Genomic DNA, 71,535 nt, shown 5'->3' with positions numbered 1-71,535 from the left:
AGCAGCAAATAGGACTCACTCCCGTGGAGTTGCATGCAGAAGGTCCCAGGTTTATTCCCTGGGATCTCCACGTAGGGCTGGGAATCTTCCCTACCCCAAATCCCAGAGAACCACTGCTAGTGGTGGCAAACAATCAGTGGCGTAGCGTGGGTTGTCAGCACCCGGGGCAAGGCAAGTAATTTGCGCCACCTAACCCGTGGATTTTAGCAGGGGCAAAGAGCTGCGAGTGCGAGCGCGCCCCCCCCAGATGTTGCGCCCGGTGCGGCCGGCCCCCCTGCACCCCCCACGCTACGCCACTGCAAACAATATTAGCCCTGAGGGATCGCTTGGTTGGCAGAGCATGAGACTCTTAATCTCAGGCTTGTGGGTTCGAGTCCCATGTTGGGTGAAAGAGTCATTTGGATTAAAAGATGACCCCTGTGGTCCCTCCCTTACAAGTCTATGATTCTGCAAGCTATTATTATTATTATTTAAATTTGTATACATCCCTTCATTTTCAGTTCTCAAGGTGATTCACAACATAAAAATGCCAGAGAAGAATCACAATGCACATAAAAAAAGAACAAAAACAAACCAATAACTCCCTCCTACAACACATTTGAAAGGGTAAAAAGGTAAAGGGACCCCTGACCATTATTAGGTCCAGTCATGGCCGACTCTGGGGTTGCAGAGCTCATCTCGCTTTACTGGCGAAGGGAGCCGGCGTACAGCTTCCGTGTCATGTGGCCAGCATGACTAAGCTGCTTCTGGCGAACCAGAGCAGCACATGGGAATGCCGTTTACCTTCCCGCTGGAGCGGTACCTACTTATCTACTTGCACTTTGGCATGCTTTCAAACTGCTAGGTGGGCAGGAGCAGGGACCGAACAACAGGAGCTCACCCCATTGTGGGGATTCGAACCGCCGACCTTCTGATCAGCAAGTCCTAGACTCTGTGGTTTAACCCACAGCGCCACCCGAGTCCCTATTTGAAAGGGTATTGGATGTTAATTGGCCAAAGGCCTGGTTGAAGAGGAATATTTTTGCCTGGAGCCCAAAGGGGTTTAATGAGCTAGGTGGACCAATGGATCACTTCTGTGCAAGGCATCCTCCTACATTTCTTGTTGCTTTAAAAAAAAATAAACATAAAATAAAATACAATGTATATCCTAATCTCCTCGCCACATTCAAGTTGGCTTGCAACAGTGGAAAATACATGTATCAGAATATATTAAAAACACAACAAATATCCCTGGATGTTGCAGTACTCAATATTTTGGTCCCATATTCGGATTCTTACTGTGATAGCGACAGTATGCAATTTCATTTGTATCTTATTATTGCTATTTCATTATTGTTATTTTGTAAACTGCTTAGAGAAGTTATTTCTTGACAAAAATAGGCAGCCTATAAAACAGATTAAAATAAATAAAAGGAAGCTTATCTGAGATAAGCATCATATATCAGGAGTTAGGAATCTGTGGTCCTCCAGTGTAATGGTTCTAGGGGTTGCTCGTGCGTAAATCGTCGCCACTCCTGGCCAGGTTACCTGGTTGAACCCTTTCTGTCTGGACAGCCCTTCACTTCGTGGCTGTCTCAGTCGCTGGCAGAATCCGTCAGTGGGCGTTTCTTGAACTTCTTCCAGCAAAGAAGTTCTTTGACGCCAAGTCTCCTCCTACTCTCCCTGCGCGGAAGTCTTCTGCGCAGGGAGGCTGTGGGCAGCAGAGGACCCGCGCTCTCCCCACTGGTCTCCGGTGAAGAGTCCTGGAGCCTCCTCTCCGATTCCCCCATCTGCCCCCCTTCTCCACTGGTGTTACGCCGATTTCCTTCCCCAGCAGATGGGCTGCCTCTCTCCCTACTGGGACCCTCTCCGGCATCCCTCTGGAGCCTTCCCTCCACCTCTGGCTCTGATGGCAGTTCCCTGACATCCAGATATTGATGGACTACAACTTCCATCATCCCTGACCATTTGCTATGCCGGCTGGAAGCTGATGGGAACTGGAGTCCAGCAACATCTACAGATTTCCCACCCCTGCCATAAAGAATAAAGCTATTATAAAATAATGTTGCCAGGTTTTTGTTTCTGCATGTGTGCATTTAATAGTTGCTTGACATACACAAATCCAGCAGGTGAAGGTTTTCCTGGCATGGAGATCAGTGGTGAGAAAATTTATTCAAGCGTCTTCAAAAAGGCACCAAATCAAGGCCAGTACAGATATGTAAGGTGGAAATGCTCCAAAGCTAGGCAGTTTGACTCAGAAATTGGATGTTTTATTCCGCTCCGAGAGCCATGCAGGGGGCTTGGGAAGCTGGCGGGAAAATAAGCAAAGCACAATAAAATACTGCATGCAATGTATGCCACCTACAATCCTTTCGATTTTTGAAGAGCTGTTATGCTGCCAGCTGACGACCTTCATCTTTTTGAACTGCTATCCAAGACTTATTTGCTAAAACGTTATTCCGTTCAAATCCCTGCAGAGAGTCTGCAAACATTCCCGGCTACCCACGACGCCCAACAAATGAAAACGGCAAAAATTGCTGCAGTGGGCAGACACAGTGAAGCAGAACACAAAGGGAGCACTGTCCCAGGAAAGCCGTTCCAGTCTTGGCAAGATTGCCATCAATAGCCAAGCCTACCAGTCCTCCCTTAGCCGTCAGGTTTACCACTGGAGTTAAGGAAGGGCTTTGTCAGCCCATTGTCAGAGACATGGGGAAGTGAACCCAAACTCGACTTAGGAGAAGGCTGTTTTTTAACACAGTGTTCCTCCTTGTCCATTGCTGGAACAGCAGAAGTTGCGTTTGAGCCTCAAGTAGGGCTCACTTCATTCTGGTGTTTTTTTGTGGGTTTATTCTACAACATGTCACTGACGCAAAAAGAGAACATGGGTGCTAGGTTTCTGACAGGAGCACCTGCACACCATTCCTCTTTATTAGAGGTTCTGTGATGGTAAAGGACCCCTGGACGGTTAAGTCCAGTCAAAGGCGACTATGGGGTTGCGGTGCTCATCTCGCTTTCAGGCTGAGGGAGCCGGCGTTTGTCCACAGACAACTTTCTGGGTCATGTGGCCAGCATGACTAAACCACTTCTGGTGCAACAGGACACCGTGACGGAAACCAGAGTGCACAGAAACGCCGTTTACTTTCCCGCTGCAGTGGTACCTATTTATCTACTTGCACTGGTGTGCTTTCAAACTGCTAGGTTGGCAGGAGCTGGGACAGAGCAATGGGAGCTCACCCCGATGTGGGGATTCGAACCGCGACCTTCTGATGGGCAAGCCCAAGAGGCTCAGTGGTTTAGACCATCAGCGCCATACAGATGACACCCAAGTCACCTCTATCGCTCTACTTTCAAACTCTCTTCCTCATTCAAGTCCTGCATCTCCAACCGTCTCCCCAATATTCCCGCCTGTATGCTTCACTGCCATCTCAAACACCATATGACTTGTACAGTGGTATTCGGGTAACATATGCTTCAGGTTACATACGCTTCATGTTACAGACTCCGCTAACCCAGAAATATTACCTCGGGTTAAGAACTTTGCTTCAGGATGAGAACAGAAATCGTGCTCCAGCAGCATGGCAGCAGCAGGAGGCCCCATTAGCTAAAGTGGTGCTTCAGGTTAAGAACAGTTTCAGGTGACTAAACCACTTCTGGCGCAACAAGACACTGTGACGGAAGCCAGAGCACACGGAAATGCCATTTACCTTCCCGCCACAGTGGTACCTATTTATCTACTTGCAGTGGTGTGCTTTCAAACTGCTGGCAGGAGCTGGGACCGAGCAATGGGAGCTCACCCTGTTGTGGGGATTCGAACTGCTGACTAAACCACTTCTGGCGCAAGAAGACACTGTGACGGAAGCCAGAGTGCACGGAAATGCCATTTACCTTCCCACCACAGTGGTACCTATTTATCTACTTGCACTGTTATGCTTTTGAACTGCCAGGTTGGTAGGAGCTGGGACAGAGCAACAGGAGCTCACTCCATTGTGGCAGCAAGCCCAACCCAAGAGGCTCAGTGGTTTAAACCACAGTGCCACCTGTGTAATTCCCCAGTTATTGCCCTCTGGAGGGGAAGCTGCCCCATGTGCAAAAGTGTGAGGGCCTCAAGACAGCTGTGAGTGTGGCCTCAAGACAGTTGTGTGCTTCCGTCATAGGGCTCCATTGAAAACGGCTTCTCCATGCAAACCAGGAAGTGACCCCTCCAGACCTCAAAATGACTCCTCATCTCTGTGGCTGCAATTTCCTGGGCGAAGTGGATGCCATTAGGCAGTTGAATGAGCATGCATCCTCCGTCCATTTCCCTCCCTCCCAAACACCCCTCCATGTGGCCCCGGGTATTAGCAATCCACGGCACGCCACTGCATTTTTCTGCTGCACCTCAATGAAAGCAGGACATAGAAACTTCACAACAAGGGAACATTTGTGGTATGAAAAGTTACAGGATTTCAGCTGAATGCTACAGGGTACGCACAAACAGTGGCGTAGCGTGGGGGTGCAGGGGGGGGCCAGCCGCACCGGGCGCAACATCTGGGGGTTTGGGTTAGGGGGCGCAAATCCACAGGTTAGGGGGTGCAAATTACTTGCCTTGCCCCGGGTGCTGACAACCCACGCTACGCCACTGCGCACAAAGCTGTATACCTATCCCGAAGCTTTTGCAGCTCCAAACAGTATTGAAATAGGACCATGTATTTAACCACCCTGCTACCCCCGTGAGCATTAATTATCACAAATACACAATTGAAAGGATGTCAAGAGGAGCCCTAGATCAGGCAGAAGGTACTGTTCTATTACAGGGATGCAGGTGGCGCTGTGGTCTAAAACCACCGAGCCTCTTGGGCTTGCAAATTGGAAGGTCGACAGTTCGAATCCCTACAACGGTGTGAGCTCCCATTGCTCTGTCCCAGCTCCTGCCAACCTAGCAGTTTGAAAGCACACCAGTGCAAGTAGATAAGTACCGCTGTGGCGGGAAGGTAAATGGCGTTTCCGTGTGCTCTGGTTTCCATCATGGTGTTCTGTTGAGCCAGAAGTGGTTTAGTCATGCTGGTCACATGGCCCAGAAAGCTGTCTGTGGACAAACGCCGGCTCCCTCGGCCTGAAAGCGAGATGAGCGCTGCAACTCCATAGTCACCTTTGACTGGACTTAACCATCCAAGGGTCCTTTACCTTTTTACCTTTATGGCTTCATTGAGCAGGCAATACAATACTACAAACCAATACTATAATAGCAACATCAGTAAATCATCAGTAGCATCTCAACAAAGGCTGGTAAAAAAAGGGGGGGTTCCAAAGACCTGCCTGAACAGTAAAAGAAAATCTTGTCAATCCAAATGCTTCATATTGGATTCCAATGGCAGAATCCAGTGCTAACAGATGCTAAATCGTACTGTGCCTGAATAGCAGTTTGAGGTAAGACTGCAACCAGACATGAGTGAAACTGATAAGAGTTTCTGCAGCTTGTCAGTTTCGCCATATCAGGGCAGCAGGGAAGGATGTGGTGGTGGAATGAACTGGCAGGCAACTAGAGAAAGGGGAGGTTGATCACGCTGCAGGACTGTCATCAACTTCATCACGATTAGAGGACATCTCAGTCTAGTTGCAGGGTTTTGCATCCTCCGGGGTAGGAAAGTGGCTGCATTTTCTTTGTAATAAAAACGGACTATTGAAAAATGATTCTTTTTTTGTAAGCACAAATAACTTAACATGCAGTTTCGTTCTCAGTCCATCAGGTTGTTAGAAAAATTAGGTGCTACCCCCATTCTGTGCAAGATTCCTGGGGGTTCCAGGCACTCACATGGGGTCTGTGTTCCTTTGGAGACTGTCAAACCTTTAAGAATTATGGTTTATTTGTCCCTACCAGAGAAGAATGGCAAACTAAGCCAAAATGGCTAAACTGACTGGAAAGCTCAGAAACCAAGAAGACAAAAATTTCAAGAAATAATGGGATTTTAAAAAATAATTTATCTAGGAGACTACTGTAACAGATGAAAAAATTAGCAGCATTTTAATTTCACTTGTAATGTAACAAGCACTATGGACAATACAAAATATAGATTTTGAAATAATATGCAGTTGAAAATGTTGACAATAGGACCCATGGAGAGGAAAGTGGGACGTCTGGAGATTCAGATAAATCTCTATATACGGATATGTATTAGGTATTGCTATAAATCCACAATTGTAAAAGCAAATAAAAACAATTTCAAAAATAAGATTAAAAATGGTTGATTCAGCTCTTTACACCTTCGGTGTGCATGAAGGGAGTCTAGATCTTGCAGCATATTGTATGCTACACCTTTCCTTCTGAGTGTTCAAGGTGTTCTCCATTTCATCATCACAACATCCCTGTGAGGTAGGTTAGGCAGAATGGGGCTTTGAATCCTGGCCAATCAGATCCTAGTCTAAACTCTAACTGCTGCACTGCAACAGTTCCCAATTCAAGCTCAACGGTACTGGACACTCCTAGTTTCATGGCATGTATGATGCAAATTATCTACTATTCTACTTGAAACCTGACCCCCCTGCAGATGGAGTGTTTCAAGAAGTGGCAGAAAGATATTTCAAGATTTGTCTGGCAGGGCAAGAAACCCCGAATAAAATTTAAGATTTTAACTGATGCTAAAGAAAGGGGTGGGTTTGCCCTGCCGGACTTTAAATTGTACTATGAATCAGCTGCGTTTTGCTGGCTGAGGGAATGGCTACTTCTTGAAAATACGGATGTTTTGGATCTGGAAGGTTTTAATAATGCATTCGGATGGCATGCATATCTGTGGTGTGATAAGGTCAAAGTACACAGAGCATTCAAGAATCATATTGTTAGGAAATCCCTCTTCAATGTCTAGATAAGATATAAGGACTTATTGGAAAACAAAACCCCAAGGTGGCTGTCTCCAATGGAAGCAAAAGCTTTGAAAAAACTCAATATGAGGCCAATTGACCGAAGTATTGGGAAATTTTAGAACAGGAAGGAGATAAGTTGAAATTACAGAGTTTTGAAAAGTTAAAGAGCAAGGTGCGTGACTGGCTCAATTATTATCAAATAATGGAGGTTTACAATTTGGATAAAAAAACTGGTTTTCAGATGGAAAAATCAAAACTGGAAACACAGCTATTAGACTCCAAAAGTAAAAACTTGTCAAAAATATATAACTTGCTGCTGAAATGGAATACTCAAGATGAGACGGTGAAATCAGCTATGATTAAGTGGGCCCAGGATGTTGGACATAATATTATGGCGGCTGACTGGGAACAGTTATGGACCACTGGTATTAAATTTACGGCATGCAATGCTTTAAGAGAGAACATTATGAAAATGGTTTATAGATGGTACATGACACCAGTCAAGCTAGCAAAAATTTACCACTTGTCTGATAATAAATGTTGGAAATGTAAAGAGGCTGAAGGAACATTCTTTCACCTTTGGTGGACATGCCCAAAGATCAAGGCCTTTTGGGAAATGATCTATAATGAAATTAAAAGGGTATTTAAGTATACCTTTCTGAAAAAACCAGAGGCCTTTCTCTTGGGCATGGTCGGCCAATTGGTGCCAAAGAAGGATAGAACTTTTTTAATGTATGCTACGACAGCAGCAAGAATACTTATTGCAAAACATTGGAAGACACAAGATTTACCCACCCGGGAAGATTGGCAGATGAAGATGATTGACTACATGGAAATGGCAGAAATGACCAGCAGAATTCGAGACCAGGGAGAAGAGAAGGTGGAAGAAGATTGGAAGAAATTCAAAGACTATTTACAGAAATATGGCAAAATTAAAGAAGTTTAGAAAGAGACTGGTATTAAACAATTTGACTTTTGCATAAGCTGTTTTTAAGATTATGTGTAATATATTATTATGAAAAAGCAGGTAATGTTAAATCAGAAGGATTTGCTAAAACAACAAATTAAAATAGAATGCAAAAAGGGAGGCGAGAGGAAGTCAAAGGAACAAGTTAATGAAAGGACATTTTGGAAAGTATAATTTTATGTGCTGTTTTCTTTTTCTTTTTTTTTTCTTACGCGTTTGATTGTGCATCTTTCTTGTTTTGTATTTTTTCTTTTTTGTATTTGTGTAGTGTGTAGTGGCTTTTGTTGTTATTGTTATTGTTATTGTTATTGTTGAGTTTAATGTTAAAATTTCAATAAATATAATTTTTTTTAAAAAAAGGAAACCTGACCCCCTTGCATCCACAACAGTTTTTAACTGCGGGCACAAACAACAATTATAGCATGTCAACCCCACTTCCTAGCTACCCCTGGAAGATCTAGCAGTTGCATCCCAGTGGAATCAAACCCACATGATTCTGCAGCTTAGAGTAGCTGCGTTTGGCTCCTTTGCAGGAGCAGCTGGCCAGAGCATACTTTTATTATAAGCTCTGCAAAAGGAATATGGGAGAATAGCTGTTGCCAGTCTGAAATGCAGGAAAAGAGAAACCAGAACAAATGAGAGGAAATTGCATCAGGAATAATTAGAGTGCATTAAATCTCTATCAGATCTGAGACAAGGCAGGGTACCCATTTCTTTTAATAATTAGAAAGGAAGAGGAAGATGCAGATTCTGGCATCGCCACCTCTTTTCCAGCTTTGCTTTAACAGCAGACTGAAGCTCAGAAATTTAACAGTTGAAGGGTACTGCTATGACAGGAACAACAGGGGTGGGCATGCTCAGAATGGACAAAGTTGCCTGAATACAGTAGTTTGGCATTTAAGTGCAAGTCGATAAATAGGTAAGGGACGTGGGTGGCACTGTGGGTTAAACCACAGAGCCTAGGACTTGCTGATCAGAAGGTTGGCAGTTTGAATCCCTGCGACGGGGTGAGCTCCCGTTGTTCGGTCCCAGCTCCTGCCCACCTAGCAGTTAGAAAGCATGTCAAAGTGCAAGTAGATAAATAGGTACTGCTCCGGCGGGAAGGTAAACAGTATTTCCATGCGCTGATCTGGTTCGCCAAAAGCGGCTTAGTCATGCTGGCCACATGACCCTGAAGCTGTACGCTGGCTCCCTCGGCCAATAAAGCGAGATGAGCGCCGCAACTCCAGAGTCAGTCATTACGGGACCTAATGGTCAGGGGTCCCTTTACCTTTACCTTTATAGATAAATAGGTACCACTCCAGTGGGAAGGTAAATGGCGTTTCCGTGCGCTGCTCTGGTTCGCCAGAAGCGGCTTAGTCATGCTGGCCACATGACCTGGAAGCTGTACGCCGGCTCCCTCGGCCAATAAAGCAAGATGAGCGCTGCAACCCCAGAGTCGGTCACGACTGGACCTAATGGTCAGGGGTCCCTTTACCTTTACCTTTTAAGTTCAGGTGAACTTTTGTACCTAGGGGTGGCCAAATGCAAGAGAGGACAGGTTTTGCGTCAAAGAGGACATTTAACCAAGGCACCTTTGAAATTCTCTCTTCTATGTAATTCTTAAAGCCCTTGTCCTCCCTTGTGTATGGTCACCATCATCATATCAGTTTTTAAGATATGAAGTGGCTGTTACTTATTCAGTAACGCTTAGGGTCCTTGACTTACCACCCGCGTTTTATTTTTATTTATTTAATGAAATAATGGAATACAAAAAAAGAAAAAGTATGGTTAATGTTCTTTGCACACGCTTAGTGATGCACAAACTACAAAACAAATAATAATAAATTAAAGCATTAAAGATCAGAAGCCTTCTACAGGGTCAGAGAATCAATGAGAGTTCACAGATATCTTTGTGCCTAGGTATTCAGAAGTGTTTGTGGAGGAACACCTGCCTTTTAACCAAATTAAACTTAAGTAAATGTGTGCATCATCAAAACCAGAATAAAGATACCTTTTCAGTTGTTCAACCAAGCATGATTTTTTGCAAAATCATCATTCTTGGCATCTGTTTGTTAGACGGAGTAATTGTCAGTATTTCCCTTTTTGATTCCTTTTGATTTCAAAAATAGCTTTGAAAATGTAAATACATGTAAACACATAGTCCACCTATTATAACTGACCCCCCACTGATTATTCCAGTAAATCTCTAGTTGATTAATCAAGCGATCAAAGACTGCACACTTAGTAATGGGGTGGGGATGGTACTGAAAGCGGGCTCGCAGGTTTATCCAAAAGCTGATTTGCCAAAAACACTGTGGCATCTACCGGAACTTTCCTTTCTTCTGAAAATCCTTGCTAATATAGAGGTAAGCCACAAAGAACAATTTAGCACCCTATAACATCAGTGCCAGTAACCTTGGGTCGTTCTAGCTTAAAGCAGCCTACAGCAACTCTGAAAAACTTGCATTACTGTGCTACGAACAACAAACTTGGATCAATACTTTTTTTGGTGTGTGTGTGGGGGGGGGGGAACTATATTTATTTATGGTCCATCTACGAAAGCACTCTATGTGGCAAGAGTATGCAGGATAGAATGGTGGGACCTGAAAAAGCCAGGAGAGTCAACCTCCCTTTAAATCCATATCAGTGAAAAGACAAGAATAAACTCTGAAATTCACTTACAGGTGGTACCTAACACAATGGAAACTAACACTAATATGCCCAGGAACCTCATCAAAATGCTGGAGAGGATGCACCTCCACAGGCACATGTGGTGGGAATGTCCTAAAATCCAACCCATCAATCATACAAGAAATATGGAAAATAACTAAGCAAGTATTAGAAGTCACCTCACAACTGGCCCTACTAAACATCTTCCAAGATAATAATGGCCACTCACATCATAAAGAGCTCATAACCCACCTACTCTCAGCAGCTAGAAACATCATAGCCAGACACTGGAGAGACCTGTCAGGAGTAAGCATGGACCAATGGTATCAAATTGTATGGGAAACAGCCTTATTAGAAAAACTAACAATAATCTGAAACAGACATGGGAACAAATAGAAGACGCCTTCACCCTGATATGTTTACCCTTTATCACATACACAGCCCAACAAGACAACAAGAATCCACCGACAGCATACAAACAATATGGCTAACCTGATCCAACACACACACCCCACGCACACACAAAAACAAATTTCATTCATTAATGTAATACTAATGTCTCACAGCGCTGTTGGGACGTGGGTGGCGCTGTGGGTTAAACCACAGAGCCTAGGGCTTGCTGATCAGAAGGTCGGTGGTTCAAATCCCCGCGACGGGGTGAGCTTCCGTTGCTCGGTCCCTGCTCCTGCCAACCTTGCAGTTCGAAAGCACATCAAAGTGCAAGTAGATAAATAGGTACCACTGTGGTGGGAAGGTAAACGGTGTTTCCGTGTGCTGCTCTGGTTCGCCAGAAGCGGCTTAGTCATGCTGGCCACATGACCCGGAAGCTGTACGCTGGCTCCCTCAGCCAGTAAAGCGAGATGAGCACCCCAACCCCAGAGTCGGCCACGACTGGACCTAATGGTCAGGGGTCCCTTTACCCTTTTTAATGTCTCACAACAATGAAACTGATCTGTCGAAAACGCAACTTGAAAAAAGAGACATGCACATACTTTTATAAACTGAGAAATCTTTAATAAAGTATATATATTAAAAAAGCCAGGAGATTCCAGCAGTAAAAGGGGAAAACTTAGTGGGGATTTACCCTTTAGTTTAGCTCAACGGAACAGAGCATCTTTACCCCAATAAGGATAGTTTACTTGGATTTACCTCTAATATAGGAGCAATGCTCAACCTATGAATGAGTGAACGTGATGTGATGCATTGAAGGTGGACTCGAGAGACCTCAGCTCAAATCGCTGCTCAGACATGAACCCAACACTTAGAGACAATCACTATTTGTCTGCCTATCCTAACTCACAGGGCTGTTGAGAGGATAGCAACACACAAAGCAGCCTTGAGCCAAACCATTGTTCCATCTATACAGTGGTACCTTGGTTCTCAAATGCCTTGGTACTCAAACAACTTGGAACCCAAACACTGCAAACCCGGAAGCAAGTGTTCTGGTTTGCGAACCTTTTTCAGAAGCCGAATGTGCTCCGTTTTGAGTGCCACACTTCCAATCTGAGTGTTACGCTGAGGTCTGTCTGTTTTTGCTGTTCATTTTGCGTTTTTGTTTTTGCGGCTCTTTTTCCTTTTGTTTTTGTGACTGTGTGGAACCCAGTTCAGCTACTGATTGATTGATTGATAGATTGTGTGACTGCAGTACATGGTTTATTGCTTTCATTTTATGGATCAATGGTCTCGTTAGATAGTAAAATTCATGTTAAATTGCTGTTTCAGGGATTGCTTTTAAAAGTCTGGAACGGATTAATCCGTTTTGCATTACTTTCTATGGGAAAGCGCACCTTGGTTTTGGAACGCTTTGGTTTTGGAACGGACTTCCGGAACGGATTAAGTTTGAGAATGAAGGTGCCACTGTACTGACAACACAGATTGGCAGCAACTCTCAGGGTTTCAGATTGGGGATGCTCCAAGTCTTACCTATAGAGCTAATGAGGATCAACCTGGCATTTTCAGCATGCAAACCTGGCATACTCCACAGAGCTAAGAACCTTCCCTGTACCCACTGCCCCAAGCTGCTTGGACAAAGGGCAAGAGACCCACGCAATTAAAAACTGGCCTTCTTTAACACCAGTCAGATGAAATCAAATAAACAAGGAATATTCGGTGTTACATTGGAGGGGATGCCAGGAAACAGGGAATTAGGTTCACATGTGGTGGGGGTGTAAATATGTACAAATTTTTTGGCAAAGGGTGTTTAAGGAGATAACAGAAACCACCAGGTTAAAGCTGACTGAAAGTCCAGAGGTAACATTATTATCAATTGACGAAGGGGTGGGAGGTTCGCAGGCTATGAAGGACTTGCTCACAAATTTATTGACAGCTGCACAAATTATTATAGCCAGGAAGTGGAAAGGGCAAGTAGAATATAAAATGGAAGAATGGTATAAAGAGGTGTGGGATATAGCTATTAACGATAAATTAACATGCGCCATTAAGGTAAGACGGGGAATACGTAGGAGAAATTATTTTGAGGAGATATGGAGGGATATAGAATTTGTACTGTTAAAACGGAAAGGGGTCAAACCATAGCTAGAGGTGTTGAAATTTTGGGAGGTTGGATAGGTACAATGGAATGGTCTTTGTTCACATGTCCTATTAAGAAGTGGCTGTCGAGCTTTCTGCTTTTCAGAGAACCCCTTCCAACTGGTTGGCCTGCCAAGGAATTCTTGCATGTTTGTTATGCAATCCGCACACAGTGCAAAGGGTTCTGGGAAATTGTTCAAGGGTGTACATTCAGTTCCAATTGGATGCTGGCCAAGGCTCTTACCCTCACTCTTCTTGTCCAGAGGAACTGATAACACACGTACCCTCAGGCAGAGATGGAGAATGGGCAGCTCTCCAGAGACCAAGGGATAAGAGGAGTCGTATCCGCCAACCCCTAGAGGGCTCCTGGCTCCCCGTCCCTTCCCTAAAGACTCCCCCAATATCCCCCAGCACCCCCTCCTTATAGCAGCATGTTGCCTTGGATGGAAGTAATGAAATGTCTTCAAAGGAAACACATCCAGCACAACTGATCGTTTAAAGGAGCCATAGTTTTCCGCTGACCATGGTTTTGAAGCCAAATAGGTTGGAGGAAGGGGAATAGTGCAGGCAGATCCACACCATGCATTTAAAGTTCAATCAGTGTGCACTGAAAGTACACGGCTTCCTCTAAACCACTTAAAAGTTTCAATTTATAATCCAGAGATATACAGTGGTACCTCGGGTTAAGTACTTAATTCATTCTGGAGGTCCGTTCTTAAGCTGAAACTGTTCTTAACCTGAAGCACCACTTTAGCTAATGGGGCCTCCTGCTGCCGCCACGCCGCCGGAGCACAATTTCTGTTCATATCCTGAAGCAAAGTTCTTAACCTGAAACACTATTTTTGGGTTAGTGGAGTCTGTACCCTGAAGCGTATGTAACCTGAAGCGTATGTAACCCGAGGTACCACTGTTTGCTAAATAAACAAACCTTCAGTGGCCTGGTTTGCACATGATAAACCAGGGTTTATTAAGCCATTGATTGGCATTATCTGTGAACCCTGGCCCAGCGGCTTAACTAGAGTTTGTTTGCTGTCAACAAACTATGATCTGAAGCCATGGTTTGTTGCTGGCTTGCAAACCTCGATATGTTTAAAGCATAGCTTGGCATTGTGTGTGAACATTGTGTGTGTTTAAAGCATAGCTTGGGATTGTGCATGAACATTGCGTGTGTTTAAAGCATAGTTTGGGATTGTGCGTGAACCTTGCGTGTGTTTAAAGCATAGCTTGGCATTGTGCATGCTGGAAGTTGCCCAGAGTGGCTGGAGAAACCCAGCCAGATGGGCAGGGTATAAACAACAACAACAACCAAAGTACTTTTCCTTAACTATGATTTGTTTGACAACTTGACCCCAGAAGCTTGCCAAAGTGCCAAAGGACAAGGCACGAGAAGTTGGAAAACAAAGCAACTTTAGAGAAACGAGCAATGGTTTCATCATCTGTGGTTTGTTTGATCATCTTGAAAAGCACAGAGCCTGAAGTATTTCGGCAGAAATCGTTTGCATGATGAAATGTGTAGGATTTGATCTGTGAAGGCGTGCAACTTGTCACTTACTGCTGCTGTCACCGAGTGAGGAAAGTCCACGCTGAACTAGATCTAAGAAGACCATGTCAGGACAAAACAACTTCCAAATCTATAATTGAAACAGTACTGCAACTTTAACTCACTATAGCTCCAGTCCTGTGTACACTTTCTTGAATGCAAGTCCCTTAGAGCTCCGTGTGATTTTCCTTAGACTAAATATGTATAGGAGCAGCCCACTGGACTGGCAATAGCCCTTGTGCCTGGGGAAAATCCCAACCTTGCTTCTCTGTTACAGAAATATACAGATATCCCAAAATCTATTTGAAAAAATTCCACTGAGTTGCATTGCGAGAGTCATTAGTCCAATAAGCACAATTATTATACTGTGTGAGTGCCGTGGGCTCATCTCTGTAGGAAAATAAGCATGTACACACCACTTGCCATAATTTCTTTCAGAGATGTGGCACTCTTAGCATGTGTGATAATTTCCTCCATCACCATACCCATGTCAGGAAAAACTTGACCTGACAAGCTTCTAAAATGTCAGATGGTGGGAAGAAAAGTAAAGAACTTCCAATTCTTCATCTGTCTGCTATTTAAACACAATATGCACTTCATCCAATTCAATTTTATTTTTCCATCTTTCTCTTCCCCCCTTTCCCCCCATAACAATTACAGTCATACCTCATGTTACGTTTGCTTCATGTTACAGTTTTTCAGGTTGCGTCCCGCGGAGACCTGGAAGTACTGGAAAGGGTTACTTCCGGGTTTCGCCGCTAGCTCATGCGCAGTAGCGCTAAATCGCGCTTCGCGCATGTGCACAAGCACCACACCTACACAGATACAGTGCTTCAAGTTGCAGGCTTTTCAAGTTGTGAACAGGCCTCCGGAACGGATCCCGTTCGCAACCAGAGGTACCACTGTATCTTTTTAACAAAGTTTTTATTTATACTTTTCAAATTGATACATTTCCTTAGTTTTACAATCAAGTTAACATTTCAGAGTTTGACTTCCTTCCCCATCTTTCTGCAGTCCCTTAAATTTATTTCTTAATATCTTCTGCATATCCAAATTCATTTAATTTGCTCATTTAATTATCTACTTTAAATATATACACTTGTGAAACTGCAGGTTATTACAATAATCCTGCCAATGTTTTTATTTGTTTGCAATTTATCTGTAAATATTCAATAAACCATTTCCATTATTTTACAAAAAGTTTGTTATCCTGATTTCTTATTCTTCCAGTAAGTATTTTTTCTATTTCTCTTTTAACCTCTTTCTTATATATTTCTCCTCCCACCTTCATGGTTTTCTTGTATCTAAATAAAGTCTTGGTTTGGTTTTAAAAAGGGAAAAGATATTAATTTTCATGTTTTTCTCTAGAAACCTTAATAAATTTTATTTTAGATAAATAAAATATCAGGTGGCGGTTGAGAGAAATGGGAGGAGGGCAAATAAAATGAAAAAGAAAAGAAAAGCTGGCAATGTTTTTGTTGGGCTTTAAATTCACATTGCTAGTGGCACTATAGAACTAACGCCAAACTTTCTCCCAGCCCAGATATATGCACATCCAAACAATGGCCCAACAACTGCCAAGCACACGCCTACCTAACGAACAGGCAGGATGTCAAATCCTGCTTCTACTAAACATCCAAACTTTAAAAAACAAAACCAAGCCATGCCTGATCTGTGCTTCTCTGTGGAAAGGGCAATCATTAGCCTGTGAATATTTCATGCTCTTGTTCCCAGCTGACAGCCAGGCATTCGCAACCAAGTTGTACTTTCAAATTTGCACCTGGATTGCTATTTCTGCAAGCTGTTCAGTCCTGAGGTCATGGAACTTTAGATGCAAGAATGGGATGATGCTGTGCACCTTTAACCCCTGTATAGAAGGGGTTTTGCCAGGTATAGCTCCCTCGAGTTCTGCCAGGTGTAGCTCTCCTCATTTCTCCATTACAGCAGTCTGAATCTGCAAAAATTCCCTCATCCACAGGATAGTTAAAAGGAGCTAGCTAGCGTGATCTGCTGGAAAGGGGGGGGGGGACCAGACAGGTCTCTTGTGCCTTTAATTAGCTGTGTAAACTTTTAGGCAAAGCTATTAAAGGTACGGGGATGCGAGTGGCTCTGTGCGTTAAACCACAGAACCTAGGACTTGCTGATCAGAAGGTCAGCGGTTTGAATCCCCGTGACGGGGTGAGCTCCCGTTGCTCGGTCCCTGCTCCTGCCCACCTAGCAGTTTGAAAGCACGTCAAAGTGCAAGTAGATAAATAGATACCGCTCTGGCGGGAAGGCAAATGGCGTTTCCGTGCGCTGCTCTGGTTCGTCAGAAGCGGGTTAGTCATGCTGGCCACATGACCCAGAAGCTGTACACCGGCTCCCTCGGCCAATAAAGCGAGATGAGCGTGCAACCCCAGAGTCAGCCATGACTTGACCTAATGGTCAGGGGTTCCTTTACCTTATGAAAGGTACAGGAGCACTGTTTCCTTTTTCACCAGGCCCACCCTAACAGAAGTCCTGAGTAGCAGGAGTTTTATAAACGAAGGACTTTGCTTACAGAAGGTCTCAACTTCAATCCTGGGCATCTGCAGGAGATTTGGCAGGTGGGATTTGCAAATTAAGGTTGCAAAGTTAAAGGGGACTTTGTGCTTTTCTGCAACAGGCCCCCACCCCAAATCAAACGAGTTGCCCCTTGTGGCAGGCGATAGGGAAATACAATTGAAAGTACCAGTTCACAGTTGCTCGATGCAATTGTCATATTACCTCCTTGCAGACAAATCTGAATGACTGCTGAACAAGCAGCTGTTGCTGTATGGCCTTCCCACAAACTGTGGGCACTTCCAGTCTAATTTTTGGGTGGGATTCAATCACAAAGCAGAAAATCCAGGCCGGGCAGTTATTATTGATTGGCAGTGCTTGCAACATGAATCTGCTCCCCTAAAATATCAGACTTTTTTTGCAGAAAGGAACGTGTGGGATAACACTTGTTTTGACCAAGCATCATCTAACCTGCCAGCAAACAAATAGGAACAAACGGTCATTAAATAGCCACGGTCATCTCATCTCCCTGGAAACAAGCTGGGAGGACTGCTCAATTGACAGTCATCTGGTAGCAACTGAAGATTGTAGAAAACCATCAGCAGTCAGTCATGCTTCGTCTATGAGCACAGTAGCAGCTTGAAATGCAACAAGGTTGCTTCCTCCGCCACCCTGCTACATTTCAAGCCATTTTTTAAAGTTGCTGTACAGACCAGAGAGAGGGCAGGGGGTGTCTTCACCTGATATGCATTACCTGACTTGTTTTCCCTGCAGCGAACTCCAGTTATTCCCTGGCACTGTCATCTGAGCATGTGCAATGGCTGTTGGAAGTGTACACACCTCAGCCTAACTTCGGCTTCCATTTTCAAACTGGACGGAAGCTGGTTTAAGGGAAAATGCACCAGACAGAAGTATTTCTCAAAAAACTACAGAGTACCTATGGATGTTGGCTCATGCCATGTGCGCTGAGCTTCAACCACTGGCAGTGGTGTCACACTGGAGCCAGAGGAGAGGGTAATATGCACATAGCCTGGCCTAGATTATTGCTACTCAGTTCATTATGTGTTTAGCCCGATTTAATACTTGGTGGGAAATATTTTTTGGCTGAGAACAATCTGCTTTGGAGTGATGGCATTTCTGCAGAGACTGTCTATTGGGGCTTGAATATCTCACACTCTTTCACTGTTGCTGGTTGTTGTTTTTTTGGAGGGGGCGGAGTTATTGGGTTGCTGTTTTTGATTATGTATTTTGTGCTTTTATATTTTGATTTTATTCTGTGAATTGCCCTGCGACCTCCGGGTCTAGGGCGGTAGGTAAAGGTAAAAGGACCCCTGAACATTAGGTCCAGTTGTGGCCGATCTGGGGTTGCGGAGCTCATCTCGCTTTATTGGCCAAGGGAACTTCCGGGTCATGTGGCCAGCATGACTAAGCCACTTCTGGCGAACCAGAGCAGTGCACGGAAATGCCGTTTACCTTCCTGCCAGAGTGGTACCTATTTATCTACTTGCACTTGGACGTGCTTTTGAACTGCTAGGTTGGCAGGAGCAGGGACCGAGCAACGGGAGCTCACCCCGTCGCAGGGATTCGAATCGCCAACCTTCTGATTGGCATGTCCTAGGCGCTGTGGTTTAACCCACAGCGCCACTCGCGTCCCCTCTAGGGCGGTACAGTGGTACCTTGGGTTACATACGCTTCAGGTTACAGACTCCGCTAACCCAGAAATAGTGCTTCAGGTTAAGAACTTTGTTTCAGGATAAGAACAGAAATCGTGCTCTGGCGGCGCAGCGGCAGCAGGAGGCCCCATTAGCTAAAGTGGTGCTTCAGGTTAAGAACAGTTTCAGGTTAAGTACGGACCTCCAGAACGAATTAAGTACTTAACCCGAGGTACCACTGTATATGAAGTCAATAAATAATAATAATAATAGATGTCTCAAAATGTCTCCAATATGAAGGCAGCTATTTATCCACAGAGCGCTTTCCTAGCGTGTACCCAGAAGAGACGTCGGGAAGATCATATGGATAAGATCCAATACCCCATACTAGTGAACCCTGAAGGTTTCCCCGCCTCTTTTTTGAGAGGGGTTTGGTATTGTGTTACGACGACAGAAACGAAGCAGGAGGCTAGCGTTTTCAAAGCAGATCGTGAAGGAGACGCGCAAAATTGCAGGTTACATTGACTTCAGCATCATTACGCAGAACGCCAAGGCTAGGAGCAGAGCTAGGTTAGGAACGCGGCAACTGGATCGACTTCCTAGCAGTGGCATCTACTACTTTGCGCTGACGCTACTAGGTTTTGGATGGGGCCACAGTCCAAGCGCAGTATCTCCATTTGGGGCTTGCTTGATGGAAGGCAAAAGTAAAGCACAACAGAAATATTGGGCGGAGGAGGCTGGAGGGAGGAAGCGATTTCAGATCGGCAGGGAGTGGCCGGATCGCAAAAGTTAAAACGCACCATTTCAAACCATCCTCGCAGAGGACGGACAGAGGGACGCGGAGGGTGCGAGAGCCGCCTGCCACTTTCCGCCAGGGGTAGGGATACTGAACGCCCCCTAGAAAGCAGCGGAGCACCCCAAGCAAGGAATGGGGTGGCACGGCAGCGCTTGGCACCCGGAGGTAAGCGCGCCCTGCAGCTTGGAGCCGCGATCGTCACCTCTCCCTGCCCCCTGCCTGCCTTCCTTGGCAATCGCAGGAGGCGAAGGGCAGCCTCGGCCGAGAGAAAGAGCCCCGTCGGACGCCTCTCCATCAGGGCGACTCAATTCCAGAAGCGCAAAATTGCCTTGCGCTCCCGGCGCTCGCTTCCCTGGGATTAAGTCGCTTAGTTCAAGCGCAGGATCCGGACGCTTACCTCTGCCGCCCAACCTGCCCGGGTGATGATGCTCAGAGCGCGCTTTCCCTGCTCCACGTCCCGCCGTCCAGGAGCCGGAGGTCTGGGGAACTTTTTCCGCCGGCGCGCGCAAAGGAGACGGGGAATTACGGTACCCTGAATTACGCCGCTCCGTCCGCGCGAAGCAACTGCAAGCGAGCGAGAAGTGGGAGCCTCCATCCGGCCAGCAGTGGCAGGTGGGGGCTGTGCTCTGGGGCCCCGCCCCGCCCGGGAAGCCCCGCCCCTGCCGGCTGGAGCCTCCGCTTCTTGGAGAGCCTGTGATTCAAGGCATTCAAAACTCTGTGATTCAAACTCCGATCTTTCCGGGAAGCAGTTTTGCTGCGCAAGACCTGGAAATCAGCTTTAATTGTGCAAGCTGAATTTACTAGGGTGTGACTGGATCTCACCTGATAAATAGTGACAGTCCCAAAGTGCTGTCCAAGTCTGCATCCAAACAAATGTTTTAATTGCCTTGGATAGAAATGGTCACCTGTCCCATTTAATTACAACATTGCATTTGTCAAGGGCAAAAATAATGACTAGCCCCTTGATATATGAGCTACTGCATGTAGCTCTATCCTTTTTTAAATAATCTTTTTATGTGATTTTCAAAAAGAGAAAAAGAAAGAGAAAATAAACATACATTAAAAAATAGTACTAAATTGCTCTGAAGCTCCTGACTTTCCCCCATCCCTTCCACGGGTCCAGTGGCGTAGCGTGGGTTGTCAGCACCCGGGGCAAGGCAAGTAATTTGCACCCCCTAACCCGTGGATTTGCACCCCCTAACCCGTGGATTTGCACCCCCTAACCCGTGGATTTCCGCCCCCAACCCGTGGATTTGCGCCCCCTAACCCTAACCCCCAGATGTTGCGCCTGGTGCGGCCGGCCCCCCCTGCACCCCCACGCTACGCCACTGCATGGGTCCATTCCATTTTCAACTGCATATAAATATATCTCCAATTTTTCATCTTCCTTAGTTATCTAAACATTCTGTTACATTACAAGTGTATTTAAAATCCTGCTAATGTTTTAACCTGTTTACAATAATTTTGTATATAAATGATAAACATTTCCCATTCTTTTTTAAATTTATTGTTTTCTTGATTCTTGAGCTACCCAGTTAGTTTTGCCATTTCAGCATAGTCCATCAACTGGATTTGCCATTCTACTCTGGTTGGGGCTGTCTCTTCCTTCCATCTCCATGTAGTTCTATCCTAAGCTTGTTTAGCAGAAACCCAGCCAGATGGGCAGGGTATAAATAAATTACTACTGCTACTACTACTATTACTACTACTTGGATACAAGGTTTGAGGAGAGCAAACCAGCAAGTTAAATATGACTGCATGCAATAAAACCCCAATGGCTGCTTTTTCTAGGGAAAAGCAGCTTCAGGAGGGAGGCAACTGGAAGACGTTTCACGCTGCCCCACAAAATCCACCCTTGCCACAGGGTCAGGTTTTTGCCAAAAATCCAACACCGTCCAATTCACTCAAAAGTGGTGTCAAAGACCGACAAAGGGCCCCCTGAAATGTTTGGTGGTGGAAACAGCATGTTTTACGGAAGGCAAAAAACCCAGTTCTTGGTGCCCTAACCCTCAGGGTCAGGATTTCGTCAAAAATCCAACATTGTCCAAGTCACTAGGAAATGGTGCCAAACACCTGCAAATGGTCCCCTATAACCTTTGGCGGTGCAAATGCTACGTTTCACAGTAGGCCATAAAATGAGCCCCTGGCGCCCTGATTCGTGAGGCAGGGATTTGCCAAAAACCCGACGTCGTCCAATTCTCTTCAAAACAGCACCAAACACCCAGAAAAGGCTCTCTGCAACGATTGGCGGTGACAATAGTACGTTTCACGGTGCCCCACAAAATCTGCCCCTGGCGCCCTAACCCACCAGGGGTCAGGATTTTGCCAAAAATCTGACGTCGTCTGATTCACTCAAAAGCGGTGCCAAATACTTGCAAATTCTCCCCTGCAATGTTTGGCAGTGCAAACAGCATGTTTTACGGTAGGCCAAAAAATCAGCCCCCGGAGCCCTAACCTCCGGGCAGGGTCCGGATTTCGCAAAAAATCTTATGTTGTCCCATTCACTCGAAAATGGTGCCAAACACTTGCAAATTGGCCCCTGTTCTATCACTGAACCACAAGCTCTTCGCCAAAGAGGCGGTTCTCTTGGTGTATTATTCTCAGAGAGTGAGAGGCATGCACTCCTCAACAAGAGCACATGATTGAAGTTTAAAGGCCGTGTTGTGTTGATGTGGGGATTTCCAGTTCATCTCGCTCAGCTTCCCATCCTGATATTAACAATGCCTCTTGTGTCTCTGGCACATATTTTTAATAAGCTACTCCCTGCCCTGTAAGTACTGTTGAGATCACATGATCCCTTCCTCTCTCTGATAATAGCACACCAGATCTCTGTGTGATGCTCGATGCTGTATTCTGTTCTGCAGGAGATGCCTGTTTCATAAGTCAGAGAAGGGAGTTTTTAAACGGTCTTCAACACCAAATTATAAATATGACTCAGGATGACATTGGGGGATCAGGCTGAGCTGGCCCTGGCTTATGGGTTTGACAGCTGATTTGGACTCAGCAGAGACTGCCTTTTTTTGAACTAAAAGTCAGGCTGAAAATCAGCTGGAAATGGCTCTCGAGGGATTACAAGATGGAACAGAACAGTGACATCAACTTCCCATTCCTTCTAGCAACCAGCTATTGCAATTTGATTTATATTAAATTACTCAGCATAAGAGTTTTCGTAGAAAAAGCTTATCTAGGTGACCTTCTCTCTCTCTCTCTCTCTCTCTCTTTTTCTCTCTCTCTCACGGTTGGGAATTGAATTTCTAGCAACAGATATTAACAAATTTTCACAGATTGCTCCCCAAATGGAACAAAATTAATGGAACGAAATAGATTCACAATTTTAATGTGAGCACGGTCTTATACATGTCTGCGCAGGGGTGAGTGCCACTGAGTTCCATGAGACTTACTCTCAGGTAAGTATAGTATAGGATTGCCCTTTCTATCCATTGACAGAGTACTTATCTGGGAGTAAGTCCGATGAGCAAAGCAGATTTGACTTCTGAATAAACATGCATGGGATCTCTCAACGATGGGTGGCATTTGGTGTTTTTGCTCTCAGGGAAGAAAGGATTTCTGAGGATCCCAATTCAGTCTTTAACTCCTAAAACCTGCACCTCTCTCTGAAGCCCTTAGCCTCAGAAAAGATTGTCACATCTCTCTTTGGCATGTGTGTTGTCCATCGATGCTCCTCCACCTGCTGCTCCCATGGGGCTCAGGATTCTGCATCTGCAGTGCTTCCAGCCTCTGCCAAAGGAAGGAGTGAGGATGAATTATAGATAACTGCTAATTGCCAATGTGTGAATGTGTGAACTCCCTAGACACCGCTGCTTTCCTCAAACTTCTCATATAAAGTGCAGAGCAGTGACGAAGCACTTGCATGACTTCACTCTAATCCCTCAGGAACCTTCAAGCAGCGAGAAGATCAGGAGAAACTTCTCTGAACCTGTGCATTGATGATCAATCTTCTTCTTTGGCGATCACTCATAGCCGAGTAAGATTGTCTTCCATGAACACGGTCTTAACATGGAGTCCATAAGTGACTGTGGAGGCCAATTCTGGATCCGCACATCCTTCCACAGTGGGGACATAGGTTTCCGGTGGAGAGCTGATCACAGTGTGGATTTGTCAAGCGTGTCTTCCTCTTAGCACGTTTCTCCCTTTCGTCCTGAGTTTGAGTGTCTTTAAAGCCCATGACACCTTTGGTAAAGGCTGTTCTCCAACTGGAGTGTTCGCAGGCCAGTGTTTCCCAGTCGTCAGTGTTTATACTACATTTTTTTAAAGATTTGCCTTGAGAGAGTTCTTTAAACCTCTTTTGTTGACCACCAGCATTACGCTTTCCATTTTTAAGTTTGGAATAGAGTTGTTGCTTTGGAAGACGATCATCAGGCATCTGCACAACATGACCAGTCCAACAAAGTTGATGTTGAAGAATCATTGCTTCGACACTGGTGATCTTTGCTTCTTCCAGTACACTGGCATTAGTTCGCCTGTCTTCCCAAGTGATGTGTAAAGTTTTTTGGAGAAACCGTTAATGGAATCTTTCGAGGAGTTGGAGATGGCGTTTATAAGAGATCCATGTCTCACAAGCATGCAGTAAGGTTGGCAGTACAATAGCTTTGCAAGCAAGCATTTTGGTTTCTCTGCAGATGTTCCGGTCCTCAAACACTCTGTACTTCAATCGGGAGAAAGCTGCACTTGCAGATGATGATCAATCTAAGGGGTTGGGTCGACTCTCTTTGTATTGTCCTTCTTAAGTCTCACACTGGGAGAGGCAAGGGAGGAGCTTGCATCTCTCCTACCAAGCACTTGCCTCTCCTTTCCTGGGAAGGTTCACAGCAGAGAACAAGAGTGGCAAATGACACTCACCTCTTGCCAGGGGCAGTGCCAATACTGGCACTTTTTGGCAGCTGCTGGGTCCTGTGTGCCCCAGCAGGGCCCACTCACCTGTTTGCACATTTCCGCTGTTGTCGTCGTCTTCTTCTTCTTCTTCTTCTTCTTCTTCTTCTTCTTCTTCTTCTTCTTCTTCTTCTTCTTCTTCTTTCTTCTTCTTCTTTCTTCTTCTTCTTTCTTCTTCCTCTTCCTCTTCCTCTTCCTCTTCCTCTTCATTGAATTTATATACCTGGGAGGGTCTCAGGGCACAGAATAAAATCAAGATAGGTAAAGGGACCCCTGACCATTAGGTCCAGTCGCGGATAACTCTGGGGTTGCGGTGCTCATCTTGCTTTATTGGCCGAGGGAGCCAGCGTACAGCTTCCGGGTCATGTTGCCAGCATGACTAAGCTGCTTCTGGCGAACCAGAGCAGTGCACAGAAACGCCGTTTACCTTCCCGACGGAGCAGTACCTATTTATCTACTTGCACTGGTGTGCTTTCGAACTGCTAGGCTGGCAGGAGCAGGGACTGAGTAACGGGAGCTCACCCTGTCGCGGGGATTTGAACTGCCGACCTTCTGATCGGCAAGTCCTAGGCTCTGTGGTTTAACCCACAGTGCCACCCGCGTCCCCAAAAATCAAGATAGAAAACCACAAAACACATAATAAAAATAGAAACAACAACCCAATTGCTCCTCTCGCCCCCAAAAACATATTATTATTATTTATTGAATTTATATTGAATTTGGGTTTATCTGGCAGCAGTGGCTGAGTCTGGAGAGCAGCGGTCATTAAAATTTTATTTTTTGATATTTATCTAACAAAATTAATATGCCTTTACCAGGTAGGTGACTTTAAATTGGTTCACAAAGGAAAACTGAAAATATCGATACAAGTTAACATAAATGTTTGAATTGTAAATGAAACCTGCAATTGCAAAACGTTTACATAATCACTTCCATCTGAAACTGTGCTGCAGAACTCCTCACTAGATGTAGTTGGTTTCCCCGCAATGCCCTGTAACCCTGGAACACCAGGGCATTTTGTGGGAAATTTAAATGGTTGTGGTATCTGAGACTCGGCTGCTGCTACCAAGTCAGCCAACAGCCTGAGAAACACTGACCAAGCAGTCCCACTGGGAGGCATAGCTTTGGGAGTGCCCTGAAACCTGGAATCAGATGTACTATCTTTCTTTCTTTTTTGGATATAAGTTTTATTAAATTTTACAATTTTAAATACTCATTTTTACATCCTTAAGATATCTATGACTTCCCTTCTTCTCCTTCCATGGTTCATTTTACATATAAATCCCTGCATATTTTACAAAAACCATACCATTCAGTATGCCATTATTGTATCCATCAAAACTTATTTACACTGTTGAATTTATCTTAATGCTGCCGGTGTTTTCAGCTGTACACAATTATTTCCAATATATTCAATAAACATTTTCCAATCTTCTCTAAATGCATGTTCTTCTTGTTCTCTTCTTCTGCAAGCTGTGCATATTCCGTCAACTTAAGCTGCCACTCTTCTTTGTTTGGAACTTCGCTTGTTTTCCATTTTGGGGCTAACCAAACAAGGGTTGCAGTAAAGGTAAAGGTAAAGGGACCCCTGACCGTTAGGTCCATTTGTGACCGACTCTGGGGTTGGGGCGCTCATCTCGCTTTATTGGCTGTGGGAGCCGGCGTACAGCTTCCGGGTCATGTGGCCAGCAGGACTAAGCCGCTTCTGGCGAACCAGAGCAGTGCATGGAAACGCTGTTTACCTTGCCGCCGGAGCGATACCTATTTATCTACTTGCACTTTGATGTGCTTTCGAACTGCTAGGTGGGCAGGAGCAGGGACCGAGCAACGGGAGCTCGCAGTAGTGGCATACATAAATAAACTTTTTTGACACCTGGGAATTTCAGTCTGCATTATCCCCAACAGAAAGGACTCTGTTATTTTTGGGAAAGTACTTTTAAACATTTTTTTCCAATTCATTATGGATCTTTTCCCCAATACTCTTTTTCCCTTTTACAAGTCCTCCACATATGAAAGAGCGTTCACCTCTTTGCATCTCCAGCAATAGTCTGATTCTGTCTTACACATCTTAGCAAGCCTACTTGGAGTTAAATACCATCTGTAAATCATTTCCAAGTAGTTCTCCTTCAAAGAGTAACATGCTGTAAACTTCAAGTCACTTTTCCAGAGTTTCCTCCAGAGGTTAAAATCTATATTGTGTCCTATATCTATTGTCCTAATCAGCTGTACTTTCCGCTCCCATTTGAAAGCTGTGATTTGGGTGCTAGGCTACGACCCAGAAACCTCTACCTGCAACCCTCCACTGGACAATGCTTGGCATCAGTTGCCACCACCCAAATGATCCTGTCTGACTAAAAACAAGAAGTGCGGCTCAAACAACCACCTGTGCTGCAATGTGGGTTTGCCATTATTCTGCCTTGTGCCTTTGGGATTTACATTCCTGTTGGACATACATGGCTACCTGCAATCGTGCCACTATGTGGTTGCACAGGGAGCCAGAATGAAGGAATGACCAAGTACGCCGTCTTGAGAAGAGGACGCGGGCTTAATTCCATGCAATGGCAGATGTTGTCTTAAGCCAGAACCGACGGCTGCTCCGTTTAATCAGGTTACTGGCTGCAAGCAGCCAAAACAAAATCCACATTGCGCCACAATTGAATTACACCCCTGTTGTGATGCCTAGCTGCGATCGCAGTGGGACATGCAACTATCCTGCTGTCGGTGATTTGTGATCAAGGTCACACGCATTAGGGGATTGCCTCTCAACCTGCTCTCGTGCAAAACAGGCCCGTTTGACAGATGGACAACCAGGTACCACAGTTTTCCACCTGTGCCTGGATCCTGCTTCTCATAGGTTTTGAATTCCTGGGTAGCCTGGCCAAGCTAGGGTCATTAAGGGAAGATGGGACGTGGGTGGCACTGTGGTCTAAACCACAGAGCCTCTTGAGCTTGCCGATCAGAAGGCCGGCAGTTCGAATCCCCATGACGGGGTGAGCTCCCGTTGCTCTGTCCCAGCTCCTGCCAACCTAGCAGTTTGAAAGCACACCACTACAAATGGATAAACAGATACCGCTGCGGCAGGAAGGTAAACGGCATTTCCATGCGCGCTGGTTTCTGTCACGGTGTTCTGTTGTGCCAGAAGCGGTTGAGTCATGCTGTCCACATGACCCGGAAAACTGTCTGTGGACAAACGCCGGCTCCTTCAGCCTGAAAGCAAGATGAGCGCCGCAACCCCATTGTTGCCTTTGACTGGACTTAACCGTCCAGGGGTCCTTTACCTATCATCATCATCATCATTATTAGAATAGAGGGCCATTGAGGGCCTGTTGCCAGTGCAAGAGAACTCCTTCCCCTCCTGCCCTGAAGTGTGAACAGAGACAGAGGTTTGAAAGGTTGACAAGGTGACGGGGTGTATATTTGAGGTGACAGGAAAAGGGAGTCTGATCTGGGAGTAAGGGTTGCTGGAAAGAAGAGGCAGGAAGAAGAGGTGAGGTCCATTTAGGGCAGGTTGGCTGAAGGCTGCCTGTGCTGCTGCTGCTGCCTCTTGAAATGCCCTTGAAATGACCTGATTTCCTCCATGCAGACTGAAGGTGCAAATAGGCAAATAAATCATATTTCTTAAAACAATGGCAGTCTCCACATTGTCTTCCATCCCCCAAAGGGACACAGACTCTGTGGGTGCCTGGGACCCCATGGGCTTTTGCCACGGCTCGGCAGAGAGACGGGCAGACACCCGACTTTTGCAACAATACTATTCCTTGCCTTTTTGTCTACCCCATCAATTTGCTCTGGACGTGTTTCATCTCTCTCTAGCTTTTGGGAACAGGAGCAAACTGAAAGATTCACTTAGGCAAGTGCTGCCAGAGACTGGCAAAATGAGTTTCTAACAGAGAATAAGGGAGGGCAGAGGATCTGGTCTGCATGTGGAAAGGCCCAAGTTCACCCTCGGCATGCCTAAGTAGGATGGGGAAAGTCTCTTGTCTGGGAGCTGTTGCCAGTCAGTGCAGAATACTGGGCCATTGGTCTGACTCAGGATAAGGCCACTTCCTATGTTCCTGTGAGTCTTAAGAACATGGGAGGGAGTGGCAGATATTCACAGGAAGGTCCACGGAGGAGAGTTCAGATTGTACCAAGACTTGCTGGAACAACCATAACAATAGCAGCTAATGCTCCATTTTCCAGAAATGAATCTCTACCAGTGTTGATATTAAGGATACCTAGTGTCACAGTCCGGTTCATGGTCAATCGAAGTCCTGGCTGGGGACATTGGGACCGGGGGCAAGATGGCAGGGTGGGAGCAGGAACGGGAGTCCAGAAGCCAGGAGTCAGAAAGCCAAGAGTCCGAGGGTCAGAGAGATGGGAGTCAAAAAGCCAAGGATCCAAGGGTCAGGGAGCAAGGAGTCGCTAAGTCAGGGGCCCAAGGATCAAGAAACAGGGAGTTAAGAAGCCAAGGTTCAAAGATCAGGAAGCAAGAAGCCAAACGCAGCAAGGCAGGAAGCGTGTTGCTGTGGCAAAGAGCCAAAGGGAACGTGCTGACCTTATATCCTTTCCCGGCTCTTGCCACCAGGTGCTGTGAGTTACCAATCGGCCTCACCTGTGTGGCTGCACCTTGCCTCTTCAGAACAAACTTAGGAAGGCCCCAGTCCTGCAGAGTCCTATTGGTCACAGGGCCTGGCTTCTGCACTCACACCTGACACCTAGTTCCTCTTCCTTCCTGTTTTCCACCTACTAAGGAACCTGTGTGTTTTGCCCAGGGATGGAGACAGACCTGGGAAACAGGTGGGTTTTGCATTTCCAGGTGGCAATAATGATAATAACATGCTGGTGGTGATGATAATGAAAGCAAAGCAGACACAATTGGTCCGTTTACACAGCACGCAAAGGATTGCCACCTTTTAAGCTGCATTGTCAATGCAGCCACTCATCATGCCATCGGGGGAAATGAATAGGTTATTTAGGGGCTTAATTTGACTAGTGTATAATCACAGCTTTCTGGTCTCATTATTTAAATCTATTAAAGACAGAGATGGAAAATTGATGACTAATGCCTTCATTTAAGGGTCCTTCAGCCCATGTCATTTCTACAGGGATTGCATAATTTGCTCAATCATACACACACACACACACGTACATTTGGCTGAGTGTGACTGGCCCATTGAGACAGTGGCGTAGCGTGGGGGGTGCAGGGGGGGGCCCGGGTGCACCGGGCGCAACATCTGGGGGTTAGGGTTAGGGGGCGCAAATCCACGGGTTAGGGGGCGCAAATTACTTGCCTTGCCCCGGGTGCTGACAACCCACGCTACGCCACTGCATTGAGCTTCCCTGCTAAGTGGAAATTTGAACTCTATAGTCTCCCAAGGTCCTTGTCCAGCCCTCTTAACTACACCACACTGCCTCAGACTGTTGCATTTTATCAATTTCTGTTTTGTACAGAAACCAGCTGCTCTGAAGGACTTCAAGCTTAAGGTTGCAGAGAGGATGATGATGATTTGGAGTGGATGTTTAGAGCATAGTGATGTGAAATCTGGGTCTGCATGAATACTGACAACTTTCCCTGCCCTCGTTTCTCCACTTCATCCCAGCTTGAATTACACATCTGATTTCCACCAGGGCAGTTCAGGGTGAAGAACCATAGAAAAAGGATAGTATGAGATGCTCTTAATTTTAAATCTAACAGAGAACGACCCCTGCTGGCAGCGTAATAATTATTTCCATGCAGAATAGGAAAACAAAACCATACCTGTGGCTTTTGCCATCATCTGAACATCTGCAGCTGCTGGTAGTTTTAGAAGGCTCAGCTAATAATAATAATAATAATAATAATAATAATAATAATAATAATTTTTATTAGGTACTTCCTCCCCCCATGTAATTTACATAAGCAAGGATAAAACAGCCCAATATACACAAATAATATGTAAAAGAAGATATATTGCTCTACTGTACTCCTCTAAAATCAAGATCCAAAGGCTGGTGTGAATTTGAATGTTTTGCCTGGCCCCTAAGAGCAGCTTGTGACGGTGAAATAAATAAGTTTATTACCCTGGGGAGAGCACTCCATAAATGGGGGGCCACCACTGAAAAGGCCCATTCTTGTGTCACCAACCTCTACTCCTTGGAGGCAGGCACACACAATAGGCCTGAAGTGAAAACGAAGGTATTGGATTCATCTGAGCCTCCTTTCCCCTTCATCTTCTCCTCTGGTGGGAGTGTTGATGTGCCTGACAAGTGCAAGTGCCTGGACAAATTACCCCATTGCCTCCCCTCTGAAAGGCAACAGCACAGAGAAGTGTCCCAAAAATAAAACAATCCCACAACAGAGCAGGATGCATCTGACAAAACCCTCTTTGAGAGTTTATGCTGTAATAAACACATGTCTGTGAGTGCCCCGGCTGCAAGACTCTGAAGTTTCTGCCATGTTTAGAAAGACGTTGCTTTTGTGTGTGTTTGCAGAGTGAACACACTTTCACCCAGTCACAATTTATGGGTTTCTTCATTGGTTTTGCCCCACCCCACCCAGTCAGAAGCTTTCATTTCCTGTCCAGGGAGGGGAAAAGAGGTTTGAGGAACTAGGAAATGGGTGTCCTCCATTAATTAAAAGTCCATGCAGCTAAGAGATGGGAAAAGATTAGTGTGGCATCCATTGGAAACACTCAATGAAGCCTCATTCTTCTTCTTCTTTGCAAACAACTGTTCTTCATTCTTCTTCTTCACCACCATCACTGATATTTGAAAGGTGCTCTGGGAGCCAGAAGAGCAAGGCAAAAGTCTTTTAAAAAACAAAAAAACAAGAGCAAACACACACACATATAATTTTTATTAAATCTTCTGTTTTGCAATTTAAAATACTCATTTTACATCCTTAGGATATTAATGACATCCCTTCTTCTTTCCATGGTTCATTTTACATATCACAAATCGAAGCTTGTCCCTAGCGGCGACCCGTAGACGGCACAAGGCAACCGTGAGGAAGGAGGTTTGTCCCTAGCGGGCACCCGTACAGGAGAGCGGTGCAGCGACGGGGAACGAAGCTTGTCCCTAGCGGCGACCCGTAGACGGCACAAGGCAACCGTGAGGAAGGAGGTTTGTGCCTAGCGGGCACCCGTACAGGGGAGCGGTGCAGCGACGGGGAACGAAGCTTGGCCCTAGCGGCGACCCATAGACGGCACAAGGCAACCGTGAGGAAGGAGGTTTGTGCCTAGCGGGGACCCGTACAGGAAATCGGCTCAGCCGCGGTGGGCGGGAACAGGAAGGCCCTTCCCGGCGCGCGTTCTAGCCAGCGGCCTTTCGCTCCAGCCGAGCCGGGAGGGGAGACGCTCGCCTGAGGGACGCGGAGGTGCGGGAGGCCATGTTCCGCATCGAGGGCCTGGGGCCCAAGCTGGACCCGGAGGAGCTGAAGCGGAAGATGCGCGAGGACGTCCTCTCCTCCGTGCGCACCTTCCTCATCTACGTGGTCGCGCTGCGCATCAGTGAGTGGCGGGCGGGCGGGCGGGCGAGGGGAGAGAGGCCTTGGGGTCCGGCCGGCTCGGGCGTCGCGAGGCGCCGCCGTGGGGACAAGCGAGGGCAGGCGGAGGCAGGGCCGGCCCAAGGAGGGTTGGCGCCTGCAGCAGCCGGCCCTAGTTTGTCTAGGGAGGGAGTTCCAAAGAGCAGCCCAGCCAAGGCCTTTTTATCTTTTTTTTATATAATTTTTTATTAAAGTTTTTTTCATACAAGAGCATATTAAACAAACAATATCAATTTTTATAACATCTTTTCATTCTACTATGGACTCCCTCACGCCTTCTGCTTCCACTTACTTCATTAAAAAGAAAACTTTTCCAAGCAAATTATCATTTTGTTTGTAATCTTCTATCCAATAGATTTGATTAATCTCAAATATAAAATATAATTTGATGGTAGACAGTTATTTCTACTCTGACATCTTTGTTAACATTCAGCCAAGTTACAATACTTTTGTAGATAAATTTTAAATTTCTTCCAGTCTTCTTCAACCCTCTCCTCTCCCAGGTCTCGGATTCTGCCAGTCATCTCTGCTAGTTGCATATAGTCCCTAACCTCCAAACAAGCTCAAGGTCCAGCCAAGGCCTTTTTATCATCTCATTTTCCACACACGCACAAGGAGTCACAACTGGGTGCAGCTACCCACAGAGCCTAGGACTTGCCCATCAGAAGGTCAGCAGTTTGAATCCCCGCAACGGGGTGAGCTCCTGTTGCTCAGTCCCTGCTCCTGCCAACCTAGCAGTTCCAAAGCACGTCAAAGTGCAAGTAGATAAATAGGTACCGCTACGGCGGGAAGGTAAACAGTGTTCCCGTGCGCTGCTCTGATTCGTCATGCTGGCCACATGACCTGGAAGCTGTACGCCAGCTCCCTCGGCCAATAAAGCGAGATGAGCGCCGCAACCCCAGAGTCGGCCACGACTGGACCTAACGGTCCAGGGGTCCCTTTACCTTTACCAATGGTGTGCTTCTGTTGAGATCTGTGAATTTGAAAAATATGTACTTGAAACATTGCATGTTTTTTTGGGAGGGAGAGAGGCCAGATGTACCTAAATGGAAAGGACATTTGATTATGTGTTATTATTATTTGAATTTCTATATCACCCTATACCCAGGGGTCTCAGGCGGTTCACAGAATAAAATCAATATATAAAACCACAAAATACATAATAAAAATAATCCAGTAACCCCCGCCCCAAAAAACCCCCCACACATTTTAAAAGGGCATCGGATGTAAATCAAATCAACCAAAAGCCTGGTTAAAGAGGAATGTTTTTGCCTGGTGCCTAAAGGTGTGTAATAAATTACGTGTTCCCCATAAATTGTTCCCCATAAAGTGCTGGCATACAGATGACTAGCTCCACAGCAGTGCAAGTGGAACGTCTGTGCAACCTTCTGGACGCAAGAGGGAATGTTGCATGGTATGAAAACCAAACCACTGCTGTTTTAAGAGAGCTCTCTTTATGACACACCACTTTTTGGAGACGCGATTTTCACTCCACCTTGTAGATCCAAGATGCGACTGAATTTAATTCATGTGGCAGATGCGTCTCCAAACTTCAAAACTCCCAAAGCTCAATTCTACAAAGAATTTTTGGAAATAGTAGGAATGAAAATCCCATTAGAGCCACACACACTTAGCTTGACTCCTTTTTCTTTCTGCGTCTCTGAAGCCAGACAGTGGGCAAGACATGATGAGAGCAGCCTTGTAGGCCAGAGATTCCCCACTAGAGTTGTAATTGCAGTGTTAAGATATGAAAATTCAAAACACGAAGTTGTTTTTCATCAACTCATGGTAGGTAGGTACAAATAGCTCACTTGTTTTTGCTGGGACGCGAAATGGAGATTCCATCAAGACAGCAGTGAGACGAGAGAGTTGGGCAGCTGTATGTTGCTTGAAATTAATATATAGATTGAGTTGGAGAAGGGAAGAGCAAACATATTGAGAATATTAGAATAATAGATACATTTTCTAGGAATGAAAATGTAATTGGCTAGATTGAGTATTCGAGGAGAGATGCTCTAATAGGTATATAGGAATGCTTTATGGAATAACTGTATCAGAAGCAACCAGTGAATATTGGGAGATGCTCAAGTGTAGAACTAATGTATAGTTCAGAAGCTTCATTTGTTCTAGCATGTGGTTGACCATATTCTGTGCCAATGCACAGTTAACTTATGGAATTCACTGCTATGTGGTTATGACTACAAACCTAGGTGGCTTTAAAAATGGGTGTATGCTTCTTTCTTCAGCTCCATTCATTTTAAAGAAGCTGGAAAGCATATGAAAACAAAAGAACATCAAGGACGGGCTGAATGGAAGACCCAGGCGGACAGTGGTTGCTCTCCCATTGAATGAGCTGCAAAGAAGAGGCGCTGTATCCTGACAAATGCATCCAGACATTTCCTACTGAAATATTTGGAAGATTGTAGAAGAGCCGAAGAGAGAAAGCCAATAACCGTTATTTACATGTGTCAGTATGCGGTTTCTTTATGTTTGGTACAAATTTATTGTCTTTCAGAGATTATATCAACCGATTTGGGAAAATTGCTACCTGTAAACAGAGTTCTTTGGAGCAGAGCTTATCTCTGAGGTGTTAATGATATGGTTATCACCAGAGTATCTCATTGTATCCTGTGCAATCTCGGTGGTTAAATCTTGAATGGCTGAAATAAAATGTGGCATATGTTCTAACATGGCATTCTACAATTACAGTCATTATAGAGAATTTTATTCAAGTTGTTTCTGGGCAGACAAAAAGAAGCCATTTATATCAATATGAGGCTCATGAATGAGAGCTAGGGTTAGGCGTGACAGGGCTGGCAGCATTACTCCCCATACCACCATTGGGAACAGCCATATCACAGTGGCTTCTATGCTAATGCTTGCAGCATATGGATGGGGCCTGAGATGGCTTTTTAAAAGGATTAGACAAATTCTTGGCAGATGGGTCAATTAGCAGCCAGAATACCTAAATGGAACATCCACAGTCAGAAGAGGCATACTTTAAAGGGGCACCTGGCTCTTGGGAGACAGAGTGCTCATCTTGGTTTGATTCCACAAGGCAATCCTTGAAACTATTAACAGGCTGGCAGTCTTATTAGTGAGTCTTCCTTTCCCCATATCAAATAGTCAGTGATGCCAGATTTACTATAAGTGAGTTAAAAATCAATGATGTACCATGTCAATTGCTCTCCTTAACGGAGAAAAGAAATTGCAGTGTATGAAAGTAGCCACCAGGTGTCAGCAGCCAGTAGCTTTTTCTTCGCAAAAAGCTAGCGTGGCTGTTTTAAAATAGCTATTTCAGCTGTCGGTCATGCAGATTAGTGTAGATTTCTTTGATCAGGAATGAAACCACTCTTTCAAGGCGTTGGAAGGAGAGAAATCACAGATCTGCTAGAAAATTGTGCCTTGTAAGCAACCACTATTTTGGGAAGGAAAGCTATGCCTACATTTCTCATGCAGACTAATGCTGAGAATGAAAAATGTCTTCTGTTTAAGCATCTGAAGATGCTGTTTTGGCCCACAAGTGCTACCAGAATGACTGAATTTGCCTGAAAGTTTGTAGCAGTGTCACAGCACAATCCTATCCTTACGTGGAAGTACGCTCCATGGAATTCAATGGGACTTATTCCTAGTTTAGTGTATGTAGGATTACATTTTTTTTTGCCTGCCCTACTCTTCTGCCTTGCTTAAATTATGCGTGATAGGTTAAAGGCATGGGAGTATGGACAATGAGGGGAAAGGTTGCAATCCTTTTCTTATTTAAAGATTAAACAAAGACAACTGACAATGCACTGCCAGAAGCCAAGACAACAACAAATAGTCTTTCTTTGGGTTTACTTTCAAAGATACAAGTATTATAGTTCTACTGTTGAGATTTGTCTTTTATAGTAAATTGCAGTGAGAAGCCAGTGAGACGAGGAGAGGGTGCTCGGGTGCTGTTCTAGAACTACATCTGAGCGGCAGTACAAAGAGAAAAATTAAGAGTGTAAAAAACCAACCATGCTTTTATTGAGCATTTATTACACCATTCACTACATGCCCAGTATTAATCAGACGCTCTAAGAAAAAGGTGTGCAAATTGCACCATTAATCAATAAGAATATCAAAATGGTATCTTCTAGTCTTCAGCAAGCTAAGAAAGCAAATCACTATTCCATGGGTTTCTAGTCTGCTTGGCTCTGATTCCCTCAGAGGTAGTCCGATCACTTCATCCTAGAAGGGAGGGATGGAGGGGAAAAAAACAGTTATTGGGTGAGATCATCTGGAGATGCATAGAATCATAGAGTTGGAAGAGACCACAAGGGCCATTGAGTCCAACCCCCTGCCAAGCAGGAAACACCATCAGAGCACTCCTGACATATGGTTGTCAAGCCTCTGCTTCAAGACCTCCAAAGAAGGAGACTCCACCACACTCCTTGGCAGCAAATTCCACTGTCGAACAGCTCTTACTGTCAGGAAGTTCTTCCTAATGTTTAGGTGGAATCTTCTTTCTTGTAGTTTGGATCCATTGCTCCGCGTCCGCTTCTCTGGAGCAGCAGAAAACAACCTTTCTCCCTCCTCTATGTGACATCCTGTTATATATTTGAACATGGCTATCATATCACCCCTTAACCTCCTCTTCTCCAGGCTAAACATGCCCAGCTTCCTTAGCCGTTCCTCATAAGGCATCGTTTCCAGGCCTTTGACCATTTTGGTTGCCCTCCTCTGGACACGTTCCAGTTTGTCAGTGTCCTTCTTGAACTGTGGTGACCAGAACTGGACACAGTACTCCAGGTGAGGTCTGACCAGAGCAGAATACAGTGTCACTATTACTTCCCTTGATCTAGATGCTATACTCCATTAAGACTACTAACCTCCACCCAAAAGTTGTGCAGCAAAATCCACTTTGAAATTTACTTTGGCCAAATTAGAGGGCCACATTGATACGGAAATTGTAGAAAACCAAGTACTACTATTCACTTCTCTTTTAAACCCATTTTCTGATTGCTTTCTCTCTCAGATTGTCTCCAGGCTGTCAGTATTTTGTGGTAGGGATTAACTCTATGAGATTTTCTTTCAAGTGGATATGTTATGCTAGGGCCACATGACACTTTAATTGTGCAAACCGAAAGCATCTGCATGAATCTCCTGCAAAATACTGACATGCCTGGAGGCGCACCTAGAAGATGGAAGTACTCAGTGCATAACAAGAATCTTTGCTCTTGGAGAATACTACTTCCAGCAACATGATCCACTCTATTGTGGGAACAGTGCAAATAAGAAAACCGCTTTCCCTATCTATCCTCCTGGATTTTGGAGCATTTACATTCAAAGAATAATCTCAATGCTCGCTTGCTGACTTGTTTTGAGCCTTATTAACCCCCTCCCATTTGATAGCCTCAAAAGGCTTTCAAAGCAGCTTGCAGCGCTGTGAAAACGCAGTAGTTGCAATAAAATCACATTTAAATGACAAAGTCTGTCGCCTGAAAGAACATGTCACAAAAAAACCCAACCTGTCAGCAATAAATTGGGAAAAACCTGTCTATATGTCCACATTTCACCATGTAAAAAGTAGTTCAATAATGAACACTCCTCTCTAGGAAGGAAGTTCCACAGATGGGAGGAGAATGGAGTGCAATTGTTTTATCCACCCATTTACCTGACGGCCAATAGGCAGAGACACTTTAAGATGGGCTTCCTTAGTTGATCTTAAAGTACATAGGGGGGGAGCAGACTGAGAGGTCCCCTGAACCAGGTGTGATATGTCCTCAGGTGTGATGGTGCCAAACTTGTTGACACCATCTCACAACACACTTTATCCTGCAAGGGGCTTTGAAAATGGGATGATGAGCAAAATGGAATCCCTCTACAATTCCTCTTTTTTTAAAAAATAAATATTTATTTGGTTTTTCAGATTAAAGTTTTTCAATCACATATCCAACAAACAACATAAAAACAAGCTTCCAAAGAATTTCCTGGACTTCCCTCCTCCCTTTTGTGGGTCCTATTATAAATCATTTCCTCCTGCATCTTTTATAATAATCCAAATCTTTTACATCTCCATTATGTCCAAAATTCCCATTGAACTACAAGTGTTATTCCAGGGACGTCCAATTCCCAAGAGACTGCAATCTACTCCCAGAAAAAACAAATGGAAGTGATCTACCAGTGGTTTTTTTTAGGGGGGGGGAGTTCAGAGTTGTCAAGCTTTTTTTAGGGGGCAGCGCAAAGTTGTTAAGCTTTTTTGGGGCATAATCCATCAACTTCATCTGCCATTCTTCTCTGGTTGGGACTTTATCTTCTTTCCATCTCTGGGCCAAGAATCCCTCTACAATTCCTTTTACCTGTCGTCCGTAACTACACTAAGCTGCTTAAAAACGAAGCCTTTGTCTTAACCCCACAATCCTGGGGAAAAAAACCTTAAATACATTGGAATGAAGCATGATAGTAGACCAGGAATTTCATGGAGGTGAGCGTATAATTCCAAGCAGGTGAGAGAGGGAGGAGGGATGGATCTCCGAGGAAAGGAATCTCATCCATCTGCTGTACGTTATTCCACTAGCTTGTTTGGGATAAGGCTTTTCCCAAACTGGCTTGCTAACTAGTATTTACATGCTAGTTGCTGAGGAGGGATTTCCCACGTTTGGACAGAAACACTGGCTGCCAGCCTCTTAGTGCACTATTATGAAGGCTTATTTTTAAGGCTGTTCTAGAAGTTCCTTGGTATTCATCCCTCTGCCTTTCTCTCCTTGAGTTGAAATTAACACTGTAAGCTCCTCCGGGCAGGAACCTTTTCATTAAGAACACCATGTAAACCATGTACAAAACAGTGCTGACTATGACCCAAGCTGGACATACACAATGTCTCAAAATGGCACTCCTAGACTCAAAGAGCACTAGCAGCATCAACATTACCTCGCTACTTCATGTTATCCGATGCCGGGAAATTACCCCTCTTATTTTTGCTTTGCTCTAGGACTTTAATATTCCCCTCTGCCTGTGTTTCTCCCACCATGTTTGTAGCATGGCACTGGTAAATGCCCTCGTCTTCTTTTGTCAGTGGGTTAATCTGGAAGGGAGACAGACACACAAAGAAGAAAAGGTGAACCGTAGCAACCAAAAGGGTTAGTTCCTGCCTGTACAATTCATAGATTCAGAATTCACGGCAGCTGCCACAAGGGAAGACTGGTGGGTTTTTCCCAGGGATATTCTGCAACACTGATGCAATAACAATGGATTTATACCGGATAGTCCACACATCATCCTGCTCTATTTGTTGTTCAACAATGCTGTTCCACTACAACAACAACAACAACAATAATAATTATTTAATATTTATACCCCGCCCATCTGGCTGAGTTTCTCCAGCCACTCTGGGCGGCTTCCAATCAAGTGTTTAAACCAATAAAGCATTAAATATTAAAAACTTCCCTAAACAGGGCTGCCTTCAGATGTCTTTTAAAGAGAAGATAGCTGCTTATTTCTTTCACATCTGAAGGGAGGGCGTTCTGCAGGGCGGGTGCCACTACCGAGAAGGCCCTCTGTCTGGTTCCCTGTAACCTCACTTCTCGCAGTGAGGGAATCTACTGCTGTACAGAAGGGCACTCTTGAACTATATAGTGCAATGGGAACTTACCAAAACCCAGCCTGTGCTCTCATGTTTTGAAGGACCACCTCGGACCTGCACTGCCATGTTGACTCTGTCTCCAGGAAGTTCTTCTAAGAGCTTCACTCCCTTTGGGGACTCCGTGACCTGCAGAGTTTTAGCAAGGTGAAAACACAGTAGACACAGGCTTTAGGCCCAGATCCGATTGTAAACCCCACCCTCCATGAAACTCAGCTTTCCCAGACATTTCCTGGGCCATAAAATTGGGTGCTGTTTTTGCATTTGATGTTAGAATTCCTGCTCCATGATTGCAGTCATGGGATTGTTGTCTATCACATGACAGTGTATGTTTTGACTCCACAGTGTGGGAAGTGACGGAGACAGGATGTTTGTGTCAATGTGTTCCGTGAAGTGGGACTATTGTCCTTTGTTCTTTTTCTCTTTGCTGTCTGATGCTAGAGAGAGAGGGAGCCATGTTGCAGTGCTCCGTGTGTGTTGATATGTAAAGAAAGTAGATTAGCCAAAATGCTGAGTTGCTGAGGTCTGTCACGCAAGCTGCGAAGACTCTGCGGATCCCTAAGTGTGCCGTCGTCTGTTGGCATCAGTCACTGTGATGTTCGGGCTAAAGAAAGCTTTTGAAGCTCCCGAACGATTGACCAGGAGGGAGAGAACATGCCAGTCGGGCATGTATCCCTGCCAGGGTCCTACATGAGTATAGGGCTGAACTCCTGATATTTGAATCCCCTGGTTCCTATTGCTAGTATTGTAAGCAACCTTGAGTGGTGCTGCTATACCACTTCAAGCTTGTTCGGTAGAGCAGGAGACTTAATCTCAGGGTTATGGGTTTGAGCCCCACGTTGGCTAAAAGATTCCTGCACTGCAGGGGGTTGGACCAGATGATCCTTGTGGTTCCAACTCTACAATTCTATGATTCTAAATTTGATGTAAACATCTAGGCCATCTGAACTTCTTGGTTATGAGAACAGCCTTCCTTAAGCTAGTGCCCTCCAGATGTTTTGGTAGAGGCTGATGGGAGATGTAGTTCAAATACCTGGAGGGCACCAGGTTGGGTGAAGTCAGTTGTAGGAAAACCAAGATCTGGAGAGGACAACAGCCCATATATCAATTTCCAGATCACTGGCTCTGCCTGAAAGTGAAGCTTCATCTTCTATAATAAATTGATTTTACAAATATAAAATTGTAACAATATAACCATCCACATTTAAAGATTCCTCCGAATATCTAGACTTCCCATCTCCCCTTTCATGAGTCCTAACCTTTTCTGCTGAATCATTTTCAATAGTCCATATTTTATACAACTCCATTATCTCCGCAGTAATTGCTACATTGCAAGTGTTAATACAATCCTGCTAATGTTTTCATCTGCTTACAGTGGTCTCCAATATAAATTACAAATTTCCCCCATTCTTTGTTAAAGTTTTGGTCTTCTTGGTTCCTGCATTCCTTGGTTTCCGGTCAGTTTTGCCATTTTGGCATAGTCCCAACAGTTTAATTTGCCATTTTTCTCTGGTTGGGACTTTATCTTCATTCCATCTCTGGGCTGATAACATCTGTGTGGCTGCTGTTGCATACATGAAAAGTCTTTTCCTTTCCCTTGGAATATCAGCACCTACAATTCCTAATAAAAAAGCCTCTGTTTTTTTTTTAAATAAAAGTTAATTTGAACATTTTTCCCCAACTCATTATGTATCATTTCTCAAAATGACAGAAGCTTCAGCATCTAACATCAGAAACAAGGCTGGCTCAGCTCTAGATCTCTACCCCATAAAACACTTGGCATCTTTCACATACCTTCTTCCAGGTGATGATGGGTGTTGGGACAGCTTTCACTTCACAAGACAGGTAGACTTGGGCTCCAGTTACATTGTGAATCCTCTTTGGGGGTACAACAATAGCGGGAGCTAGAAGAGCGGGGGGGGGGGGAATACATGCATTTCAGAATGGCAGTTTCGTGGGCTTGTCATATATGTAGTTCTTTGGCATAATGAGTTTTGTTCCCCCCCGCCCAATAATATTTATTATTTTTCATACAAAAACATAACAAAAGAGAAAATAAACAATAATAAAAGAAAAAAAGCAAAATGAAAAGAAAAAGAAGAAGAAAGAATATAAAACATAAAATACATCCAATCACCTCGTAAACTAAAACTTAATTCATTAATTAAAATCCATCTTCATAAACATATTACTTGACTTCCTCTAATCTCTTCCATCTGAATTTCTTAGTAATTATATATAGCAGTTTCCAATATCATTATTTCATAAAACCATATCCCAGTCATAATCATATTTCCTAACTTTTCTTATCGTACTTTTTCTTATTTATTTACTTAGTCCTAATTTAGTCCTAGGCCTAATTAGGCATAATGAGTTTTTCTAGAGAACGGGAAGCTAGCTAAAAAATTGATTGGCTACACTTTTTGTTGTGCTTAAAGTATGCTAATTCTTTGTGTTAAGGCAGGGCAAATAAAATTCATCCATTGGCTTTAGGACTGTGTTTAGTTTGCTGCTGCCCTGGAAAAAAAAATATGTCCAGCAATTTATAGCATGCCCCATTTACAAAATCTGAACGCCATAAACTGCTACTTTTATTTCATTTTGTTCATCATCCAAGCCCTCGCGGTTATGGAGCTGCCTTTGACAACAGAAAGGGAAAAGAAAAGAAAAAGAAAATGCTCTGATTGATTATCCAGCACGTGGAGCTGTGTCCCTTTCTCACAGATTCAAACTGTGTTTCCTCATACTGGACCCAGACTGCTTCTGCATAGCTTTCTTCCTGCCACTACTGAACTGTTTGCAAGTTGATTTCAGACCCTGGAAAAAAACTATTTAAAAAAATTGAGCATGAAGAGAGGGTGCATCAATTAATATTCGGGACAACCAGAACAATGATGGGAAAAGTAAAACCTTAGCTGGATTTTTATTCACGGCTGCAATAATATTAATTTCTAGGTATTGAAAATATTTGGAAGGCCTCTCTATAAAGGCACGGTATGAAAAGTTGTCATTTCTAGCAGCTTCTGAGCAGCTAACCACTAAAGTGCGACAATTTAGGGGACAAATTTAAGAAGGCAAATTTTACGCCATTAGTGTAATGAGGTTGGCTTGAGATTCAGGAAAACACCTTCGCCCAACTCCTCTTCTTGTAAGGCCTCGAGGAGACCATAAGCACTTGTTCCCTCAGACTAACCACAGTTTGGCTTTATGTCACGAGTGGACCAATTTGGGTTAGATTCAAGTATAGCTTATTAAAGCAAGCCAAGATCAAGCTACGGTTTCTAATCCTGGCCTGTTTCAGCAGACCGCAGTTGAAACAACCTGTTGTTCCCATTCCCATAAAGCCACTTCCGCCTTAAGGAGGAGGTGGGGTTGCAGGCTCTCATGACCCCTCCACTTGAGTAGGGCGTGTGGTCAGCCCTGTGCGATTGGGGGGATTCCTGGCCGCGTCACTGCCCAGGTGACCAATCCGATTGGTCTGGGGTGTGTGGCCTGCTTGATTTAAGCAGGACGCATCGGGGAGCTCTCCCCTTTTCGCGCTTCCAGCTGCTCCGGTTTTCCCACCCTCCCGCCCTTTAAGTTTTTCATCTCTTGACCTTGCTATGGACTTCAGTTGGTCACTGTTGAGGGGCCTGGTAGGACTTTTCCCACTTGGCAAATTGGCACGGGCCATTGGGTTTTCACCTACCTCGTAGCAAATTGTCACAACTTTGTAAGGTTTGGCGGTTAGGCATTGGAATATTGCTGGAGGAGAGAGGTGGGGAGGTAGCGCCATCACCTTCCCGGCACATTGAAGGGTACTCCGTTAAAGGATTCTGGGGTGTGTGGCCCTGTCCGAAGCCTGGGGAGGCTAGGGCCTAAGGCACAACCCCTAGTGGTGACCCTGGGGGAGCTCCTAGTTGATGTGCATCAGCAGGACTCCCCCTACTGGTGCTTAACCCTTCCCAGACTCCCTGCATGATGGGCAGGAGTCAGATATAGTCAGTTAGGTCCAATGCCTAAGCCAATACAGTGGTACCTCTGATGCATATGGGATCCGTTCTGGAGTCCTGTTTGCACCCTGAAGTGAATGCAACCTGCGTCTGTGCATGCGCGGGTCGCGATTCGCCACTTCCGCGCATGCGCATGATGTCACTCTGTGCATCTGCGCATGCGCGAGCGGTGAAACCCGAAAGTAACACGCTCCGTTCCTTCCGGGTCGACGCCGAGCGCAACCCGAAAATGCTTATCCCAAAGCTACTTCAACCCGAGGTATGACTGTACCGCTCACAATCTGTAGCCAATAAAATTGTGGACTTTTTTACCCCATTAACCGAAAATACTGGTGTCAAGTGTCTTTATTCAACTTCGGGGGGGGGGGCGGTTGGGACCTTGCCACGCAATGCAAAAAATGCATTTGAATTGGGTTGCAAGTATTCTGCAGTTGCATCCAGTTGCGATGTTCTTGGGTCTCTACGGTCAGCTCACTGAGCAGAAGAGCTTTCATCATGGGAAGAAAAAATGCTGCGACGTCTGTGGACCAACAAAGAGCTTTTCATTGAGTTGAAACTGGTTTGAGAGTGGGGGATCACTGTCTGTGAAGCACACACAAATGTATTTTGTGTCGTGGTTGCTTTTGATCAAGAAGGTTTTGTGATACAACGGCAAAACCTTATTAACCAGAAGTAAGAAGGGGCTGAGCGTGCATTGCATACCATCAGAAGCAAGTCCTCTTTCAACCCAGCTTCACTTCTATGAATATCTCTTGGAGGGCTGGGAGGGGCAGAGTTGCGTTTGTCTGCCAAGCCTGTGGCACAACAAAGGGAACGCAACGGTTCAGGTGTCTTCATTTCCCTACATTTCCCCTCGTTTTATTTCACGCAGAGTGCTTTGTTGGCGGTATCTATGGCAACATTTCAGAACAACGGCAAGCTTCTTTTGCGGGGACACCCTGGCGAAATTAAGCCAATTTTCTTCCGGCTTTTACGACGCCGAGGAAGACGTGGGCTCCCTGGATTCCCTCGGCATTAGCCCTTTCAGACGGCAATTATCTCAGGGGGAGACCTCCGAATCAGTCTCTGGAAGCACAATGCCAACCCTGCTAGAGTTCCCATCACTACGGAGCTTAGCTCTCCGGAATCAACATGGCGGCACGTCTTCCATGGGGCTGCTGCCATCGCACCTGCCACACGCCACAGATGCTGGGGGAATAGAGGACAGGGCAGAGGATGCCTTCAGCTCAGGAAATAGAAAGGACACGGGGCTTCCTTCTCCATTGGCACCTGTCCCTGGCTACACAGCTCTTGGGTGGGTGGGGGGGGGGGGAGAAAGGAAGGCCATCTGTTAGGAGCTCTCCCATCTGTACAATTACCATTGACAAATGAATATTTGTATTAATGCTACTTAACTGAGTCTGTCAGGAGATGAAGCGTCCCATACAGAATGCAGAGTAATTCCCTTTGGATCCCAGGATTAATACCTGCTGAGTCCCTTCTGTTCCAAGATTTTTGTGTGTGTGGGTTTTGTTTTTTTTGCAGTGTGTATGTGTCTAATGGCATAATTGTTCACACCTGCTTTGAGGTGCGGTTGTCCCTCAGATGTAAATGTAACCTTTTGTGTACGTGTGTGAAAAACCTGCACCTGACGTACAGAGGGCACAATGGGATCTTGTTTTATGGTTCTTCCAGGGTTTAATTGTCGGCGGTTCATCGTGCAACCCCTATCACTGCTCTTGGTTTGCTGAAAAGATCTGAAATATGCACCAAGGAACACAATCCAAACCACCTGCACAAATGCAAATGTTTGGGCTCTGTCTAATAATACAGTGGAACCTCGGTTTTCAAACGTACCGTATTTTTTGCTCTATAAGACTCACTTTTCCCCTCCTAAAAAGTAATGGGAAATGTGTGTGTGTCTTATGGAGCGAATGCAGGCTGCGCAGCTATCCCAGAAGCCAGAACAGCAAGAGGGATTGCTGCTTTCACTGCGCAGCGATCCTTCTTGCTGTTCTGGCTTCTGAGATTCAGAATATTTTTTTTCTTGTTTTCCTCCTCCAAAAACTAGGTGTGTCTTGTGGTCTGGTGCGTCTTATAGAGCGAAAAATACGGTAATCTGTTTCAGAAGACCGTTTGACTTACAAAACGTTCGAAATCTGAGCTGCAAAGGGTGGTCTGCCAATTCAATAGGGAGACTGTCCTGGGGTCTTTTGATCAAGGGCAGTATATAAATCGAATTAACAACAACAACCCTGATAATGTCCCTTGATTTCTTCGATGGAGGGAAGTTTGTATGTGTGCATGGGGGGGGGCAGGACCTGTCTGTTGGGAAAAACTCGTCCTCTGCTTGGCTCTGTCTAGCAGATTCGGAATGAAAGGTCTCAACAACAGGTTTTTGTTGTTGCTTTTTTACAAATTTATTTATTTACAGTGGTACCTCGGGTTAAGTACTTAATTCATTCCGGAGGTCTGTACTTAACCTGAAACTGTTCTTAACCTGAAGCACCACTTTAGCTAATGGGGCCTCCTGCTGCCGCCGCGCTGCTGGAGCACGATTTCTGTTCTCATCCTGAAGCAAAGTTCTTAACCTGAAGCACTATTTCTGGGTTAGCGGAGTCTGTAACCTGAAGCGTATGTAACTTGAAGCATATGTAACCTGAGGTACCACTGTATTTGGTTTTTCAAATTAAAAATTTACAGAGCTATATCAAACATAAATAATAAAAACAAGATTCCAAGGGATCTCCTGGACTTCTATCCTCCCCTTTGTGGGTTCTATTATTAATTATTTCTTCCCGCGTCTTTTATGATACTCCAAATCCTTTACCTCTTCCAGAATCAACCTTAAACTACAAGTGCTGTTCCAATCCTACTAATGATTTTAAAGGTTTGCAATGGTCTTTAAGATAAGTTATAAATTTTTCCCATTCCTTGTTAAAATTTTGCTCTTCCTGGTTTCTGACTCTTCCAGTCATTTTAGCCCTTTCAGCATAGTCCATTAACTCCATCTGCCATTCTTCTCTGGTAGGGACTTTATCTTCTTTACATCTCTGGGCCAGTAACATCTGTGCAGCTGTGGTCGCATGAATAAAGAGTGTTTTCTATTCCTTTGGGATTTCGGCACCAACAACAGTGGTTTAAAATTACTTTCTTTTGACCCCAAGTGCTCTGAAAAATCTGTCGAAATCTTCACCAGAATGCACCACAACATCATCCAAGTGACCTCAGTGAGCGTTTCAATTTTAAATGCTTTCATTAATTATACTTTTAGTTAAGTATTTTTATTTATTGACTTGATGTGGGGGGGCAGCTGCCTCCCCCCAGCTATGCCCATATATATGTGCCCAGAAATGTCAGAATCCTGCATGGCTGGAATGAGTCTCTGGTCATATTCACAAGTACAGTGGTACCTCGAGTTAAGAACTTAATTCGTTCTGGAGGTCTGTACTTAACCTGAAACTGTTCTTAACCTGAAGTGCCACTGTAGCTAATGGGGCCTTCTGTTGCTGCCGTGCCGCTGGAGCACAATTTCTGTTCTCATCCTGAAGCAAAGTTCTTAACTTGAAGCAATATTTCTGGGTTAACGGAGTCTGTAACCTGAAGCGTATGTAACCCGAGGTACCACTGTATGTGGCCCTCAGAAAGTTGTTGAAAAGGTTCCTTACTCCTAGTGGAGAAGTATACCTAGCAGGACTAGGTCTCCAGTATATATTTGGGTTTTTTATTTAAACAAAAGGTTGGGGATGAGGTACAAGTGTTGGATATTGGGAAGCCTTTCCATATAAAAGCGATGCGCTCTCTTTCTTCAAGCCTTCTGATCCAGCCCTTTGTCTAAGCAACTTAGCTTGGCTTTTCTTTCTCAAACTGTATTGGCAACAATAGAATTGGCAACAGGATTCCAACGTAGTGTTTCTAACAAACTGTTAACAAGCAAGGGAGAGAGAGGGGGCTGGTGTGGCATTCTGGAGTGTTACTCGCGACTGCAGAGACCCAGATTGCCATGAAACTGGTCCAGGGACCTTAGGCCAGCCAGTGTCTCTGAAGCTCAGCCTGCCTCACATGGTTGTGGTGCAGAGAAGCAAAATGGGACAACTTACCGTATTTTTCGCTCCATAAGACACACCTTTTTCCTCTTAAAAACTAAGGTGAAATGTCTGTGTGTCTTATGGAGCGTATGTGTGGTCCCTAGGGCTGGGGGGGGGGAACCCGGGCTTCCCCCGCCAGCCCTGGGAGCAGCGGGCAGGCTGCGCACAGATGCCCTGCACTTCTGAGCAGCTCTGGGATAGCCCTCGAAGCCTCTGCAAGGCAGTGAGATGAAGGCTCCCCGCTGCCCTGCGGAGGCTTCGCAAGCTACCCCAGAAGCCAGAACAGCTCGAGAGAGCGCTGTGCAGCGCTCCCTCTAGCTGTTTTAGCTTCTGCCTTAGCGGTGCAAAGCCTCCGCAGGGCAGCGGGGAGCCTTCATCCCGCTGCCCTGCGGAGGCTTTGTGTGGCTATCCTTGGCTTTTGCGGGAGGTGAGGGAAGGGACAGAGCGTGGCTCTGTCCCTTCCCCCACCTCCCGCAAAAGTCCCCAAGAGCCGCGCTCCCTTTAAAGAGCCACACGGAGTGTGTGTGTGGCTCTTGGGGGCTTCTCCCTCCTCAGGGAAAAGCCTGCAAGCGCCGCAAACACGCTCCATGCGGCTCATGAAAGGGAGCGCTGAGCAGAGCCTGGGATGCATACAGGCTCTGCTCAGCGCTCCCTTTAAATAATATTTTTTTCCTTGAATTCCCCCTCTAAAAACTAGGTGCGCCTTATGGTCAGGTGCGCCTTATAGAGCGAAAAATACGGTATGTCCTACACTCAAAGATCTTTAATGAAAAGGCAGGATCTAAATATCATCAATAACGAGGCTGATTTCAGTCCTCAATATTTTTTTAATAAGATGCTTGTGTGTGCATTTCTGCTGTATTTCAAAACCAGCTGGGGACAGAACTTTTGATCCATTCTCAAACTTGACCATTACGAAGCCTTTCCCTTGTGGCTGTTTTGTCCCTTTGCTCTGGCTCTGATGACTACCCCCCCCTCTCTCTCTCCCCCTCCCTCCCTCCCTCCCTCCCCACACTACAGAGTGCACGTCTATAAGGCCGTTTCTTATCAGCACAATTTCTCACCACCACATGCCAACACAATTCTTTCCAGGCGCAATCCACCCCGGCCCCACTACAAAGACCGACTGTACAAGCTTTGTGCAGGGAGCTAAGCCAAGCTGGGAGGCAGATGAAGACACCCAGGCTGTTGCTCGTCTCTTGCAGCTTATCCAAGACCCTAAGCAAGGAGGGAGGCGGTGCAAATTAGCGCACAGCGCATCCTTTCCTGGAACTCCTTGATAATTACCATTTGCTGAATATGAGGAGCTGTCATTTCTATTGAAACTAGTTAAGGCTCCTGCAGACCATCTGTTTATTCAGCATTCATCCATCTTTGCTTGCACAAAGTGCATGTGGTGGTCAGACTATGCCTGGTCTTTATCAAGCATTTGTTCTGAGTGGGTATAGCATAATGAGCATTCATCCCAATTTGCTTGTGGGGTGTTTCCATGTCTTCCTAGCGCACCACGTACAAGGCTCCATCCAACTGTTTTGGGACACTACTTTGTTTTATTGAACTAAACAGTTTTAATTGGATTCTGAATTCTTTGTTAGTACAGTGGTACCTTGGTTTTTGAACGACTCGGAAGTCAAACATTTTGGCTTTCAAACGCCGAAAACTCGGAAGTAGCTGCTCCGGTTTTTGAATGCTTTTCGGAAGCCGAACGTGCCACGCGGCTTCTATATTGAGTTTTCTGGACATAAATGCTTCGGGAAATGCATGCTTCAGTTTTCGAACATTTCGTAAGTCGAACAGTCTTCTGGAATGGATTACGTTCGAAAACCGAGGTACAACTGTATTTTGAGTTTGATTGTTATTATCTTCATTAGTGGGTCATGCAAATGTCTATTCTGAGTAATGCTATATAGAGAGAAAGAGTGCTGGGCCTGAGTTTATGGAACCAAGGGAGCGGTGCCCTGAAAAACCTTAGGAATCACTGTCCCAAATGTGGGCACTCTAAGTTCTATGAAAATGACCTACATGTTTTTTGGGGAGGTGAATACAGCTGCAATACATCCCCCCCACACAACCAAAATAAATAAAGGGTAACTCTCTTATTCATTACCACCAGAAACTCTTTTTCATTTGGGAGTGGGGAGAGAAAGAAGAGAGACAGGACATTTCTGAACGTCGTATTTCTACTTGCACTGTTGCAAAGCCGTAGCTGGCATCAGTTAAAGCTCAAGGTTAAGCCAGGCACCTGTCAATAAAGCTCCTTGTGCAACTATCACATAGAAGAAATCTCTTCTGCTCCCCCCCCCCCACTTGCACCTTTTCCCTTCAACTGGAGAAGAGAGGGAAGTAAGATGCAGATGGGAACTTCTTCAAATCCTCCGACTGGCTGATCGGGTATGATGTGTGTAGGAGAGATAAGCTGGCCCAGATGGCAAAATGCACCTGGTTTGGTTTTTTTTAAAAGCTCCTCTATGTTATGGTACCAGCAGGTTTCACTCTGTCTTTAATCTTTAGTACATCCAAGGTCACAAGGTTTTAAAAAAAGAGTCAAGTGAGAGTTGGTGGTTAATACTTGATGGCATCTGCAGATGGTGACAGCAGCCACGAAATTAAAAGACACCTGCTTCTTGGGAGAAAAGCAATGACAAACCTAGACAGCATCTTAAAAAGCTGAGATATCACCTTAAAGGTCCGTATAGTAAAAGCTATGGTTTTCCCAGTGGTGATGTATGGAAGTGAGAGCTGGACCATAAAGAAGGCTGATCGCCGAAGAATTGATGCTTTTGAATGATGGTGCTGGAGGAGACTCTTGAGAGTCCCATGGACTGCAAGAAGATCAAACCGATCCATTCTGAAGGAAATCAGCCCTGAGTGCTCACTGGAAGGACAGATCCTGAAGCTGAGGCTCCAATACTTTGGCCACCTCATGAGAAGAGAAGACTCCCTGGAAAAGACCCTGATGTTGGGATAGATGGAGGGCACAAGGAGAAGGGGACGACAGAGGACGAGATGGTTGGACAGTGTTCTCGAAGCTACCAGCATAAGTTTGACCAAACTGCGGGAGGCAGTGGAAGACAGGAGTGCCTGGCGTGCTCTGGTCCAGGGGGTCACGAAGAGTCGGACACGACTAAACGACTATACAACAACAACATAAAACACACCTGAGCTATATGTACTGTACGTAAACACACACCCACACCCACACACAATTGACCCCTTTCCTGAAGGTTTTCTCTCTCAATAAAACTACCTGTCTGAAACTACTTTTCCCCACCTGCCCTGTTCACATGCAGAACTGCAGCCTAATGAATTTCATCGTCGCTTACGCTTGTGTGTATTTGGTGCTGAAATATTCTTTATTCATAACAAAGGAAAGAACATTTGGTGGTTAGCAGATGGTATGCAACAGAGCTTCAGATTTCTAAAAGACCCCCAAATAGGTTTCATGATAATTGCACGGGTTTCCCCCTTAAACTAATAATACACTCTCCCTAATAATGCAAACTCCTCAAGCAGCATCTGCAGTTTGACGCTTTTAGGCTGCAAATCTAAGCAAAGGATCAGCTCTCGTTTTTCCTCTGAAGCTACTCAGGTGGCGATGCCGCATTTGTGTCACCCTAGTTCCTGTCATCTCAAGCCATTTCTGAGATCATTAAAGTGTCAATCTCCATGCATCTAGAATATTCCGGTCCCCCAAGCCTCTTGAACCTTAACTCTTCACTTCCCTGGAATCTGATGGTTTAGCGCCACCATGGATGCAAATTCAACGATACTCAGCTGGTGTTCCACCCGCTAATTAGCTGTCCTATACATCACATGCAGATTGGGCTCTTTGCGTCTAAGTGACAAAAAGCTTGATGTTAAAACTATGACATATCTAAGATTATAACCATAAAGAAGTACAACTGTAAAACCAGGGCTCTGAGCAGGTGATGTTGCACGGGGAATTAGAATAAGCAACGCTGATCTGAGATGAGAAGCAGCAGCCCCCGATATCACGAGAAAATTATTGCTGTATTGTTATAGATTTAAGGGGGAGAACCCCCTCTAAACCCTGGAAAATAATAAATGCTAGGATTTTGATTATTTGGGACATGAAGGGAGAATGCAAGCTGCAGAGGAATTCCTGTGGCTAAGCTAAGGAACAATAAAGGTAAAGGACCCCTGGACGGTTAAGTCCAGTCAAAGGCAACTCTGGGGTTGCGGCGCTCATCTCACTTTCAGGCCAAGGGAGCCGGTGTTTGTCCACAGACAGCTTTCTGGGTCGTGGCCAACATGACTAAACCGCTTCTGGTGCAGCAGAGCACCGTGACGGAAACCAGAGCGCATGGAAATGCTGTTTGCTTTCCTGCCACAGTGGTACCTATTTATCTACTTGCATTGGCGTGCTTTAGAACTGCTAGGTTGGCAGGAGCTGGGACAGAGCAATGGGAGCTCACACGGTTGCAGGGATTCGAATCACCGACCTTCTGATTGGCAAGCTCAAGAGGCTCAGTGGTTTAGAACACAGTGCCACCCGTGTCCCTGTTAAGGAACAATAGAGAGCAATTGAGGGACATTAACAGTACAATAGAACTCCTTTCCCCTTGCCCTGAGTTGTGAAACAGAGACTGGGGATTTGGAAGGTTGCCAGGGTAAATGCTTTGGGAGCAAGGGTGCCTGGGATGAAGGAGGAGGAAGAAGAGCTGAGATCCATCTTGGAGAGGCTGGCTGCAGGCCTGGCTGCAGAGAAGGACTGCACTTCTGTGGGGTACAAGCCCCTCTTGAAAGGTCTGTGCTGTCAGATCTGGACTCCTTCCATGCAGACTGAAGGTGCAAATAGGTGAATAAACCATACAGTGGTATCTTGGGTTAAGTACTTAATTCGTTCCAGAAGTCTGTTCTTAACCTGAAACTGTTCTTAACCTGAATCACCACTTTTTCTAATGGGGCCTCCTGCTGCTGCCGTAGCACGATTTCTGTTGTCATCCTGAAGCAAAGTTCTTGACCTGAAGCACTATTTCTGGGTTAGCCGAGTCTGTAACCTGAAGCGTATATAACCTGAAGCGTATATAACCTGAAGCGTATGTAACCCGAGGTACCACTGTATTTCTTAAAGCCACGGCAGTCTCCACCGTGTCTTCCATTCTCTAAAGACCCTGTGTGTGCATTTGGGATGCCATGGGCTCTTGCCACCGTTCGGCAGAGAGGGAGGCAGGCAGCCGACTTTTGTAACCATATGTTTTCTGGAAAGGGGAAAAGAGCCTACTGGATCCAGCCCATCCAGCGGCCCGTGTCAATGGGAATCCAGGAAGTAGGACCTGGTTGCAACAGCGCTTTCCTCATTTGTGATTCCCAGCAGCTGGTTTTCAAGCAGCCAATGACAGTCTTGCCCTCTTTTCCACCACACAGTGCAGCCTCTCTCTCGTGATCAGTCGGATTTGCCCCGAGTTGAACTGCATCTGTCTGCTGTGCAGGTGGGATCATCTTAATAGATGGTCCTGGTTGTGGGCAACCCGGTCCCGTCCCGTCTCCAGTGTGGGGGGAGCCATCACCCTCATGCCAGGGTGGCACCATGATCACCCAGGGCTATTACCCAATCAATTTCAATGGGTGATCATGGGGGAATGTATTAAAGCGGTAGTGCGACGTGTGCCAAGCACCTGTTTCACGCTACCGAACACCCTCCCTTTAATTTAAGTGTCCTTTGGCCTTACTTTGGACTTCGGTTGGTTGCCCGTCTTGAGTCGGGGACCGGGTAGGAATTTTTCCATTTGGCGAATTGGCATGGGCCACTTGGTTTTTGCCTACCTCTTAGTACAGTGGTGACCCGCAAGACGAACGCCTCGCAAGACGGAAAACCCGCTAGACAAAAGGGTTTTCCGTTTTGGAGGTGCTTCGCAAAACGAATTTCCCTATGGGCTTGCTTCACAAGAGGAAAATGTCTTGCGAGTTCCTGCGGGTTCCCCCCCTCCCCCCTTTTTCTAAGCAGCTAAGCCGCTTATCAGCTGATCCGCTAAGCTGATAAGCCGCTAAAAGCTGCTAAAAGCCGCTAAACCGCTAATAGCGCTAATCCGCTAAGCTGTCAATGGGCTTGCTTTGCAAGACGAAAAAACCGCAATACGAAGAGACTCACAGAACAGATTAATTTCGTCTTGCGAGGCACCACTGTAATCGTCACAAATTTGTAAGGTTTGGCGGTTAGGCATTGGCTTATTGTTGAGTGGGGGAGGGGAGGTCGGCCATCGCCTGCCCCTCCATTTCAAGGGTATTCCGTTAAAGGAATCCAGGGCCTGAATCTTGTCTGAAGTCCGCTTGAGGGGCTAGGGCCATGCCAGGCCTCGGGGGACACCAGGGGAGATGCAGGTGGGTTCTCCCAAAGCAGTTTCCCTTTGGGTGGTTTACCCTTACAGACTTCCTGCAAAGGGGCAGGAGTCAGATATAGTTTCCCCAGTAGTGATGTATGGAAGTGAGAGCTGGACCATAAAGAAGGCTGACTGCCAAATAATTGATGCTTTTGAATTCTGATGCTGGAGGAGACTCTTGAGAGTCCCATGGACTGCAAGAAGATCAAACCTATCCATTCTGAAGGAAATCAGCCCTGAGTGCTCACTGGAAGGACAGATCGTGAAGCTGAGGCTCCAATACTTTGGCCACCTCATGAGAAGAGAAGACTCCCTGGAAAAGGCCCTGATGTTGGGAAAGATGGAGGGCAGAAGGAGAAGGGGGTGACAGAGGAAGAGATGGTTGGACAGTGTTCTCGAAGCTACAAACATGAGTCTAACCAAACTGCGGGAGGCAGTGGAAGACAGGAGTGCCTGGCGTGCTCTGGTCCAGAGGGTCACGAAGAGTCGGACACGACCAAATGACTAAACAACACAACAAAAAGCCAATACCACTCTCATTTCCTGTAATCAATAAAGTTGTGGCCCCAAAATTTGCCCAATAACCTTAAACAAAAATTCTCTGTGTGAATTTCTTTATGCTAATGGGGGGTTGGGCTTGAGGGTCTTGCTACGCAGAATGGCGAGATGCTCATTTCTTTAGCCTTGGTGCTAAGATTCAGGCAACGGGTGTAACATCCCCCGCAAGCTTTTCCCAGTCTCGGTGCTGAAATTCTGGGGCTCTGGCCTCGGCCTTGTGTCACTGCGGTAATTGTCCTTCTGTGAATGTGGAAAGTGAGAGGTGATCATTAGCAAGGCTGGGATCAAAGCTGCCACTCAAAGAATAAGAAGGGGCCAGGGATCCCCCGCAATCTCAATTGACGTTTCCCCACCCCCTGATTTTCTGAGCAGCCTTCCCTCCTGGCTCCCTTCCTCTCTTCCTACACCTTTAATGATGATAAATACTATTTGTGTCACTATTCCTTGGCGTGTGCTGTGCAAATGATAAGATAAAGGAGATAGTAGTACCCTTGCCTCAGGCTTACAGTGGGAAAATATTTGCATTTTTCTACATTTCATAGAATCACAGAGTTTTAGAGTTGGAAGGGACTCTGCGGGTTGAGTCCAACCATTCCTTAGGGCTGGGCAATATATCAATATATCGGCCAAAACCGGTTTGAAGTCCATATTGTGGTATCGTTTTCATAATTTTTGACCTGGCAATACATTGCGAACCATGGTTTTTGCGTGTGTTCTATGCAAAAACCACAATGCGGTGGGAAACGTAAAGCCATATTGGGAAATGATGCATAATGAATTTAAAAAATGTTAACAAGTACTTCCCCACAACATCAGAGTCCTTTCTTTTGGGGATAATTCAGGCTGAAATTCCCAGGTATCAAAAAACGGTTATTTATGTATGCCATGGACACGGGTGGCGCTGTGGGTTAAATCACAGAGCCTAGGACTTGCTGATCAGAAGGTCGGCAGTTCGAATCCCCTCGACGGGGTGAGCTCCCGTTGCTCAGTCCCTACTCCTGCCCACCTAGCAGTTCAAAAGCATGTCAAAGTGCAAGTAGATAAATAGGTACCGCTCCAGCGGGAAGGTAAACGGTGTTTCCATGTGCTGCTCTGGTTCGCCAGAAGCGTCTTAGTCATGCTGGCCACATGACCCAGAAGCTGTACGCCGGCTCCCTCGGCCAGTAAAGCGAGATGAGCGCCGCAACCCCAGAGTTGGTCACGACTGGACCTAATGGTCAGGGGTCCCTTTACCTTTATGTATGGCACTACTGCGGCCTGTGGTTTGTTAGTCCCAAAATGGAAAATGAGTGAGGTCCCAACCAAAGAAGAATGGCAACTTAAGTTGACAGAATATGTGCAGCTAGCAGACTTAACATAGAGAATAAGAGAACAAGAAGAACATATGTTTAGAGAAGATTGGAAAACGTTTATTGAATATATGAGAAATAATTGTGTGCAGCTGAAAACGACAGCAGCATTAAGATAAATTCAACAGTGTAAATAAGTTTTGATGGATACAATAATGGAATACTGAATGGTATAGTTTTCGTAAAATATGCAGGGATTTATGATATGCAAAATGAACCATGGAAAGAGAAGAAGGGAAGTCATAGGTATCCTAAGAATGTAAAAATGAGTACTTCAAATTGTAAAACAGAAAATTTATTAAAAATTATAAAAAAGAAAGAAAAAACGTGAAGCCAGCCAATTTCACTACATAGCTCCATCCTTATTTCAGACATCGTGATATATTGTGATATTTTGATATATCACGATGTCAAAAACCAGATATTGCCCAGCCTTACCGCACCTTGAATGTTGATGGAACCAAAGAAGGAGTTCACTTCAGGATCTTAGCGCCTGGGCAATTTCGTAAAGGGAGATAATGATCTTTCAGGTAGTCAGTTGCTGTGATTGGCCTTGCTAAGGGAATAAGAACTGCTTGCAAAACCCATCTAATCACTTTGAAAAAATACAGCCCCTTCAGATATTTTCTTCCCTTTGTTTTCTGGGAATCGACTCGAGCCCCTGCGCTAAGTGTCTACGCCCTGTCTTATAAACCTTATACCTGATTTCAGCAAGCTGAATGGGCAAGAGAATGCTAATGGGCTATGCTAATTGGTGTCGAGGTCGTACCTCGTGGCAAGACTCTGAAACTGAAATGTTTCAGCGGTTCTCAGGCATGAAGCCTTCTCCCTCCTTTTGTCTCTTGCAGAATGGTTGTCTCAGCCACTTCATAGTTGCTTGGTAACATGCCACCAAACAAGATTCACTTGTTTAATCACTACCCATCTTTTAATTCATGCTACACTTTTGCTGTGACAAACATGAGCTGGAAAGTCTTCATTATTTACAGAGGTTACTGTTGCAGCATCAAGCTTTTAATGGGTTGCATTCAAAAAGGTTTGGTTTATTTCACTTAGTCTGCTGAACCTCTGAGGTTGCCAAACTGAAGAGCATGAAATGTAAATTCAATCTGATACAATACATTGCAATTATCTTCTTCTGTATCTGATTTTGGAATTGTGACAATAGCCTTCTGAACAATTTTTTTAAAAAAGGATACAAGGGTTTTTTTGTGGGGGGAAGAGGCCAATATATATTGTCCTTTACTATTTTATTCAACTTACTGAAAGTTTTCAAAGAAAATCCACGTTTTAAAACATTCCGGGCCATCTTTTGCTGTTTGATGCTACTTATTCATCATCCACAGTTGCGGATTAAGAATAGCAACGTTAATGGCTTGTGATGAAATAACCTAAAACTTCATTGATTTGAATGTAAAAAAAGGTAAAAAGGTAAAGGACCCCTGGACAGTTAAGTCCAGTCAAAGGCGACTATGGGGGTGTGGCGCTCATCTCACTTTCAAGCTGAGGGAGCTGGCGTTTGTCCACAGACAGCTTTCCGGGTCATGTGGCCAGCATGATTAAAATGTTTATGGTGCAACAGAACACAGTGATGGAAACCAGAGCGCACGGAACACCATTTACCTTCCCACTGCAATGATACCTATTTATCTACTTGCACTGGTGTGCTTTCGAACTGATAGGTTGGCAGGAGCTGGGAAAGAGCAATAGGAGCTCACTCCATCATGGGGATTGGAACCACCAACCATGTGATCGGCAAGCCCAAGAGGCTCAGTGGTTTAGACCACAGTGCTACCCGCTTTAGCTTAGAGACCAATACATTTGGTGGTTAGTTTCACAAGAATTTCATTTGCATTATTGGTGATGTCCTTTGCTCTCCACCGCACTTTTAGAAACAAGAATCAATACAGTACCTGGATGGAAGATTTGCACATTTATAGATCTGTTGTAAGATGTCTTGAAAGTCAGTTGGGGTAAGAAATTGGATAAAATATAGATTAAGCTAACTAAATGTCACTGTCCCAAGTGGCAGTATCATAACGAAGCAACTATTAAGGAGAATTTCCAGCGTGGAAATCTTGAGGGATGGCGAGGGGAAGAGACCAAAAGATGCTTGCAGAAAGCCTGTTTATTGAGCATCTGTTTTTAGGGAGATTAAACAAGCATTGTCTATTTCAGGCATAGGCAAACTCTGGCCCTCCAGATGTTTGGGACTACAATTCCCATCATCCCTAGCTAACAAGACCAGTGGTCAGGGATGATGGGAATTGTAGTCTCAAACATCTGGAGGGCCAGAGTTTGCCTATGCCTGGTCTATCTTAATGATCATTCTTTCTGTTTTCTTCATGGGGAGGTTAAATGAGCATCTGTTTTGCATGCAGAACGCCCCAGGTTTTAGCATCTCCAGTTATGGCTAGGAGAGACTGAGAACCTTTCTGAAACCCCGAAGAGCCATTGCTAGGAGACTGAGCTAGATTCATTCTCAGTTCATTCATTCATTAAGCTTATTGTGCTAGCCAGAGGCCATGACAATTATGATGTACTTAAATACAAACACGGTAATGAGTGTTAGGGGAGGGATAGTACTTCTGACGGGGGACAAGTCATGTTCCTTCTGGAGTAGCTTGTCCACATTTGGTCTCTACATTGTACTCAAATTCCTGGAAGATGTCAGCAGTCACACCCTGGGAATGGATTTGGCTGGCTGGCTAAACCAGGTGAAGGATGCCAATGGGTGTCAAACCCTTGGGGAGTTAGGGACTTGGGAGAGCCAGTGTGGTGTAGTGGTTAAGAGTGGCAGACTCGTAATCTGGTGAACCGGGTTCGCTTCCCCGCTCTTCCACATGCAGCTGCTGGGTGACCTTGCGCTAGTCACACTTCTTTGAAGTCTCTCAGCCCCACTCACCTCACAGAGTGTTTGTTGTGGGGGAGGAAGGGAAAGGAGAACGCCAGGCACTCCTGTCTTCCACTGCCTCCCGCAGTTTGGTCAAGCTCATGCTGGTAGCTTCGAGAACACTGTCCAACCATCTCGTCCTCTGTCGTCCCCTTCTCCTTGTGCCCTCCATCTTTCCCAACGTCAGGGTCTTTTCCAGGGAGTCTTCTCTTCTCGTGAGGTGGCCAAAGTATTGGAGCCTCATCTTCAGGATCTGTCCTTCCAGTGAGCACTCAGGGCTGATTTCCTTCAGAATGGAGAGGTTTGATCTTCTTGCAGTCCATGGGACTCTCAAGAGTCTCCTCCAGCACCATAATTCAAAAGCATCAATTCTTCGGCAATCAGCCTTCTTTATGGTCCAGCTCTCACTTCCATACATCACTACTGGGAAAACCATAGCTTTAGCTATACGGACCTTTGTTGGCAAGGTGATGTCTCTGCTTTTTAAGCAGAGTGTTTTCAGTAGTAAACCATAACTCCTGCTTGGTGGATCCACTTGGTGGATATTGTCAGTCATATATTCGTATGACAAGGACAAGTTATCTTTAGCACACTTCCTCCTGGGGTGACCTGATACTGCTTCAAACAACATATTTGGTTGAACTCAAACTGTCTTTGGCTCTCAGTCAAGACAGGCACAGTTATTTGAATGGGCAACACCAAAGTGAGTGGCTACTTCATCTTTCGGATTTAGCTGTGCTCAGACACTTGGCATTTCCCTTCCATTTTACTATTTCAGTATATTTGCCACCGTCTCTTGCATTACTGCCAACGGATATAAACATAACAGGAGCTCCAATATGAGAGATAAATATAGAACCATGTTGCTCCTCTTTGCAAGATTGCATTTCAGATTTCTAACGGAGAGAGAGGGGTAGAAGAAGAATGCTTTGATGTCAGTGTCGTATCTGGAAAAGCAGCACATTTCATAGGAATGCTAGAAGCTCAAAACGAGCCGGGCATGATTCTGCTGCTTCCTTGCAGTATCCTGTCAGGACCTGTGGCAGCTGAGATCACACATTCATTTCAGTTCATGTCAGGGTGGATAAAAATCAGTGATAAAAAAACAACACAGATGTTTTTTATTTAAACCAGATTTTTAAATATTTAAACCGGATTTTCTAATATTTAAACTGGATTTTTAAAAATTTTAAATTGGATTTTTAAAAATAAAATGCTTTTGGAGGAAAAACTTTCTAAAGATAGTTTTCTATTTAAGTTATATTATAGTCCAAAGGCTATTCATCAGGAAATAAGGATTTGTTTTTGAATATGTAGCATGAGGCTTTATATGCAATGTTTAATTTTTTTGGTAAATGAACTCCATTAGTCCATTCACAATGTCATGCTCTTCCAGAGGTTTCTGTAAGATTATTTGTGGCAGTTTTTCTAATGAGAAGATATTATCACAGATGTTTGTTTTTGCAGTTCTCAAAAGTGTGAATTTGTGTCTGCAGAGATAATGTGCCTTTCCTTCACAAGAAAAATGTTATAAAATAAACATAAAGAGTTGAGGAAAAAACCTTAATCCCATTGTTCCTTTGCAAATTTATATCCACAGAATCAACCTCTTAAAGGCTAAGTTCCAAGAGGTTCAAGGAATAGATTGTTTGGGGTGTAATAGATCTGCAGAAGTGGCCAAAGTATTGGAGCCTCAGCTTCAGGATCTGTCCTTCCAGTGAGCACTCAGGGCTGATTTCCTTAAGAGTGGATAGGTTTGATCTTCTTGCAGTCCATGGGACTCTCAAGAGTCTCCTCCAGCACCAGAATTCAAAAGCATCAATTCTTTGGCGATCAGCCTCCTTTATGGTCCAGCAATCACTTCCATACATCACTACTGGGAAAACTACTTGGGGAAAAATAAATAGTTAACTCCCCCTAAAAAACCCAAACACACACACTGGCAGTCTCCTGTGGATGTGTCTTGTAGGATGGCAGGAAGAGAGAGTGGAAGCCATTTCCCACTATTCTTCCACATTAACCCTTACTCTCCTATTTGAATTACATGCTATAAAAGTGCTAGACTTTGGACTGGATCGGGCCCATATGTTTTTGGAGGGCTGGGTTTTTTTTTCTTCCTAAGAAGTTCCAAGCAAACCTCAAAGCCTTTTGGTGCAACGGGATACGAGTTTGCTTGAAAGTGAGGTCCCCGAAGTCTCGCCCTTTCATTTTCCTGAAGATTAGAAGTGGATTTTCTGCTCGTAGCTGGCAATGTTATGGTTGTCAGACAGCATCACCATTCATAAAAGCCCTTTGGGGTGGGGGTGGAGAGTGGGCTGCCATTTCTCGGCTGATTTGCATGCTGTTTCCCTCTTTTAAGTGAGATCATTTCTGAAGATTTTTCCTTCTGAGAGTTTTTTGTATTCCGAGAGTGCTGTGCCCGTGAGGCCTGTGAAAATCCGCACCCTATTAATGCATGTAGCAGGAACAACAGAGAAGCTTCTCCCATTTGTCGTGAGAGATAAATATATAAAATTCTGCGAAACAGAAATAGAGGGGAGGGTTGCTAATTTCACGATGGGGGGGGTACAGTATGCAAAATGCAGAATATGTGGATGCAATCACATCTTGAGAACAAACGAATTCAGAAAAGGGTAGCTGCTAATTTCTTCCTTGCAAGAACCCATCAAGAATGTTTCATAGCCAATGGTTGTACTGAAGTAACTTTTACTCAAAGTTTAAATGAAAGGCTCTGACTAACTCAGGTTTCAGTTAATTTCCATGAGTGTGTTATAAGAAAAACTGCTCCCTTTCCCTTATGGGGTATTCTGGAGCCTGTGTAGAGTTCTTAAGTGGGTTCTCCTATCGGCAGGAGAAAAATAATAGAGGCCAACCAGAGTATTCTGAGAAGCAAAGCGGCTAGTAAGCCTGATCTTTATTAAAGGAACTGTTGCAACAGGGTCCCCACTCACCACATACAGGAGGAAGAAGAATCCTGAACAATGGTGCAAAAGCCCTTATATAGATTTTTTATATTGCCTACCCTGTAGCCCAAGACCTCCCCCCCCAAAAAAAAATCATACGACACAGAAATCCTGCCATCTGGCTGGGTTTCCCCAGCCACTCTGGACGGCTTCCAACAGAATACTAAAATACAAAACCTATTAAACATTAAAAGCTTCCCTAAACAGGGCTGCCTTCAGATATCTTCTAAAAGTCTGGTAGTTGTTGTTCTCTTTGACATCTGGTGGGAAGGCGTTCCGCAGGGCGGGTGCCACTACCGAGAAGGCCCTCTGCCTGGTTCCCTGTAACTTGGCTTCTCGCAGGGAGGGAACCGCCAGAAGGACCTCGGAGCTGGACCTCAGTGTCCGGGCTGAATGATGGGGGTGGAGACGCTCCTTCAGATATACTGGACCGAGGCAATTTAAGGCTTTAAATGTCAACACCAACACTTTGAATTGTGCTCGGAAACATACTGGGAGCCAGTGTAGGTCTTTCAAGACCGGTGTTCCAGTCTAGCCGCTCCCAGTCACCAGTCTAGCTGCCGCATTCTGGATTGGTTGTAGCATAGGACTCCTAATCTCAGGGTCGTGGGTTCCAGCCCTCGTTGGGCAAAAGATTCCCGCATTGCACGGGGGTGGACTAGAGGACCTTCACGGTCCCTTCCAACACTACAATTCCATGATTCCATGACACGTGGACACTTGCCAGTCTACATTTTCCTCCACAATGGTATACAACACACTTCCTTGTCCAAACAGCACATGTGGGAGGGGCAGGGGAAATCAGTCTTGAGCTGGCTGGAATGTCAGTCTTCTTAAAAGGGAATTATTCGGATAAGAGGGGAGGAACCAGGGTCATGCCACGAAGGAGGTGTCCTGCCACCTTTGTTAACAGACCTGGAAGAGATCATGGGTGGGGTTGTCACCACCCCTGTAACAAAAGATACCGGCAAGGAAAGGAGATTGCAGAGCTCAGAGCCAAGCTGCATGATTTCGCTACACCCATGCAAATATATTGTAGGGGAGGGAGGAAAAAAAATCTAATTTATGAAAATGTAACCGCACAGGCAGGGAAACGAGCTAAGCTCTGAACTAATCTACTGCTGGCGGAGTCAGCAAGAGGATTAAAGAGTGCGAAAAGCACTGGCGGGGAGAAAAGGAGATCTGTCATTTGTGACTTGATCTGTTCAGAGTATTGCAAAGCGAGCGTTGGGTTGGGGCGGCTCAAAGGAACCACACGTCCTTTGAAAGATTCCCATCTCTGGTGAGATCCCAAGTTCTGCCTGAGGCACAGGAAAGGAAATAGGGGTTGTTTCGAGAAAGTGCGACAAAGCCATGAATGAAAAGATCTGGAGACACACAGACACACAGGCACAAAAACACACACACACCTCTCTTCAATCTGAACAGCATTCCATTAAATAAATCAGGGCATACTGTGAAACAGGCAAAGGCGCAGACTTTGAAATGTACTTTTGAAGTTGGGTTGTGCTGGTATCAAAACGAGAACAATTAAAAATTATGGAATCCCCCAGATTCCCACAATGCTCATTAGGAAAAAACAAAAAAAACACACACAGAGCATATAACATACTAGAAGGAATGGGCTTGATTACAAATGGGCAGAGAAGCAGCTGTTACACACAACCCTGCGTCCCAAAGGGGACTGTTAAATATTACCCCACTGATTATACATGAATAAATTAGTGCCCTTGGGTTAAGATATAATGAGGTACTTTACTGACACATAAAAGCCCCCTCTTTGGCGGAGCTTTCATTATCATCAGAATGGACAGCTACAGAGGCAGTCGGTAATATAATAGCAAGCACAACCAAAAGCTCCGTTCAGACAGCTCTTTGTTTGTTACATTTTTATCCTGCTCCAAATAACTCCGAGGCATCTCTCACCTGCTCCCCCTGGTTTTATCCTGACAACAACCCTGTGGGGTGGGTTAAGCTGAGAACGAACCCAGGACCTCCATACACACGGCCCAGGCACGTCAGCGCTGCTAACGCAGTGGTTTGACTTCACTCCTGGAGGTGCACTCCATTGTCTCTCGAGACAGACAGGTGCCACAAAAGAAAGATATCAGGTTACATTTATATATTGGGGGGAAAACTTGGTGGCTTTTCAAGCTTGCAAACAGGGCGCCATCAATGAGAGGTTAAAGATGCAGAATTTGCCAGCCATTATCTCAGACCCTCCCAGCGTCCCTTTTTCCAGGGACATTCCCGGATTTACAGAAGCCATCCTGGTTTCTGATTTGATCCCAGAATGTCCCACTTTTCCTTAGGACGCCCCTATTTTCATTGGAGAAATGTTGGGTAAGTCACCTGAAGTCAGCCATGTTTAGGGAAGTTTTTAATGTCTGCTATTTTATTGTGTTTTTAATATTCTGTTGGGAGCTGCTCAGAGTGGCCGGGGTATAAAGAAATAATAATAATAATAATAATAATAATAATAATAATTGAAATGTTGGAGGTTATGCAGTTATGTGACCCACAACCCAAGGAGATAAGTAACTATACAATCTTTAGAAGGCATCTGAAAGCAGCCCTGTAAAGAGAAGTTTTTAATGTTCAATGTTCTGTTGCCTTTTTATACCTTCTCTCTTCTTTCTTCCTCTTTGGTGATCCCTCGTAGCTGAGTAAGATTGTCTTCCATAAACTTGGTTTTAACAATGAGTCTGTAAGTGACTGTGGAGGCCAATTTTGGATCCACACATCCTCCCACAGTGGGGACATTGGTTTCCGGGTGGGAATTGATCCTGGTGTGGATTTGCCAAGCGTGCCTTCCTCTTAGCACGTTTCTCCTTTCTGTCCTGAGTTTGAGCGTCTTCAAAGCCCGCAATACCTTTGGTAAAGGCTGTTCTCCAATTGGAGCGCTCGCAAGCCAGTGTTCCCCAGTTGTCGGTGTTTATACTACATTTTTTAAAGATTTACCTTGAGAGTCTTTAAACCTCTTTTGTTGACCACCAGCATTATGCTTTCCATTCTTAAGTTACATTTTTAAGTTTGGGCAACACTTACTTTGACAGTCTTTAAACTTCTTTTGTAGTCGGAAGCTAACCATAGTGGGCAGATAGGCAGGGTATAAATACTAAAATTATTATTAATATTATTATTATTATTATTATTGAATAGGACATCCCTATTTTCTGCAGAGAAATGTTGAAGGGCATGTTCTCCTAATGCTTAAAAAGCCCTGCAAGTCCAATTTGACCAGAGACAGTTTCAATGCCAGCAAAACGAGAATTCAGCCCGGGCGGGGAGATCTGGTGGGGATTGGACCCATGAGGCCAGTTCCACAAGCCATGCACATGTGACCCACACCTGAAATCATATACAAACACCAGGTGTGGAGCAAGTGGAGGCTGGATAGGCTGAATGGCTGAGTTTGCCATAGGGAACTCGATTATGTAGACGATCCCTGCGGAAAGCTGCTTTCTCAGCCAGCTGGTTGTTGGGTGTTTGGGAAGCACTGCACAAAGGACTCCGACAAGCTGGCGGGTCAAGCCACAGCCTGAGGCCTGAGCAGGTAAAAAAGGTAAAGGACCCCTGGATGCTTAAGTCCAGTCAAAGGTGACTATAGGGTTGCGACACTCATCTTGCTTTCAGGCCAAGGGAGACGGCGTTTGTCCACAGAAAGATTTCTGGGTCATTTGGCCAGAATGACTAAACCGCTTCTGGTGCAACGGGACACCGTGAAACCAGAAGCACACGAAAATGCCGTTTACCTTCCCGCCGCAGCGCTACCTACTTATCTACTTGCACTGGTGTGCCTTTGAACTGATAGGTTGGCAGGAGCTGGGGCACAGCAATGGGAGCTCACTCCATCATGGGGATTTGAACCACTGACCTTGTCCAAGTGACCCACACCTGAAATCATATACAACACCAGGTATGCAGCAGGTAGAGGCTGGATAGGCTGAATGGCCGATTATGCTGATTATGCAGATTATCCTTTCCCAGCCAGCTGGTTGTTGGGTGTTGGGGAAGCACTGCACAAAGGAATTTGACAAGCTGGCAGGACAACCAACCGAGGCCTGAACATATTGCAGGCAAAGCCCCCTTGTGCTGTGGTTCCCACCAGCCTAAAACTAGCTGGCTGTTAGGTACTTGGGAAACCTTGACGTCAGGTGATTGGCAGGTGGGTTGTCACACACACACACATGCCAATGTTGGCCTGCAGGAATGGAGACACACAATTATCTGGCCTGCTGGGCTAAGAAATCCCAGCTGGGTGCTGCATCGCACAATGCGGTGACTCCATCAGAAGGCAGAATCTTCTCCCCAGGACATTCCTGTGCTTACCACAGAAACCTGGACATGCTGGACCTTTCGCTAGTGCCTGTCAGCTGTCTAAGATCAGCAGGGGACCCATATGGGCTGCAGCACAACATGTGCCTTGGATTTGCAGGGGGGAGAGAAATTCTGAAACATTGCCAGGTCTCAAAATTAGAACCACAGGGAAAAGGGGGGTGGGGGATTCCTGAGGTTTAGATTCCCAGCTGTAGACAGCAGGGGTGCCAACTTGAATAAAATATGGGGGGGGGGGAATAAGCCCCACCCATACAATTGATATCGTGATGAGGTGCGTGCACACCTCCATATTTTGCAATCAATATGGGGTCTTCAACTTTTCTATGGGCTTCTTCTTCACAGCTCTCAATTCTTAAGAAAAAAATGTACCCACTATTCTGTACCTTTCTGCAAGGTAAAGGTAAAAGTAAAGGGACCCCTGACCATTTGGTCCAGTCGTGGCTGACTCTGGGGTTGTGGCGCTCATCTCGCTTTACTGGCCGAGGGAGCCGGCATACAGCTTCCGGGTCATGTGGCCAGCATGACTAAGCCGCTTCTGGCGAACCAGAGCAGCGCACAGAAATGCCGTTTGCCTTTCCACCGGAGTGGTACCTATTTATTTACTAGTACTTTGATGTGCTTTCGAACTGCTAGGTGGGCAGAAGCTGGGACCAAACAATGGGAGCCCACCCCGTCATGGGGATTCGAACCGGCGACCTTCTAATCGGCAAGTCCTAAGCAAACCCTAGGCTCTGTGGTTTAGTGCCACCCACATCCTTTACACCTTTTTGTAAGCTATGCTAAATCCATCAAAAGTGCCATGCATTGAAGTACCCACAACCCCTTGCATGTAGAATCATAGAATTGTAGGTATTTAATTAATTTCATCTCCAAAAAAGAGACAGGGGGCTGCAGCTTAATGGCAGAAAAGAGTAACGGTAAAGGACCACTGGATGGTTAAGTCCAGTCAAAGGCGACTATGGGGTTGCGGTGCTCATCTCACTTTCAGGCCGAGGGAGCTGGCATTTGTCCACAGACAGCTTTCTGGGTCATGTGACCAGCATGACTAAACCCCTTCTGGCACAACGGGACACCATGATGGAAACCAGAGCACAAAGAAATGCAATTTACCTTCCCGTTGCAATGGTACCTATTTATCTACTCACACTAGTATGCTTTTGAACTGCTAGGTTGGCAGGAGCTGGGACAGAACAATGGGAGCTCACCCCATTGTCGGGATTCGAATCACCGACCTTCTGATCGGCAAGGCCAAGAGGCTCTGTGGTTTAGACCACAGCGCCACCCACTCCCTTGAGCTTATTCACACTAGTCTGAAGCAAGTTTGACTGAATGCAGTGGGATGGACTTCTCAGTAAACATGGATTGGATTGCACGAATCAACCTGACAACAAGACCGGACCAGAATACTATTTTCACTTGAACACTTGTCACTCCATTACTTCCCCTCCTTTCCAGCTGGGTCTGTAAGTCTTCAGCAGCCAATGGAGATAAAGAGACTATCCTCACCTGGATTCCAGGTGTTTTCAGACAGCCAATGAGCTGCCTCTGTGCTCTTCCTCTGAAAGTTCAGGCGGTTATTTATGTATGCCACTACTGCGGCCTGTGTTTTGTTAGCCCCCAAATGGAAAACGATCGAGATCCCAACTAAAGAAGAATGGCAACTTAAACTGGTGGAATATGCTTGCGGATCTAACTTATAGAATAAGAGAGCAAGAAGAACATACGTTTAAAGAAGATTGGAAAACGTTTATTGAACATATGGGGGGGAAATCGTGTACACTTGAAAACATGGGCAGCATTAAGATAAATTCAACAGTGTAAATAAGTTTTGATAGAAGTAATAATGGAATACTGAATGGTTTCGTTTATATAAAATATGCAGGGATTTATGCTATGCAAAATGAACCGTGGATAGAAAAGCAGGGAAGTCATTGATATTTTAAGGTTGTTCAAATGAATATTCTAAATTGTAAAACAGAAAATTATAGATAGATAGATAGATAGATAGATAGATAGATAGATGATAGATAGATAGATAGATAGATAGATAGATAGATAGATAGATAGATAGTGCAGGTGGAGGTGTTCTCTCTTTGGTACTGATGCTGTTGGAATGGGGACACCCCAGAGAGCGGGCTGCTTTGCCTGCGCTTCTGCCCAAAGCAATGCATCACTTTGCAATTGAATATCCCAGCATCAACACCCACCTTGCAGTGTCTCTGGTGATGGGAAAGTAGACAGCTCCCATTAAGGCTGCAAACGCACTTCCGTGGAAGGAACCTCTATTTAATTTGGTGGTACTTATTTCTGAATAAAGATGCTTAAAATTCTAAGACAGTGGTTTCCAACCTTTTTTGGTGCCATGCCTCTCCTAAGCATCTCTAAAATCCTGCCCCCCCCCCATATATTCAAAAAGTGAACTATTCACAGGAGGAAGCCTAAAAGCCCATTAACTTGGTCGAAACAAGCTTCCAAATTACCCCCCTTAAAAATCAAATTGCCCCCTGTGGTTCTAAGAGGTGTGGGTGTTTTAACTGTTCAAACAGACAAGAAGGGACCAAGGAACAACCATGCAAACATTCAGAAATGCAAACATTTCCCGATTGGCTGACTAACACTAAGGCGTAGAAATTTGGCGAGGGTCAGTCTATCGATTGCGACCTTCGGAGGGTGAGCGACACCCCAACCACCGCCCCCAGTGCCCCCACACCCCACAGAGGCTTACCGAGCTTGCACTCGCCGTCGTGCGCCTTCCGGACGCGCTCCCGGCCGCTGTGGAGGGCGCGCCAGCTGTGCAGGTGCAGGGCGCACACGCTGCTGTAAGAGCGGCCGTCGGAGCCGCAGACGGCGCCGTCCTCCTTGCAGACGCAGCGCCCGGTGCCTTCTTCCTGCTCCTGCCCCTCTTCCTCGGCGGCAGGTGGCTCGGCTGGGCGCTGGCTGACACACACCAGCCCCGGGCCGCAGCGAGCGCCCCGCGCCCCTCCGCACCGCTCGCCCTCGGCGCTCAGGCACCGCTCGCAGCAGCCGCACTCGTCCCGCGCCGTCAGCTCGGGCGCCGCGCACCGCACGGTCTCGCACAGCTCGGGCCGGCAGGGAGCGCACGCCGCTGTCTCCGCCGCGCTCCTCGACGCCAGGCACAGCCAGAGCGCCAAGAGTGGCAGCAGCAGCCGCGGCGGTGGCGTCGAGCTCCAGACGGCGGGCATCACGGCGAGCTGGGCAGGCAAGACCAGGCGGGCGACGGCAGCTCAGGAAGGAGCCGTCTAAAGGGGCGCAGCGTCGACGGCAGAGTCAGGGGAGGTGGGTGGGGATGGCGAGAGAGACGCCCCCTAGACGACCACGCCTCCGCACTAAGGAGCCTCAGCGCGCGAGCTGACTGCGACCTTCCTGCGTGCGATTCCTTGGCTCCAGTGTTGAACTCAGCGGAGCCCGACTGCCAGCACCTCGAGGCTCAGGATCAGGCTCAAGCGCTGGTTCTGGAGAGAGAAAAAAAGCTAAGCAGTACGAGAATGGATGGGGAGTGTCGAGAGCAGAAGCGGATAATGCGCCCTTGTGCGTAATTACCTTTTCTCCGCCTGCCTTTTCTCCTGGCCAAATCACCTCCGCGCCAGTAGCTAGACCCCCGCTCGCCAGCTGCGCTAAGGGGTTTGCGCGTGTTTTGTTCTAGCCACGAAACAGTGCGCTGCTTCAGCTCCTACCTGCTTCGCTTTGCGGGTTTTGCACGGGGTTTTAAAAACATTACCAGGGATTGACCACGTGGAAAGACCTACGGGGGGCTTCCTTGTGCCATTAGCGAAGAGGTATAGCGCCCCCCTTGCACCCTGGGCAAGAAGCAACTGGCGTAGCGTGCGGCGTGCCGGAGAGTCGTTGCCCCGGGCGCACAGAGATGCCTGTCAAGCGGCTGGGTTTGTGCGGAAGCTGAAGAACAGCACCCTCTGCGCCCTGCCAGGGAGACGCGGCCTGGGCGAGCGGAGGGTGAAGAGTGCCCTCTGCGCCTCTCCTACCCGGTGCGTGAGCGCCCGCCCGTCGGCAGGAGGGCTGGGCAAGGCGCAGCGGGTGCTCCGCCGCTCCGACATTTCGCCATAATAGCAATAATATTTCCCCACCCGTCTGACTGGGCTGTCCCAACCACTCTGGGCATAAATATAATGTGCAATAAAACATCACACTTTTTTTTTAAAAAAAACACTTCCCTATGCAGGGCTGCTGTCAGATGTCATCTAAAGGTTGTATAGTTACTTATCTCCTTGGCTTGGGGGTGCATCACTCCATACCCTCTAACATTTCTCTGAAGAAGAAGAAGAAGAAGAAGAGAAGAGTTTGGATTTGATATCCCGCCTTTCACTCCCCTTCAGGAGTCTCAAAGCGGCTAACATTCTCCTTTCCCTTCCTCCCCCACAACGAACACTCTGTGAGGTGAGTGGGGCTGAGAGACTTCAGAGAAGTGTGACTAGCCCAAGGTCACCCAGCAGCTGCATGTGGAGGAGCGGAGACGTGAACCCAGTTCCCCAGAATACAAGACTACCGCTCTTAACCACTAAACCACACTGGCTCTCATGAAAATCCCTATTTATGAAAATAGGGATGTCCTAAAGGAAAGCAGGAGGGACAAGGGTGGCGCTGTGGGTTAAACCACAGAGCCTAGGACTTGCCGATCAGAAGGTCGGTGGTTCAAATCCCTGTGAGCTCCCGTTGCTCGGTCCCTGCTCCTGCCAACCTAGCAGTTCGAAAGCACATCAAAGTGCAAGTAGATAAATAGGTACCGCTCCGGCAGGAAGGTAAACAGCGTTTCCATGCGCTGCTCTGCTTCGCCAAAAGCGGCTTAGTCATGCTGGTCACATGACCCGGAAGCTGTACGCCGGCTCCCTCGGCAAGTAAAGCGAGATGAGCGCCGTAACCCCAGAGTTGGCCGCAACTGGACCTAACGGTCAGGGGACTGGAGTCCTGTTCTAGCTAGGTTTACAATATGTGCTATTTTTTTGCTCATGTGCGAAACCTGGCCATCGTTTTGCAAGGTGAGGCTGCCCAATCCAGCTACGCTCCTCAGTGCATTCATTTGCAGAGTGTCTTTGCTTAATCCTTGCTCAGTAGCAAGGGATTGTTTATCCAGGCGGCTTTCAGAACTGCATTGTACAAAGCATAATAGCAAGCTGATTCCCACAGCATTACTGCTCGACTGGGATTAGCATTTTTCAGCCTGGCGCTTTTAATGGGATGGGGATATTGTGCTCTGTCTCAACACTTGGCTAAACAGGCTGGCCTCCGCTCCAGTCAAAGCAACACACCAGCTTTGATGAGTGTGAAAACGGCTCCGTAAGTAGTCTGTCTAGAAACTGAACAGTGGAAAGTGGAGTTGCCAGACTCCTGACTGGAACAACATTGGCTCTGGGGGCATCTTAAGCAGAAACAGGCTTTTGTGGGGTGGCAGTGTCCCCCAAGATCTTTGGAAGAGGCATGAGTCAGGAGCCAGCACCTGCAGCAGTGCTTGAATTATTTCTTTCTTTATTAGATTTATATACCATCCTTCTTGATAAGGTATCAAGGTAGTTCACAAAATAAAATACA

The 71,535-nt window shown here is 45.7% G+C and overlaps 2 protein-coding genes across 2 annotated transcripts; one reads left to right on the top strand and one right to left on the bottom strand.

The window, feature by feature from the left end:
• The first annotated feature begins 31,583 nt into the window (after nucleotides 1-31,583).
• On the top strand, nucleotides 31,584-34,554 carry TOMM5 (translocase of outer mitochondrial membrane 5). The gene is made up of 2 exons (XM_081894991.1): nucleotides 31,584-31,831; nucleotides 34,113-34,554. Exons 1-2 carry the CDS (start codon nucleotides 31,711-31,713, stop codon nucleotides 34,145-34,147), a joined length of 156 nt encoding a protein of 51 aa, XP_081751117.1. The 5' UTR covers nucleotides 31,584-31,710; the 3' UTR covers nucleotides 34,148-34,554.
• A 1,299-nt stretch (nucleotides 34,555-35,853) lies between these two features.
• Nucleotides 35,854-69,239, bottom strand: IGFBPL1 (insulin like growth factor binding protein like 1). Its single transcript, XM_081894759.1, has 5 exons — nucleotides 68,699-69,239; nucleotides 41,264-41,373; nucleotides 39,482-39,598; nucleotides 38,761-38,914; nucleotides 35,854-36,078 (listed from the first exon to the last, which is right to left on the bottom strand). The coding sequence occupies exons 1-4, from the start codon at nucleotides 69,174-69,176 to the stop codon at nucleotides 38,765-38,767; spliced, it is 855 nt and encodes a 284-aa protein (XP_081750885.1). The 5' UTR covers nucleotides 69,177-69,239; the 3' UTR covers nucleotides 35,854-36,078; nucleotides 38,761-38,764.
• Between the last annotated feature and the right edge of the window lie 2,296 nt (nucleotides 69,240-71,535).

Source organism: Podarcis melisellensis (genome assembly GCF_964234715.1).
Source record: "Podarcis melisellensis genome assembly, chromosome: 17".
In the NCBI taxonomy this organism is placed as follows: domain Eukaryota; kingdom Metazoa; phylum Chordata; class Lepidosauria; order Squamata; family Lacertidae; genus Podarcis; species Podarcis melisellensis.
This window is presented reverse-complemented; position numbering and strand designations above follow the sequence as displayed.

Excerpts from the sequence above, each read along its gene's own strand:
- IGFBPL1 (XM_081894759.1), bottom strand. The coding sequence starts at position 69,176 with ATGCCCGCCGTCTGGAGCTCGACGCCACCGCCGCGGCTGCTGCTGCCA. Across the intron at positions 39,599-41,263 it reads CCATCATCACCTGGAAGAAG|GTCACGGAGTCCCCAAAGGG; the intron begins GTATGTGAAAGA and ends AAAACTCTGCAG. Across the intron at positions 38,915-39,481 it reads AGAGCACAGGCTGGGTTTTG|ATTAACCCACTGACAAAAGA; the intron begins GTAAGTTCCCAT and ends TCTCCCTTCCAG.
- TOMM5 (XM_081894991.1), top strand. The coding sequence starts at position 31,711 with ATGTTCCGCATCGAGGGCCTGGGGCCCAAGCTGGACCCGGAGGAGCTG. Across the intron at positions 31,832-34,112 it reads CGTGGTCGCGCTGCGCATCA|CTCCATTCATTTTAAAGAAG; the intron begins GTGAGTGGCGGG and ends TTCTTTCTTCAG.